The 62,528-nt window shown below is 41.2% G+C and overlaps 2 protein-coding genes and 3 long non-coding RNA genes across 5 annotated transcripts; 3 read left to right on the top strand and 2 right to left on the bottom strand.

Moving 5' to 3' along the window:
- Window positions 1-45,814: 45,814 nt before the first annotated feature.
- LOC146721817 (uncharacterized) lies at window positions 45,815-46,712 on the top strand. The gene is made up of 2 exons (XM_085486216.1): window positions 45,815-45,829; window positions 45,951-46,712. Exons 1-2 carry the CDS (start codon window positions 45,815-45,817, stop codon window positions 46,710-46,712), a joined length of 777 nt encoding a protein of 258 aa, XP_085342342.1.
- A 4,697-nt stretch (window positions 46,713-51,409) lies between these two features.
- On the bottom strand, window positions 51,410-52,301 carry LOC146721818 (uncharacterized). The gene is made up of 2 exons (XM_085486217.1): window positions 52,217-52,301; window positions 51,410-52,173 (listed from the first exon to the last, which is right to left on the bottom strand). The coding sequence occupies exons 1-2, from the start codon at window positions 52,299-52,301 to the stop codon at window positions 51,410-51,412; spliced, it is 849 nt and encodes a 282-aa protein (XP_085342343.1).
- An 876-nt stretch (window positions 52,302-53,177) lies between these two features.
- Window positions 53,178-53,729, bottom strand: LOC146721819 (uncharacterized). The gene is made up of 2 exons (XR_014925491.1): window positions 53,507-53,729; window positions 53,178-53,432 (listed from the first exon to the last, which is right to left on the bottom strand). It is a non-coding gene; the product is annotated as an uncharacterized LOC146721819 (long non-coding RNA).
- Window positions 53,730-53,767: 38 nt separating this feature from the next.
- Window positions 53,768-54,048, top strand: LOC146721820 (uncharacterized). The gene is made up of 2 exons (XR_014925494.1): window positions 53,768-53,912; window positions 53,987-54,048. It is a non-coding gene; the product is annotated as an uncharacterized LOC146721820 (long non-coding RNA).
- Window positions 54,049-55,686: 1,638 nt separating this feature from the next.
- LOC146721821 (uncharacterized) lies at window positions 55,687-57,351 on the top strand. The gene is made up of 2 exons (XR_014925490.1): window positions 55,687-57,022; window positions 57,097-57,351. It is a non-coding gene; the product is annotated as an uncharacterized LOC146721821 (long non-coding RNA).
- Window positions 57,352-62,528: the final 5,177 nt, after the last annotated feature.

The following is a 62,528-nucleotide window of genomic DNA, read 5'->3' on the forward strand; positions in this document are numbered from 1 at the left end:
AGCCTTGTTAAAAAAAAAAATTATATTTGATACACGCTGGCTTAAAAAATGCGTTTGTTTACCAACATTAATATATATAACAGAGAAAAGTATAGAATCGAAAGGATCTGAATAGCTCAGCTGGAAGAGCAGTCGCCCGGCAAGCGAAAGGTCTCGGGTTCGATTCCCGATTCAGCGATTTTTCGGATCTATATTTTTCTCTTGCATTCATTTATTTATTTTCCGTAGGGGGGTTAAAGGGGTATTGAAATTAAATCTCAAAAATATGAGATTATTTCATATTTAAAATCTTGGCCGTGTCCAAGTAAAATTTGGTGCCTTGTGCACCGGTATTTAATTCTAACGAAAAATTATTTAGTTTCGTTAGGATAAAGCATTGTCATCCGCGATTTGGCTCTTGTTGCCCGTCTTATACGTTAAATTTATATTTATATTACAGAGCCTTGTTAAAAAACTCTTATATTTGATACACGCTGGCTTAAAAAATGCGTTTGTTTACCAACATTAATATATATAACAGAGAAAAGTATAGAATTGAAAAGATCTGAATAGCTCAGCTGGAAGAGCAGTCGCCCGGCAAGCGAAAGGTCTCGGGTTCGATTCCCGATTCAGCGATTTTCGGATCTATATTTTTCTCTTGCATTCATTTATTTATTTTCCGTAGGGGGGTTAAAGGGGTATTGAAATTAAATCTCAAAATATGAGATTATTTCATATTTAAAATCTTGGCCGTGTCCAAGTAAAATTTGGTGCCTTGTGCACCGGTATTTAATTCTAACGAAAAATTATTTAGTTTCGTTAGGGTAACGCATTGTCATCCGCGATTTGGCTCTTGTTGCCCGTCTTATACGTTAAATTTATATTAATATATTATATTATTTTTACTATTTATAAAATTATAACAGTATATTTTTAATATATATTGCTGCAACATTATTACCACATTATTACAGCAATGTTCTATATTCATATTTCAGCAATGTTGCTGAAATATTGCATTGCAATATTTCAGATTGCAATATTTCTGCAATATTACATTGCAATATGCAAGATTGCAATATTGCTGCAATATTGCTGCAAGGTCCTGTGCCGTATGGGTAAATGAGGGATTTTGCGAGAAGAACCACTCGGATTTGGCTAAGTCCAATTCTATTCCAAATCTGCACAAAAAATCTATCCTTAGGATGCACGAAACCGCTAAATTGGATAATAATCCCACAAAAAGGATATGTTCTACATCACCTAATTTTAATGGTACCTCGCTAACCTCCTCTATCCTCGCAACTTAGCCATTTGCCGTCCGTATTTTTCCGCCTTAGAGATCGCACGAGCTTAATCCCTTCTTTTCCTATCAGCGTTCTACTCGAGCCCGAGTCGACAATAGCCCTTAACGGCCGTCTCTTAATGTAAATTTCGAAATATTGCAACGGGGGAAACTCGGTATTGTCTAGTGTTACGTACGATTGTATACCCCCGCTGTCTGTAAACAGACTCGCAAAAATACAGACTTTCCGAGCCGATCTACCGACTCTCTTCCTCGTTTCCCGCGCAATTTGGACACGTTCGCGTCGTGTGCTGCTTTTTTCCGCACCAAATGCAGGTTTCGCGCCTGAGTGCATTCTCGTAATCGGTGGCCCTTCTGTCCGCAATTCCAACATTTCATGTCGGCTAATCGGCTATTATTCACGGTGGACGGGGAGGGCGGCGGGTCTGTACTCGCGTTATTTATGGCGGTCACGGTAGACTTCTTCGACTCGGTAGCTTTCCCCCTCTTTTTGGGTTTGGGCGCGGGGACACCGGCCGCGGCGATCGTTTTCGGGTGTCTCGGTGATCGCGACGCACCCCTATATGCGAGCTCTGGAAAAATGGACCGCGGCGATATCGGCTGTCTATCTAAATCGTAACACTCCTCGATCTGTGATGCGAGGGTCTCTAAAGATCGGAAATCGTAAATCTTGTTACGCCGCACGGCTACGCGCAACCTCGGTATCATATTTCTATGCGCGTAATTTAGTTATTCGTTCAACTGTCAGGGGGGTCTAATCTCTTAAACAAGGCCTGCATACACGTGATATATTCTACCACCGGTTCGTCCTCCTCCTGCTTGCGTCGCATTATCTTGTCCCGTAAGGTAAATTAAAAATTCGGGCATCCGAATCGCGCACGCCAAGCGGCCTCGAATTGCCCCCAGGTACGCCACAGATGTTGATTCAAACGGAACCAATGTGCCGCATTGCCCGATAAAAAAAACGGCAGGCATTTGAAAATTTCGTCGTCGTCCAAAGGGATCAATTGTCGACCCTGCTTTATCCGTATTAGGAAGGCCTCCGTCTCCCCGTCGCGCACACCGGAAAAATTCAAATTTCATTTTTGCATAACGTTATACGCGTCAATGGCGAAATTCGGTCTCACGCGAGGACGATACGGCTCGAGATTCCTCCGCATCTCGGGGTGCATTTCCGATTGCTCCGGGGGGTGTATTCTTATCAGCGGTTTCGAGGGTCCCGCTAACGGTTCGCCCCCAACGGCCTCTTCCTCGGTATCCGACTCTTCGTCCGACACGTCCGATATCTCGGGGGTCGTGATGTGTTCTCGCCCTATCAATAGCGCCGCCTCATATCTCAATAATCGAGCTCTAAGGGTGGGGAGAATCCCTTTTGCGGACAGTTTCCTCTCCGCGAGGGCACTCCTCGCCTCCTCCTGCGATAGCTTACGAATCCACCTAAACTGTTCTTTTGTCGACATTTTGACGTAGCGTTAGTGACGGCGTAAAGGAAGCGAAATCTCGAAGGGGAAAGTAGAACGTCAGCGGATCGCGATCGGGTTAACTAAACGTACGCTCCTCCTTGACGGTTTCGTCGGTCAACTTTCTCTCGGTATCTTTACGAGCGTTGCCTAATGGTTAATTAGGCACTGTCAACTCTCGATTACGCCGCTCGGTCACGATAACCCCTCCTCCTCGGGCCTGAGTCCTATGGTTTCCTAACCCCCCTGATACACGAAAGGTCTTAAATCAAGCCGAAAGTATGCCGCGAACGATACCCTATTAATTCCTATGCGGTATGTAAGTAACTAACCGACTCGGATAATCGGTGCGAATATTAGCCTATCTCGAAAAAAAAATTCTTAACTCTTATTTAGAACTCGACCAAAACAAAAAAATAACAAGTTCGCGAAAGGTGACAGAAGGAAGAAAAAAAAAATTCCTTTGTATACACGGAAGGCTATTATTAAGTCAAGTCTCGCTAAGGAATTTCGAGAATTCGCGTAAACATCCATTCACTAATATTCATCCTTATCTCTTAATACCTTGACGGTAATATTTGAGGACACGATAATCTTTCATGAACAATACGTGTTTATTCGCGCTTTACGGTTTGGCTCGACGAGTTGTAAATATTTCCGCGAAGAAAAAAAGAAATCTTCGTTCCTCAATAATACTATTCGCTAAACAGGGACAAGAATATTTGCGGACTTCGTACTAGACAATTACTCGGTATCAATTATGTGCGTAGAAATCACCCGATATATCGAAAAAAACGTGTATAAGACGTATGAGCGCGCGATCTTTGTAATACGAGAATACGCGGCTTTGTTTACGCCGCCGCGTGCGACAAAAAAATGCGCCGACGGTCGCTCGCCGCTGCGCGCTTTAATAAAAGGCGCCGGCGGTCGCTCGCCGCCGTGTGCGCGGTACTTTTCTGTACGCGTATATCAAACGCGATGGCACCTCAAATTCGGGTCCCCTCCGTTGTGACGGGGATCCTCAAGATACCGAGACAAACACAATGGGGAAATCTCCCTCGATAATGCGGGAACAATAATCACAATCAATTGGGGACAAAATAACGAAAGTATGTGCAATAAATAAAAGTCATCGACGGTACGGAATAATAGAATTCTCGGAGAGTCTCCTGCGAAGACCTCCGGCTCGGGCGAGACTAAGGTCAACGCCCGTAAGACAAAGAAAAAGAAATTATTATTTTTCTCACTCTACTCTCTCTCCGCTACTCGAAACGACATATATTCTCCTTATTTCATTAAATAATTGTTCTCTCTTTCGAGAGGCCCCACGTTGGGCGTCAAATTTGCGACCGTCTCTCCGTCCTCTCTCGTCAAGAGAGAGAGAGTGAAAGAGAGACTGCTGCGCAACTTCATTGTGCCGCTCTCCGTTCTCTTGATCGCTACTCGGTATCGTATATTGGGCGCCAGGTACGGTCAAGCCGCACCACTTATTAACATCGCGACAACTAATTAGCGGGTACGACGGCTTAGCCTCGGAAGCTCGGTATCAACAGGGGGTAGTGTCGGGGTTCTTTCCGCAAGGAGAGTCGGAATTGCAGTCTCGGAGAGAGAGAGAAAATATCAACACAGTAACTACAATCGAATATAAGATAAAAGAACAATGATATATTTCCAGTTAGTAATGTATAGAACAAGACGTTTATATAATATAATCATCGAGCTTGGAGGAGGTCGCTGGGTTCTCTCTAAGTATCTAATTATTGTTACTTTCATCCTTTCATGGTCCGCTCGGAATCGTGAACGCCATACATTAATCCAGCGAAAGTTATTCTCAAAACTCGGTAATAAATGCCTCGATACAATTTTACAATAATGATACGATAACAAAATGACTGTTGACTCGTTTTCGGTGCCCCTCGGAGAGGCGAAGAAGGCAAAGAGATGCTTAAATACGTAATTACGCGGAAATCGACGCGTGTCCCGTGCGTCTTCCAACAAATTCTCGGTATTCTCTTCAATGAATTACTACGAGCACCAATGCTCGGTATCGCGAAAAGATTCTAATAACACACGGGTCTCGGCCGAATTCGCGCTTACCGGAAGATCGAGGAGGTGGCCTTACAATACTGCTGCGTAGTCGTCGCGTGATGCGGGTCGTTGTTTCCTCGTACGCTCAGGACACCGGCTCGCCGAACAGTGAACTCGCTTCGGGCCGGCAGGACCTCGGGAGGTACGCTGGGGGAGGGGGAGACACTGCGTGCCGACCCGGCTCGGTTGCCAGGTTTCGCGGCAGCGTTGCGCCCCGCGCCAGGCCCGGAATCGATCCTTGTATCGATCTCCGTCTGTCGCGGCTGGTCGCGGACTTCCTGCCGCCAAGTTCAAATATCAGCCCTCGGGAGTGACGACGTCACAGGTCCGTTCTTGGCGGCCCCGTACACACCTCGTACGGCTGCATGCGGGTGTTCTTGACAGCCTTACTCCGCTAGGGGAGATCGTCCCGGAGTGATCAGTCCCGGATGATGTCCGCGTTCCCTTCGACGTGTGTCGGCGGGCCCCTCAGGAATGATCATCCTCGTGGAGGGATGCAAGCCTTTTCCGTCCCTATTCCGGACTGCTTATGTTCGTCTACCCCGGGGCTGTAAGGATTTCACTTGCAGTATCTCGTTCTTATACACTCGGTACCGCGTATACTTGATTTCTCTTTACTACTTACCGGGCCGGTTGCTCAGTCTCCGCTCCTCTCTTTCCGGAGTCGTCCCTCCTCAATTCGCCTGGGTTCTTTTCTCTCTAAAACAATGTAAATTCTCCTGGCCCACCATCTCGACTCCCGCTACCGAGTAAGGGCGAGCCATCAAAAAGGTCGCTGCTCACCCGCACGATACGCAAAATTCAAAACGCTCTCCGACGCTTCCCGGCCGGGCGCGTCCGCCCTTGTGACGGGCTCCAAAAGACCACGTCACAATATATAAAACATATATAAGACATTTGAAATACATATATAAAAAAATAATTAAAATTTAAAATATTTCAAATAAAATTATTGTTTACCTTATAAATAAATAATTTACCTTTAAATAACAAGAAGAATGGAAGGTGATCAAGAACAAGGAAAAAGTCAGCAGCAAAGTAAAACAATTTTGAATAATATTAGATGAAATATCTATGAAGGGAAGATATTTATTAGAAATATAAAAAGATATATAGAAAAATTTATCCTAAAAAAATCATAAAAATGAAAAGGTCAGGCCATGTTCAAAAGAAGGTACTCAAAAATTTAAACCTTTAAAAATTTAAACGATCTAATAATAAATTATCACGAAAAGTAACTGATATGTTATTCAAGGTGCCAGTTCAAAGTGAACATATGTAAAGTGTATATTATCTAAATTTAGTAATAATATATTACCATGAAAATTAAACTGGTATTTTATTCAAGGTGCAAGTTCACATTGAACATACATACATATAAGTAAAACTGATTACAATTTGATTCTAGAAAATAAGTGCGATATGTTATTCTTAGTGCACAAAATATAATAGTCGTTTATAGAGATTTGATTTGAAATTCATACTAGCCCGTATAATGAAAAATAATTGCTCGTAATTCCAGAGTACCAATTTGTTAATGACTCAGAAAAAAAACATGGCGGCCTGCTCTCAAAAAACTTTCGATGGATAGAATAAATAATTGAAATAAGAATTGTGAAAATTGTATAAATTAAAAATCTCCAATCTTTCTTTAGTAAAATTTCCCGTTAATGACCATTATTAACCTAGGCAAGGTGGCATATGTGATTGGGGATGTGAAATTCTACATTAATCAAACTTTGTAGAGTGACACCTTTTTTCCTTTTTAATGTCGAATGTATAGGTAATATTAACAAACTACTGCTTTTCAGCTTAGTTACATTGTAATTACATTTGACATTCGAGCAACATGTTACGTGCTTTAATTCGAGTTCTAATACATCATTGATGTCGGAATACGTCGACATTAGAGCCGTAAAAAATTCCGAAACATTTTGTTGTGTTCGTTCTACGAAGCGTTTTCCGACAGATCTTCTAACCGCTTAAATGTTGCAATATTTACGTTCACCATACGCGCAGATAGCATCAGTCAATGCATTCGATGCTTTATTTTTCAGTATTTGTTGCCTAATACGTACGCAATGAAACGCACATTGTAACATTACATTAGCGTAACACGAAACAGCATCGTTATTGCAAAGGCCATATATTTTCCACGTAACTATACTTTCTGGTTCCTCACAATCATAATTCTGCACATCATCAATGATATTAAGGATAGCCCATCAACGATCGTACATTTTCACAACCTTTTTCTCGGACGGATTGATTTGTGGCAGTTCAGATTTGAATATAGATCTCAGTCGATTATATTTTACAATGGCTCTCGAGTTTGCTTTAACTGATGCTGGATTGAAATTTATCAAATGTAGGCCTTCCAATTTACTTACTCGTGACAAACCTACATAGGCTTGACCATCACTGAATACAGTCGTTCTTAAATCCATCATTGCATTGTTACATGTAATTCCTTGACTTTTGTGTATAGTTATTCCATAACTGAGAGACAATGGAAATTGTTTCCGATGTACCACTAATTTGTAGAATACTTCAAATTTAATATCTACAGTCAGTCAAGTAAGAGCGTGGTCGGGTAAATTTATGGAAAAACTTATTAAATGGTATTTTTATATTTATATATATATATTGTACTAAATATAAACAATGATGCAATTATATTAATAATGTGTCCAGTCACAATCAGCGTCGATAATTGCCTGGCATCTCCGAGGCATGCTTTCGACTAATTTAATTGCATATTCTAGTGGCAACGATCTCCAGATACGACGAATTTCACAAGATAACTGCTTGGAAGTGTATGTACGTTTACTACGAAGCTTATGCTTAATATATGCCCACACATTTTCGATGGGGTTTGCATCGGGCGACTGTGACGGCCAATCCATTGATATTCTCATGCGCCCAAGCGAGTCGATTCGTAACATGTTTTTCAGTCAACAAAGACTTCTTTATTGTGGGACGAAATTTCAGGTTATGAGCACGGAGATGAGTTCGGATAGTTTCGTGCGATATATCTAAACCTTTTGACTTTAATTTTGCTTGTCCTTGTCGCAGTGTTAAAGAAGGATTTCGCAAAAACAGATTCACTATTTTTTTCGTCTTTTTTGTCCACTTTGCTTATTGAGCCACGTTCTGGTAAATCATCGACATTTTTTGCCACTTTATATCGCTGTATCCACTTCTGTACAAATGTTTTCGACTTTCTCATGTATTTAGCAGCCGCTGATTGTGACATTTTTGGACCTTTCGGATGGGTACACAGGAACACAGCCTCATAGCGCGACGCGTACTTAGCACTCATGACGCTTATCGTGTTTTTCTTTCAAAGAATCAAAGACAACTGAATATTTTTTGACAATGCATCAAGGGCAAAACTTTCCTTTATAGTCTCACGAAGGATTTAGAGCGAAATCTTTTATTACCTGTCAATAAAATCGACCACGCTCTTACTTGACTGACTGTACTTTCGTTATTGCGATTTCTTTGTTATCCGAAATAACTATTTTGATGGAATCAATACGATTGCCGTCAGCAGAGCGATTAACTGCAACTACATTGCCTATCGTTCCATTGACAAGTCCCAAATTTACGTCAATGTTTCGTCGAATCATCACTTTAGCGTCAATTTTAATTGCTATTACTCTTTCAATGCCAGCTGTTTCAGACACTTTATCATCTTGTCTTCTAAAATTTTATGCACCTTTTTTTTCATTGCTGGAGCACAGTCGACATCATCTTCTGCTATCAGTAGAATTTCATCGCTGTCGATTTTATTGAGCATTGCTGTGTTCAAAACCTTGCACAAATAACACGTGGGCAATAAACAAATTGTATCAATCGGTAATTGATTCATATAAGTGCAAAGTTCATTCAATCTTTCGTCGCAACTACTTTCTTTAAAATTGATTTTTCTAGACTGAAGAACATTGATGTCAGAATCCGTTACTAAACCATTCGTATTCTAGAAAGTATATCACGATATGTATTGTCGCATCTTTGTCGCATATTAATCAAAAGTTCGTCGTACTCGAACAATCTCCACAAATCACATCCACCCATGGTATCTAAATACTTCTGAATCTCTGATCGAGACTTTTTAACAAACGAAAATTGTCCTTTTACAGGAGGAAGCTGCAACAAGTCCCCAAACAGGAGAATGTGTTTTCTGCCGAAGAAACCATCATCTGTATCTGTCGTATCAAAGATTTCACATAATCGTAGATTGATAAACATAAGTGTCACATTTGAAATCAGAGATACTTCATCGATTATAAATAATTCGACATTCTTTAATTTGTCTCTCAAAATTTTCAAGACCATGTCTGACAATTGCGTATATTTTGGTGTAGATTCATGACTAACGGGTAGTTGAAACATTCTATGGATTACAATAAAAATAAAATCTCGACGGCAATCGGAGCCTGTGCGGATGACATGCACAAAATTAATAAATTAAAATGAGATCTCAAATCAAACTCATTTATTAAATTCTAAACGTTTCGACCCACTTCAGGTCTTCTTCAGTAGCTGCAAAGTACAAAGAAACAAAAATAAAAGATAATCGGTACAATCAGAAAATTATAAAACTCGTATACATACAATCCGCAAATAAATTAAATATCATTCTCCTCCCTATTCAAACCGTCCGGCCGTCGGAGTGTCTCCCTAACGGTGACCACCGTCAGGAAGGAAGCAGAGCAGTGACTCCTTTACCAACACTAATCAACATAGTATAAATTAAACGTATAAAATCCACAAGAATTATAAATTAAAAACCGGGAAGAACACTCACCCCGACAGCAAAAACAGAGAGAAGACGATGCTACACGTGACACATCACTCCCCATACAGCATGGAATATTTCTTGAATGTTCTATGAATATTCTTTGGAATATTCGTGAATATCTTTTGAATGTTCTATGAATGTGCAAGAAATGTGCGATGTCCCGCTTTGAATGTTCCTAGAAATTTCTATAATTATTCTTGAATAATCCTACAAATGTTTTATAAATATTCCCGAATATTTTATATTTTTTAAAAATATTTCGGAATATTCATACAACATTTATAGATATTTGTAGAAACATTCGAAACGGAACCTCATATTCTATGTATATTTATAGAACGTTTATAAGATATTCGCAAATATTTTTAAAATATTCTGGGAATATAGATATTTTTCTTAATATATTCAGGAATATTCACAGGACATTTATAAATTATTCGATAATATTTATAAAATATTCAATGCGAGACAGTAAACGTTCTATGTACATTCTAAGAATAATTACAGATTATTCATGAATATTCTAAAAAATATTTATAGGATATTCCATGCTGTATTTATAAATATTATTATAATTTATAAATATTATTGAAGTACAGAGAGAAAAGGGGTACGTAAAATTTAATAACTGAAGTTTTAAGATTATATATATATATCTATACACATTTATTTAAAACTATATAATTCTCTCTCTTAATATTAATATATTTTTTAAAATAAAGCTTACACATATATTTCAGTTGAGATCTTCGATATATATACGAGTATTTCTTTTTTCTTTTGAAATATATATATATATATTTAAGTAAATAATATTGATATATTACTATCAGGAGAGCGGTAGTGTCTCCGGCCATGTTCAAACCCTAAAAGACCTTAAAAGACACTACAAGTCTCCTTATCCTGCACTATCAAAGTCCATTTTTTGGGGGTGTAGAACTACTAAAATCAGAAAAAACCGTTTTTGCGGTCTGGGATGATCACGGACACAGACGGGATGAACCGCCTAGTTCAAAACACCACTGTTTAACGATGTTAATAACGTATTTCCATAGGGTAAACCATTTAGAACACTGGTTTTAACCTATAAAAAATAATAAACTAAAGTTGGTAACGTCTTCTTGGATTGCGCCGCAAAATCATTTAATTTTATGGTATTAAGGTCATGCAGGCAGAATGCGCTGCACAAAGTGCTATCAAGAAGGGACCTTTGTTAAGTGGAAGAATGACTTTTTCAACAAAGGCACCCTTGCGGACTGATTTTCAGTAGGCAGAAATAATGAAGGAGAATTCCATAAGATCGAGTCCTTTCGAACGCTAATATTTTGGTTTCGTAGCTCATCGTAGTCTTCAAGTTTCCTCTCGATGGCAATATCATCTGTGCTTTCAGCGTATGTTCTAAAGATAAACTTATGTTTTGGGGATAAGGAGGGAAAAAAAAATCAACAATCGTGTTAACTAACCCAGACTGATAAAAATGATATTCATCTATCATTATTGTTTTTGAAGAATTATGGTGCCGAAAGATTTTCCAGTGTCCACGCTTGCCAAGAAGTGTAGAGGACCTGAATCTATAAAGCCAAAAAAAGCCCCTAGAATTGAAGCACTGGTTTTATTATATACAACGGACCAATTGTTGTAAAATGTAAAAAGATGGCCACAAAAATCGATTACCACAATTTCATTGTGCCTTTGGAATTATCTTAATCCGCGCGTCGTTAGTTATTTCGAATTTTATGCATACGAAGCATTATATGCACAGATATTATAAATATTCTTCATTGAACCTACTTCGAAGACTTTGTTCCAAAATATGCAATACTTTGAGGAAAAGAATATATTACTTCATAATGTTTCATTGCCTTATACATTCCCCTAGATTGCTTTGCACCCGTGGTCCCTTGAACACTGTTCAGGCGTCATCAAGTTAGTTGTTTAAAAATAGTTACGATGAACATTATTATTTGAGATAAAAAAAACATTCAAGGCTACAGAAATCCTTTACAAACCAATTTGTAATAGTGTTATAATCTAAAGAACAAGAATATAGCAAACAATGATCATGAAAGAAAACGTTCCAATTTTACGTCAGCAATGTACTATCAATTGTCATAAACAATTTTTTATTCTACAAACAGTAATCATTTTGAAACAGTTTTGAACTAATAACGCACATGTGAATAAGATAAAATTGCGTTATTGTTAAAAACCATCTGTGTTTTGTGTGCGAAAGTTTTCTATAAAGAAACAATCAATCGAGACTTCACAAAATCATTTTTAAAGGAAAGAAAATTAATTCCATTGAATCAAAACATTTTTTTAGTTCAACACCTTGTGTCCTCAGATTATTTAATATTCCGCAAACACAACTTTGTCATAATGATGTTGTACACAGTCAAATATTCACGACATTAAAGGAAATGGTGAAATTTAACCTTACGTAGAACGGACTATAATATGTTTTTATTAATCATCATGCATGCCATTGATTCAGATGCCAACTAAGATAAAATATAATATAAATTGTCAAATAAGTCAGCTTAGTAGTGTAGCGGAGGAGTATTTTTTAGTATGTACCTAGTAATCAGGATGAACGCATACCGGTTAGCTCTCCGCTAAAGTTATATCTTTTTAGTATTCTTTATTCGTCAATTAAAATACAACTCTACTACTAACCAAACAACAAAAAAAAATATCGAACGATATCTGTAAAAGATAGCGAAAATAAATCTAAACAATACTGAAAATTAATCCGAGGACGCCTGTGTATCCTTTCCAAAGAGGAAGTAAAAGCAGGAACTACAGATTTTCGTAACCTTGAAACAAAAATTTGGAAATCTTTCATGACGACGGAACCATATTTTTCAAAGATGACCATATCATCGAAAGAGAGCGTGAGCGGAAACACGCGATTTTTTCTTCCTGAGTAACATGAGACCTTAAGGACCTTGATAGCTCTATTGGTTTGCGGAGATATGAATTTTTCAAGTTATTTTTTTGGTCGAACAGGTGTCACTGTTTTTTGTTTAAGATAAACGCGGGCGTCGGTTACTTGGTCAGTCCCGATCACCCCCCGAACAAAGCTGATTCTGGGTCCTAAGCTGCATTAAACTAAAAAACATAACCTTAATAAAAAACCCAACCTTATTAAACCTTATATCCGGATCCGCTGTCACCACCCTCCAGTATAGTTATAGTGACATTTTCCCCAGTCTGCTTCCTCAGCTCTCAGCTGCTTAACCGTTTAAGCAACGCCAAACAACAAGATAAATTCTGCTCTCTCTCACTCTCCTCTCTCTCTCTCTCCTCTCTCTTCTCCCTCTCTCTCCCCCTCCCCCCTCGTCTCCCGGACAAACGTCACAAGATAAGGCGAACGGAAGCTTGCACCGGAGGAGGGGACCCCGTGGGCTCACAGGTGTGGGAGTACGTTGAGAGAGGGGGAAAGGATAGTGGGGGTAAGCAGATGGGGGGTAGTGGCGGGGTGGAGGGAAGGAGTATGGAGAGTCTTGATAAGCATGGGACAGGGGGAGGGCGAGGAGGAGGAGAGCACCGGCCCGAAAGAGATCAGGGGGGTCCAAGGGGAAAGGATGGGGAGGGTGGAAGGGCTAAGAGGTTGGGAGATTGGGGGTATGCGAGGGGATGGGCGGGGTGCGCATTGAGGGTAAGGGGCGCGGGGACATGAAGGGGGTTAGGGGGGGGGGGATTGTCGGCAGAGGGAAATAGTGGGGGGTGGGTGATATGAGAGTGTTGAAACGGTTAGGGGGCGGCGGTTAGGACGTTGACGGGGCGGGCGGGTGGTGACTTGGTGGAGTGTTTTGGGGCGGGGTGGGGAGCCAGGTGAGGGAGGGGGGAGAGGGAACCGAAGTTTAGTGTGAGGGGTGGAGGGGGCAAGCGACGTGGAGGGTTTGAATCTTGGGGATAGCGAAGGGCGAGGGGTGACCGGGAATGGGTGATGAAAGTTAAGGTAGGATATCTCTAGAGTCAGGGGGGGGGCTCAAGCGGGAGGGCGTGGTGGTAAACGCGAGTATTGGGGGGGAAGGGAGGTTGGAAGGAGAGGAAATTGGGCGGTGGGAGGGGAGGTTGGGGCGATGTAGGTTAAGGTAGTGGCGTTCGATTCATGGGATAAGGGCACTGATACGGGGGATGGGGGAATGGCCGGAAGTGGTGTTGGGGGAGAGTTGTAAGTGGGCTAGGATGGAGGGTGTACGCCAGACGAATGGGGTGGGGAAGGGGTAGAGGAAAGAGGGGGTAACGTCCCGGGGTAACGGGTGGTGGTGTTGGTAAGAAGAAATGTAAATGATGAGGGGGGGTGAGGTAAAGGGGAAGGGTGAGGTGGGTTAAGGATGGGCCTAGGGCGGACGGTGTGATGGGGTTTGCACAGGATGGGTGCCTGAGAAGAATGGTAAAGGGATGAGGGGGCACGACCGGGGTGGAGGGGGCAGTTTGGAACTGGGGGAATTAGGAAGGGGGGGGGGGGGGGGAGTGGGGGAGAGGGGTGAAAGAAGGGAATGTGGGCTCCTGAAAAGGGGGCGGTGTCAGACACGAGAAGAAGCAAGTGATAGGGAGATTGTTGGGTCTTGTAGGGGGAGGGGATGTAGGCGGGGATGGATGGGGGCAATAATTATGGCGCGGGGTAGAGTAACGTGAGGGGGGAAGGCGCCTGGCAGGTAGACAAGTTTAGGGGGAGAAGAACGGAAGGCGGGAAGGGGGGTAGGGGGTGAAGAGGGGGGGTATGGTTCGGAGGTGGAGTGAGTGGAAAAGGAGGAGGCCGGGGGGCTGGAGAGGAAGGTTGGAAATGGGAAAGGCGGAAAGTAGGGGAAAGAGGAGAGAGAGAGGGGGGGGGAGGGGGAGGGGGGTGGGGGGGGGAAGAGAAGTGTGTAGAGAGGTTGGTTGGGGTAGGCGGCAGAGGGGACGCATAAAGGGGTGGCTATTGACGAACGGGGCTTAGAATGCAGTTAGGGATTGAACAACCCTGGTTGTTCCCCGCGTCTTTCTTTTGCCTTTTGCCCCGGACGGGGTTGTCTCAAGGGGCTTTGCCCGGAGGGGGTTGTGTCGGTTGGTCTCCGGGGCCGCTCGGACATATTCCGAGGCGGGGCCCGACGGCGAGAGTATGTACTCCTGGCCGGTCGGGACCGTTTCCAGTTCCGAACCGGCCGACCGGGAGAGGTGAGTCCCTTCCACCGGACATCCCGGTGAGGGGACGTGCTGGTCGCCACTGCGGGCAAGGTGTGGACGGGGAGCGGCGTCCTCACCCCAACCGTTCGTGGGGCCCCCCGAGTGGCGTCACCCGCGGAGGTGCCCCTGGGGTCGGAGCCAGGGGACCCCCGAAAAGCCCTGTGGGAGTTAAACCTCCCAGGGCCAGTAAGGGGCTCGGAGCCCAGTGTCGGGGTGCGCGTATTCCCCCCGACCTGTGGCAAAAGCCGGCTCCCCGGGAGTACCCGGAGTACCGGCCTGGGGGGCGATGCCGGTCATGTTTCGGGTCGTCCCCCGGCCGTTGGGAGATACGCCGGCCGGCTGAGCTTCCGCGGGGAGAGGGTTTCAACTTCAAATGAATGCTACTAAAAAAGAAAAGGAAGTTAGCGCAAGTAGTACTACACATGCGATAGTTGGGGATCGGAGAGATCCGATAGTGGTTCTGGAACGTACAATCCAGGATTGGGTGCAGGATGGTGAGTCATGGACTGCGAGAGCCGTACAGGCTGCAAGAGACAGGGAAATTGTGGCGAGATCGATGTAGCAGTCGTTTTCGGGGACTCAGAGCACGAACCAGTCGGTGGAACTGGTGTTTGCTGGAATTTCCAGTGAATTTACTGGGTGTAAGCAGGAGATCCCGGAACTATCCAATAGAGCATCCATGGACATGAAGGACGAGATAACTGGAATAGGATATGAACCGACTCGTGGAGTGGAATGTGAGGATGACAGTATGTCCACTGTGTCTACATTGACATCGGCGTCTGTGTTGGGCAAGAGGAAAGCTGACTCTGACAGAGAAGATGCACCCGTAAGAAGGAGCAGAAGGCTTAACAAGAAGGAATGTGTTACCTCAGAAGGAACACAACAGACGGAGAAACGGAAAAAGAGCAGTAGCAGGAGAAAATCTTCTAAAGAGAAACTTCCCTCTCCCATGGTCTATAAGCCTGCAGAGACTGAAGTCCAATATTCGTGTTCGGGCTCAGAAGTGGGGAGCCACATATCAAGAGGCTCTAATATCTCCAATCAATCAAGGAGAAGGAGAGGACTTGGTGGTGAGCCCACTGTTGAATCACAATTGAGGCCACTACCTAAATCGATAGATGAAATACATTTGTCTCCGGCGGAACAACTGGGTGCTAGCGCCACTGAGTGGCTCGATGATATTGATAAATGTAGAATTGGTAGTAGCTACCAGGGAGGGCTTAGCGGACATATACGCAAGCGAGTACTAACTGTAAAAGAGGTTATCCGGGTATTGTTGGATAAATTAGAAGACACAGGTGATCCTAAGTTACCTAAGGAGGAGAAATGCGGAAATTGACGGCGGAATTACAAGTGGCTAAAAGGGAGACGGCAAGACTTCGGAAGGACGTCGACAGCCTACAAAGTATCGTCGTGGATCTGAAAACTGCCATAGAGAGAAGGGATTATAAGAGCTTTATAGAGGAAGAATCAAGGACAGTGATGATTGGCAAGTCATCAGTGTTATCGCCTCCAATTGAGTTCACCTGTTCGGGTAGATCTAAATCTCGGGAATCAAATAGAGCTCCTTCCACTGCTGCGGAGGTGGTAATGAGACCTCCGCTAAAAGGAGTGTCTGCCCCTATACCGGCGGTGGAAAGGAGTACGTTAAGGGAGTTCCAAAATACGGACAGCCAACTAAGCTGAGCTGATTAATAAAAGGAAAGAGGTTAGACAGGCCATGAAAGAGCAAGGAGAGAGCTCTAAATTAGCTCAATCCTCTGGCTCTAATGTGCATCCCCGGGAACCTAAGATCGCGAGACCTAGGGTGACTGGGAATGTGCAACTGGTTCCACCAAAGGAACAAGCTTTGCAAACCAAGGTGGACCAGCCCATGGAGACAGATAAATGGGAGAAAGTTGAGAGTAAGAAGATCCTAAAAAAATCATAAATGAAAAGGTTAGGCCATGTTCAAAAGAAAGTACTCAAAAATTTAAACGATCTAATAATAAATTATCACGAAAAGTAACTGATATGTTATTCAAGGTGCCAGTTCAAAGTGAACATACGTAAAGTGTATATTATCTAAATTTAGTAATAATATATTAACATGAAAAGTAACTGTGATATTTTATTCAAGGTGCAAGTTAACATTGAATATACATAAATATAAGTAAAACTGATTACAATTTGATTCTAGAATATGTTATTCTTAGTGCACAAAATATAATAGTCGTTTATAGAGATTTGATTTGAAATTCATACTAGCCCGTACAATGAAAAATAATTGCTCGTAATTCCAGAGTACCAATTTGTTAATGACTCAGAAAAATAACATGGCGGCCTGCTTTCAAAAAACTATGATGTTTCTCGATGTCCATTTAGAAATAATGTCAAAGCTCTTACAGAATAATTACTACAACATTTGAAATACGAAAAGTATTACATTAGAAGAAGATTAGATTAGAATAAGGATTCAACGTATTTTTAAAAGCTCTACACACACAACGAAGTGAATATACAAAACTATATACAAATACCTTTTTCTTCTGTGTTTCTGAAGAAAATTGTAAGTCAAATGAAACCTTGCACTTTGAGAACCATGTCACTTACTTTTCAGAGTCAAATTGATAAATTTTTTTTGTATATTTTAATGATATTTATTTCTCACTTGTATCTTGAATAATTAATATGTAATTTTATTTTTTATTGTATATTACGACAAATAATCAGTAAACTTTTTAAGTGTATAGCTTTATTGTAGTTGACCTGAGAACTGTACATTTATAAATTTTACTTAATATACACCCGTTTCGAGCAACAAGGCAAAGTTTTCTGATCAATAACTTACTCCCTGAAAATACGGTATAACACAAATCGGAAGTTGATACGAAAATTCAAAATTTTACTAAAGAAAGATTGGAGGTTTTTAATTTATACAATTTTCACAACTCTTATTTCAATTATTTATTCTACCCATCGAAAGTTTTTTGAGAGCAGGCCGCCATGTTATTTTTCTGAGTCATTAACAAATTGGTACTCTGGCATTACGAGCAATTATTTTTCATTGTACGGGCTAGTATGAATTTCAAATCAAAACTCTATAAACGACTATTATATTTTGTGCACTAAGAATAACATATCGCACTTATTTTCTAGAATCAAATTATAATCAGTTTTACTTATATGTATGGTATGTATATTCAATGTGAACTTGCACCTTGAATAAAATATCACAGTTACTTTTCATGGTAATATATTGTATTATTACTAAATTTAGATAATATACACTTTACGTATGTTCACTTTGAACTGGCACCTTGAATAACATATCAGTTACTTTTCGTGATAATTTATTATTAGATCGTTTAAATTTTTGAGTACCTTCTTTTGAACATGGCCTGACCTTTTCATTTTTATGATTTTTTTAGGATATCACTTACGTTTTAAAGTACAGATATATAGAGCAGCTTTCTAGTAATTCAAGTATCACAAATATATGTATTTTCGATTCTTATCACATAACTTTGTATAAGTAACAATTTATGCAATACAGTTCAAAATAATTGAAATATATGGTATATATGTACATATATAAAATATATAATTATATTATAGTATACATATATATTTTATTTAATCATATATGTAAATGTTTGTACAATTGTAATAACTTTTAACTTAACGATACATTGCACATTTATTTCAATTGCAACAGAATGAATTTATATTCTTGTATGAATATTGAAAATAAAGAATGGGCCCCTCCATCGCCCATTCTCGTGAGAACGCAACCATATATTTTTCTTCGTCTCTCCGATTTTAACACGACATACATATTTCTGTCTGATAATTTTTTTCTTGATGATACTTTTTGAAATGTCATAAAGCCTAGGTCAAATTAGAAACTTATTGCACTCGTTTTAATGCAGCGTTTACAGCAGCTTTTATAAAGCGCCAGAGCAGTCGATATTTTATTTTGGCGCTTACGGCAACTTTTATACAGCGCTAGAACAGTTGATGTTTTAATGTAGCGTTTACGGCAGCCTTTATACAGCGCCATTATTTAATCTGTTCTAAGAACAATATGTATGTCCCTTGTGCTCCTTTGGGCCATTTTTTCTTGAACACTTTCCATATCATTAGAGTAATACCATTCCGATTTTGTGTCAGCTCAGCTCTCAACATACACGTGTAGTGACCACGATTCATTTCTTCACCTTCGTGAAATATAGCGCTTATTAGCTTGTACTTTTTTTTATTAATCGTGATATTACTCGTCGGCACGGCGTTAATCCGATTGTTGATAATTTTTTTAGAAGCACCGTTTACAAAAGTATATAAATTGAGCTGTATTACTACGACGGAATAAAGTTGATTCGATTACGGTTTTCTTTTTCAACACGGTGCCCTTACATTCGTTACAATTGCCGTTTATCGTTTCCCATTTAGAAAATTCTACATTAATCAAACTTTGTAAAGTGACACCTTTTTTCCTTTTTAATGTCGAATGTATAGGTAATATTAACAAACTACTGCTTTCCAGCTTAGTTACATTGTAATTACATTTGACATTCGAGCAACATGTTACGTGCTTTAATTCGAGTTTTAATACATCATTGATGTCGGAATACGTCGACATTAGAGCCGTAAAAAATTCCGAAACATCTTGTTGTTGTTGTGTTCGTTCTTCGAAGCGTTTTCCGACAGATCTTCTAACCGCTTGAATGTTGCAATATTTACGTTCACCATACGCGCAGATAGCATCAATCAATGCATTCGATGCTTTATTTTTCAGTATTTGTTGCCTAATACGTACGCAATGAAACGCACATTGTAATATTACATTAGCGTAACACGAAACAGCATCGTTACTGCAAAGGCCATATATTTTCCACGTAACTATACTTTCTGGTTCCTCACAATCATAATTCTGCATATTATCAATGATATTAGGGATATCCCATCGACGATCGTACATTTTCACAACCTTTTTCTCGGACGGATTGATTTGTGGCAGTTCAGATTTGAATATAGATCTCAGTCAATTATATTCTACAATGGCTCTCGAGTTTGCTTTAACTGATGCTGGATTGAAATTTATCAAATGTAGGCCTTCCAATTTACTTACTCGTGACAAACCTACATAGGCTTGACCATCACTGAATACAGTCGTTCCTAAATCCATCATTGCATTGTTACATGTAATTCCTTCGATTATAAATAATTCGACATTCTTTAATTTGTCTCTCAAAGTTTTCAAGACCATGTCTGACAATTGCGTATATTTTGGTGTAGATTCATGACTAACCGGTAGTTGAAACATTCTATGGATTGTCAAGCCATCGATATTGAATGCTGCGATACCCGTGGGAGCAGATATGGCAGTCGTTTTTTCCAAATTTATTCTGATCCAATGTTTAATCGTTTCAATTAGAAAACTTTTCCCTGTACCACCCTCGCCACTTACGTACAGTCGCAGAATCTGATTCTTATCTTGTAAAACTTGGCATACTCCATCAAAGACTCTTTTCTGGTCTTTGTTCAATTGCGACATCATTTGCGATAAATCAATCGGGTCGTCAATCTTACCAAAATCTTCCAGATCTTTCATCGCGTCGTCAGCTTCTATCGGATTACAATCCAGTTCATCGTCATCGGATTTGTCTCTGTCTGCTGTTTTCAGATCATTTTCGCGCTTCTCGATTAATTCAGCAACGTTCTCAAAAGCTTTCTGTATTTCTTCGAGCCTTTCGTGATATTTCATTGCCTTCGTTAAAACAGACTCTGAATTCTTAAAGGCATCCGTGTAAGTCTCGAATGTACCTTTGAGTTCACTCAAATCTCTCCATGGTTTGAACAGAAGAAGCAGCGAGTAAAAGTATTTTTCGGGCTCAATTTTTATATTAAATCGATAATGGTTAATTAAATAACCCTTTTTTCGTTTTTTTAGAAATAAACCCGATGCCAGTTTGTAACACTTGACTTCGTCATTATTTGACATCTGTTTCGTAATTTCCCAGAATCTGGCAAAATCGTACAAATTCAATGATTCTAATTCCTGAGGTCTATTTGGATAGTAATCATCGATGAGTGACGAACAGTAAATATTCATAGAATTTTCATCGAGAGCTTTCATTTCATTAAATGTTTTAACTTTTCTATTTCTCACCTCATTAACATCGATCCATTTGACCATGGTATCATTATCCGTACCGTACAAGGGATTCCCTAATAGTGTATCCGCAGCTTCTAAAGCACCGCATTCTCTGTTATTTAATGAACGCATTGCAAAATTCCACAGTTTCGATGCCAAGGACTTATTCGAATCTATCACTTCAAAGTCTGTATTGCATTTTTCCGACTTTGTCGTGTATTTTGTTAAATATGAGTTTAAAAACTCTGATTTTTCTCTAATAAATTGTATGTCCATATTTCCCTCCCAGGCTAATTTGATAGACGGATTATAATCATTTATAAACCTTTCCGACTCCTTGCGAGGAAGATCGTACAATCTGCTCTTACTGCGTAAATTTTTTCTACCGACTATCGAAGTGATAACGTCTCTTAAAACGAAATTCTCAGTAACTGGCCGAGGAAAATCGAACCGACACTTTCTGTATATATTAGTTTCCGTTTTTTTCGTACGCATGCAATACGAGTTATGTTTATGATTTTGATCACTTATTACCGTATCGTACAACGTTGGCGAAACATTTTCATCTGGAATTTCACACGTTACGTATTTTTGAATAAACGTAGCAACTTCTTCATCCGGCGATTTTCCTAATACTGGAGCATCTTTTATCCAAATCATACAATGCATGTGCTGGATACTTCTACGTTGATATTCCAGTCGCCAGAAGTAATGAATAACCTTTCCTATTGGATTATCGGACGAACAAATAAAATCAATCATGGCTTTGAATTTTATGCACATGAATCTAGAAGTACTTACAGGATCGTATGCGATTAGTTCGCTGATGCCTAACTTCTCTTTATCGGGATTCATATCTCATAAATATTCACCCAAATCGGACCATTTCCATTCACTAGGACTCAAAGTCAAAAACCACGTCGCTGGACCGTAATGCAAAGTCATGCATTTTACATTATTGGACGGTTGTCGCCAAAATTGATCCGTATTTCTCAATTTTGCGAAAATACTCATTAAATTCGATTCTAATTGGTAACCTTTCAATTCGTTCAAGTATCTACCAGCAGTGTATCTCTCTCGTGGGTTAGTAACCATCATCGTATAATAGATACCACTTTTCAACTGTCGGTAGTTAGCATCATTGAGAAGGAAAAACAGATACTGCAGATTCAACCTGAATCTACTATGTTTCGACATCAATCGTGTTCTAATAAATAAATATTCCGGCAATGCAAAGTTTCTATCTTCTCGTTGTCCATTGACACCATCAGGATATAAATCAGGGAAACACATGACATCCAGATATTTATAACGATTATCCATTGGAAAATCTTCAATTTTCACCATTTGATAAAGCTTCAATGCAGATTCGTTATCGATTCTTTTCGCGTGTATTGGGTATATTGTATACTGATCGTTAATATCCGAATGTTCAGTGATTTGTGTGAGAAAAGCCGTACGTTTTAAAACGGTTTGATCATTATTATTTTTGTTTTGCTGTACATTGTACAAATTCAATGCTGGTAATTCCTCAACCACCTCATTTATTTCGTCATTGTCGCTTTCCTCATCGACAATCCTATATTCTGTTTCCTGCAACTTATCCTTTAATAGATCATCAGATGACGCTGGAAGACGAATTTTTGAGTAATGAGGATTATTTTCTTTCAACCATTGTAAAGCCTTATACATTTTATTAATATCTACCAAATTTTCCCAAACCACTTTAGATTTCTTGGGTATACCTCGAACGAGAATGTGCAACTCGTTATTCAAATTTATAGGATCTTCCGGAGGACATACCTTATCCAATGTTTCTTGTAGAGGCAGAGGCAAATGAAATGTTCTACCTTTTCCTAAACAGAGTTCGATTATATAAGTTTCTTGATTTAAAATGTGCTATATTTAAATTATTTAATTATTTTTTTCGTTCAAAGTACAATTAACAGCAAAAACTGCATATACGTAGGTATGTATTTGACTCTACTGCCATTACTTGAAACAAATACATTATTCGATATTAACAAATTGGAACTCTGGAATTACGAGTAATTATTTTTCATTGTACAGACTAGGTTTAAATTTTTGAGGACCTTCTTTTGAACATAGGCTTGACCTTTTCATTTTTATGATTTTTTGGAGATAGGATGAGAGAGGACGAATGAGGGTAAGAGAAGACGAGATAGTCGAAAGAGGGTGAAAGAGAACGAAAGAGGGTGAGAAAGGACGTACGAGGGTGAAAGAGGTGAGAGAGGGTGAGAGAGGACGAAAGAGAGTGAAAGAAAACGAAAGAGGTCGAAAGAGGGTGAGAGAGAACGAAATAGGGTGAAAGAGGACGAAAGAGGGTGAGAGAGGACGAAAGAGTGTGAAAGAGGGCGAAAGAAGATGAGAGAGGGCGAAAGAAAGTGAGAAAGAATGAAAGAGGGTGAGAGAGGACGAAAGAGAGTGAAAGAAGGTGAAAAAGGACGAAAGAGGGTAAAAGAGGGTGAGAAAGAATGAAAGAGGGTGAGAGAGGACGAAAGAGAGTGAAAGAGGACGAAAGAGGGTGAAAGAGGACGAAAGAGGTGAGAGGGAATGAAAGAGGGTGAAAGAAGACGAAAACAGGGTGAAAGAGGGTGAGAGAGAATGAAAGAGGGTGAGGAGAGGACGAAAGAGGGTGAGAGAGAATGAAAGAGGGTGAAAGAGGACGAAAGAGGACGAAAGAGGGTGAGAGGGAATGAAAGAGGGTGAAACAGGACGAAAGAGGGTGAAGGAGGGTGAGAGAGGACGAAAGAGGGTGAGGTAGGACGAAAGAGGGTGAAAGAGGACGAAAGAGGGTGAAAGAGGACGAAAGGGGATGAGAGGGAATGAAAGAGGGTGAAAGAGGGTGAGAGAGAATGAAAGAGAGTGAAAGAGGACGAAAGAGGGTGAGAGAGGGCGAAAGAGGGTGAAAGAGGGTGAGAGAGGACGAAAGAGGGTGAGAGAGGACGAAAGAGGGGTGGGAGTGGGGGTAGGAGTGGGGGTGGGGGTGAGGGCGAGGGCGGGATGTGGGAGGGAAAGGGGTGGGTGGAAGTTGAGGGAGGTGTGAGTAAAAGGTGAGAAGAGATTTATACGCGGACAGAGAAGAAGAAGAAGAAGAAGAAGAAGAAGAAGAAGACGACGTTACTTCATTTTTCATGAAAAACGTCATTTTTTGACCGCTTGTATCTCCAGAACGGCTTGACCGATTTTATTTTTTCTTGGCTCAAATTACTCGTGGCGATGCCGCCTTTCAGGTTATATTACGTGCAATTCAAAATTTTTTATATTTTAGTAGTTCTACACCCCCAAAAAATGGACTTTGATGGTGCAGGATAAGGAGACTTGTAGTGTCTTTTAAGGTCTTTTAGGGTTTGAACATGGCCGGAGACACTACCGCGTCTCCTGATAGAGATATAAATTAATGTTAATATTATATTATATCTTTATTTTTTGCTATATAGATATAAAAATAGAATGAAATAATGCGATTTACGTTAATACATCATTATTCAATGGAAATTAAAGATAAAATGACGCTTTTGGATTTTTTTGTATCGCTATAAATAATAAATGAAATACATTCAAAGACAGAGCAGAACGTTGCTTATTGTGAAAATATTTCCGATATTTTCAGATATCATTGTGACATTACACTTATAACACAAGCGGACATTCGCATATCGTTAATGACATCCAGAATATATCACTATGATATCACTGGTGTTTTTGCTATGGGGGAAATATTACAAAATGTAATAAAAAAATAGGGTAAAATGTAAAAACATACATTTCAGAAATATTCATTAATCTATATATATATATATATATAAATATTCATTAATTTATATATATATATATATATATAAATTAATGAATATTTCTGAAATGTATGATGTTTTTACATTTTACCCTATTTTTTAATTACATTTTGTAATATTTCCCCCATAGCAAAAACACCAGTGATATCATTATTAATTAATAATAAATTCTGAAAAATTATTACAAAAAATTTAGATTTTTAAAACATTTTTGAGGAAATTATAAAAAAAAATTTTAAGGAATATTTAACATTTATATGTATACATGTAAAAAATTTTTATAAAATTTATAATATGCAAAATAATTCAATACTATTGTCAGACTATTTATGGATAATTTTAAAGTGTTCTATTTAATATATATTGCGACCGTCTCTCCGCCCTCTCTCGTCAAACGAGAGAGAGAGTGCGAGAGAGACTGCTGCGCAACCTCGTCGTGCCGCTCTCCGTTCTCTCAATACTTGCTCGGTATCACTAATTGCTCGGTATCGTATCTTTTGGGCGCCAGGTGCGGTCAGGCCGCACCACTCAACAATATCTCGGTAAATAATCAGCGGACACGACGGCTCGGCCTCGGTAGCTCGGTATCACCAGGGGGTAGAGTGTCGTGGTTCTTTCCGTAAGGAGATTCGGAATCGCAGTCCCGGAGAGAGAGAGGAAATCTCGATATTGATTGTACTCAGAAATAAGATAAAATAAGAATATATTTTCAATTAGTAGCATATAAATAGAGTGAATGAAAATAACTATAACACTATTATCGAGCCGTAGGGAGATCGCTGGGTTTTCTCGAAATCTTTAGTTATCATTGCTCTCCTCCCTTTGTATCCGGCTCGGAATCGAATAGATCATACTCTAATCCAGCGTAACTTATTCTCAAGGATTGTTAATCAATGACTCGATACAATGCTAATATTACAATATATTACGATATGACTGTCGACTCGTTTCGGTGCCCCTCGGAGAGGCGAAGAAGGCAAAGATTTACGCAATAACTTAATGACGCGGAAATCGACGCGAGTCCCGTGAGTCTCTCAACTAATTCTCGGTACTAAATTGTTTACAGCATAATTGCTCGGTATCGTTATACTTCTCTAATAACTCACGGGTCTCTGCCGAATCCGCGCTTACCGGACGATCGAGGAGGTGGCCTTACAATTATTCGCCGTCGCAGGTGGTCGCTGTGGGTCTTCGTCCTTGTTCGTGCTCGCAGGACACCGGCTTGCCGAACAGTGAGTTCCTTTCGGGCCGGCGGGACCTCGGAAGGTACGCTGGTGGGGAGGGGGAAGACAATGCGCGCCACCCCGGCCCGGTTGCCAGGTTTCGCGGCAGCGTTGCGCCCCGCGCCGGACCCGGAATCGATCTTCGTATCGATTCCTGTGTCTCGCGGCTGGTCGCGGACTTCCGCCGCCAAATACAAATTTCAGCCCTCGGGAGCGACGGTGCAGCAGGTCCATTCTCGGCGGTCCCGTCCACACCTCGTATGGCCGTATGATGTTCCGAACGACCTTTATTTGCTGAGGGAAGTCGTCTCGGGGTGATCAGTCCCGTTAGATCTCCGTGTTTCTCTCGATGTGTGGTGGCGGGCCCCTCAGGGGAATCATCCTGGTCGCGGAATGTAGGCGCCTTTTCCTCCCTGTTTTGGACTGCTCCTGTTCGTCCCATCGAGGCTGTAACGAGTTTATTCGCAGTATCCCTTCCTTACTTTCTCGGTACCGCGTATATTTTATTGTTCTTAATACTCACCGGGCCGGTCGCTCAGTCTCCGCTCCTCCCCCTCCGAGGTCGTTCCTCCGTCGTCTGCCCAGGTCCTCTTCTCCCTAAAACAATGGCCGTTCTCTTGGCCTACCACCTCGATCCCGATACTGAGTGCGGGCGAGCTAGCGAAAAGGCCGCTGCTCACCCGCACGAAACACAAAATTGTACAGCGCTCTCAGACGCTTCCCGGCCGGGCGCGTCCGCCCTTGTGACGGGCTCAAAAAGACCACGTCACAACTCCCCCCTTCCTGGGGAGGACCGAGAAGGTCTTGGACATCGACCCACATCGATGACCACCCACTCGATCACTGCCTCAAACTCAAAATTTTCTCTCGCCATGACCTCCACCCACGAGGTCCCGAATTATGCCGACAGTCATTATTAGGTTCGACTTTCCCGCGGTATCTTAAGGGAGTCTCGCTTCTCGAGACCACAACTCCGAAGGTGTCGCTCCGGGATGGGACAGACAATAGGGCGCAATTAACGGGGTCTCACATGTCTTATTAACGAAAGTCGGTTTATTGCGACCTCAGGTACATGTCGTGGACGCCTCACGGGGTGTTCGTGTCCCCTCCTCGGTATCTTATTAAACAAAAGAAGCTGGCCAAGCACCGACAAAAGAAAATACCTCGGGGAGGAAGTGGGGCCCTCCGAGAACGAAAAGAAGGGGTGAGGGGTACCCTATGGGCGAAATAAATAAAAAAAATAGATAATAATAACAAAAAAAAATAATAGGGGTAGCCAGCCCCAACCAAAAAGAAACAAAACAAAATCCGTCCTTCGGGAGGGCTATGGGTACGGGGTGGTACGGGGTCCCCGGTGTCGTCCGCTACGCTCCGGCGGTGGTCCCCGGCGTGGCCCCCTCTCATCTTGCGAGGGGTTGTCTCCTTCGTATGTGGGCCCGCAGCGTAGGCAGGTCCTTACGGTGGTTCCCCGTTGTCCGCACCCGTAACAAAAATCCGGACGCCGCGGCTGTGGGCAGGCGGCGTAGCGGTGGCGCCCTCCGCAATTCCAACAACCCAGGGGTAGTTGGTCCCTTATGGGCTGCTCGGCTCGGGATCTGGTGCGGGATGGCGTGCGTGTGCGCGTACTTGGCGGCGGCGGTGTTCGACCGCGGTTCCTCGGTGGCGAGAGCGTTTCGGGGCGAGGCGGTGACGTCGCAGCATCGACGGTTTCCCGGGCCGTACGGGACCAACGCAACACAAAATATGTCTGGGTCGCCCGGTTCGTCCTCGCCGGCACTATCCGTACGGTTTGTCCGGCGTCTCTCATCGGGGGACGCATACGGACCTCGCCGTCGGCCGCTGACAAGGCCGTCTGGCTCTCCGCCTCCCTCGTTGCGGGGAAATCGCGAACGACCGCGCCCCGCGTGGTGCTGACGAGGCGTCGGACGGTCTCCGCGGTGTCCGCCATGTCTGCCCATATCTCCGGGTAGTGCTCGTCTACCTGAATGACGAGGTCGGGATATCTCTCCCAGAACCCTCTCCATTCCTCCTCCGCCGGATCCATTTCCGCTACTCGGGAGGGTTTTCCTGTGATTTTTCTCGGTATCCTATTCAGGTTCGGTGGAATAGTAGGGTTTTAAATATTGTACGTGACTCTTACCGGCGGCCGACCCGTCGAGACGAGTCAGTTCGTAAATTACGGAGGACATTTTCCTCCCGATTCGGAAGGAACCTTCGAATTTGGGTGCCAACTTTGCCGCAAAGTTATCGGCGGCCGACGAAAGGACGTGCCGCCTTCGCAAGACTAATGCACCCGTACGAAAACTGCGAGTTCGACGCCTCAGATTATAGTACGTCGCCTGTTTTTCCTGGGCCTCCTCTAAACGTTCGCCAACCCATTCCCGAATCAACTTCAGCCGCTCCATTCTATCCGACCAAACCGCGGGATCGGCTGCGTCGACCTGAGCCATCTCGTTACCTCGGTCTCGCAGCCTCCCTCTCGGTATCAACTCTCGGCCTAGATTCAGGAATGCCGGCGAAGTTCCCAGGGAGGAATGCTCCGCGGTATTATATGCAAACCGGAAGTCCGCAATATTCCGGTCCCAATCCCTATGATCCCTATCTATGTAAGCGACTATCATCGTTTTTAAAACCCTATTGACCCTTTCTACGAGGTTCGCCTGAGAGTGGTATGGAGGGGTGGTATCATGCCGTATCCCGTTTTCGCGGGCGAATTCCTCTATTTCCTTATTCGCGAACTCGGTACCGTTATCCGTCAGTAAACATTTGGGCGTGCCCCAACGCGAAATAACTAGGTCTACTAAAGATTCCCTAATTTTTGGACCTGTCGCGGATCGGAGAGTCTTACACTCTATCCACTTTGTGAATAAGTCCTGAATCACTAGTAGGTATTTGAAACCGGACTTACTACGCGGTAAGGGACCCATAATATCGGCGGCAACCACCGTCCATGGAGCTTCCGCTATTCGCCTACCCATTAGTCCCGCAGGACCGGCCTGCTCGACTTTTGTCAGTTGACACGTGTCGCATTTCTTAACATACTTCACTACCTCTCGGAACATTCGCGGCCAATAGTACGAGACCGCGAGACGCTGATACGTCTTCTCGATACCTAAGTGTCCGGATTGAGGGGCGTCGTGGGCCTCGCGTAACGCCTCCCTTCGTGACTCACTCGGTAGCACTAATTTCCATCGTTTCAGGTCTTCTACTATGTCCGAAACGACCGGCTTAGATCTTAGAAAATACAATTGGGCGTCTATTATTCGCCATTGATTGTAGCGATCCGGATCGCTCGCGACCTGTTTGAATCGATGTTTATACCATTTATCCGTGCTCTCGGGATCGGGATCTTCTCCTATCGCGTCCGCTGTCGCAACTACAGCTTCGTCGCTCTCGACTTCCCCCTCGTAGCTTCTCGATAAAGCGTCTGGTACGTGGTGTAAGGCCCCCTTTCTATGAATAATTTCGTAGTCGTATTCCAATAACTCGAGGGCCCACCTGGCTAATCTGCCCGTGGGATTCCTCAAGTTATGGAGCCACCTCAAACTACTATGATCTGTTATTACGGTGAATTTATAACCCTCCAAATAGGGGCGGAATTTCTTAATGGACCACACCACGGCCAGACACTCCTGCTCGGTAACGGTGTATTTTTTCTCGGGGTCCGTCAGAGCGCGACTCGCGAACGCGATCACCCTCTCCCCCTCCTCAAAATTTTGCGTCAGCACGGAACCCAAACCTACCGAACTCGCGTCGGTTTGGAGTACGAAGGGTCTCTCAAAATCCGGGCATGCTAATACCGGTGCCGTGGTTAAATGCTCTTTTACGATTTGTACCGCGCGCGATTGCTCTTCCCCCCACTCCCATCGCTTGTTCTTCTTTAGCAATCTAGTGAGGGGCTCGGTAACGGTAGCTAAGCGCGGTATGAATCGTCTATACCACGAGGCCATGCCTAAAAACCGTCGTAGCTGTTTAATATTTCTCGGTATCGGAAACTCTATCACCGGTTGCGTCTTATCCGGGTCGACTGTAAGCCCTTCATTCTGCACGATAAATCCGAGATACTTGTGATTGACAAAATTCGCATTTTTCCGGGTTTATTGTTAACCCGGCGGACGATATTCTAACCATGACCCTCCTAAGTTACGCCAAATGTTCCTCGAACGTCGGCGTCGCGATAATAATGTCGTCTAAATAGGCGAATGCGAAAGGCTCCATTTCCGGTCCTATTAATTTATCTAGCAACCGTTGAAATGTGGCCGGGGCTCCCGTGAGCCCGTACGGCATCCGCGTAAAATGAAAAAGTCCCTTGCCGGCTACGCTGAAGGCTGTTATTTCACGGCTCTCCTTAGCCAGGGGTATTTGAAAATACGCCTGACTAAGGTCCAAAGTGGGGATGTATTTCGCGGCTCTTAATTTGTCGAGGATAGCGTTCATGTTCGGGAGGGGATACGCGTCCTTCTTCGAGATCTCATTAACCTTCCGGAAATCTAAACAGAACCTATACTTTCCGGAAGGTTTCTTCACCATCACTATTGGATTGGACCATTCACTAAAAGAGGGCTCGATTATCCCGTTCGTTAACATTTTATCAACTTCCTCGCGCACGGCGTCTTGTATTTTCGTGGACACAACGTAACATCGTTGTTTGATCGGTTTCTGTGCCCCGACGTCAATACGGTGTTCTGTCAGAGTAGTTACCCCCGGGTTATCGTTTGGAACTATCATCGTTTTCAATACGCTCTCTATCTGTGCGCGCTGGGAGGAATTAAGCTCGGGTAGCCCGCTACAGGCGTGTTCGGACGGCTCGGTAGCATTAAAACGGTACCTATGTGAGGGACTTCGCGAGAAGAACCACTCGGATTTGGCTAGATCTAACCCTATTCCAAACTTGCACAAAAAATCCATTCCTAGGATGCACGAAACTGCCAAATTGGGTAATAATCCCACGAAAAGGGTGTGTTCTATGCCGCCTAACTTGAGTGGTACCTCGCTAACCTCGTCTATTTTCGCCACTTGGCCATTTGCCGTCCGGATTTTTCCGCCTCGGTATCGCGATATCGGTAATCTGAGAGATCGCACGAGCTTAATTCCCTCATTCCCTATCAGCGTTCTACTTGAGCCTGAGTCGACAAGAGCTCTTAATGGTCGTCCTTTTATGTATACTTCGAAATATTGCAACGGGGGAAACTCGGTATCGTCTAAGGTCACGTATGATTCTATACCCCCGGTGCCTGTAATTTCTCGAGTCTTTTTGAGCCGATAGGACCCGATCTACCGACTCTCTTCCTCGTTTTCCGCGCAATTTGGACACATTCGCGTCGTGTGCTGTTTCTTTCCGCACCGATAACAGTGCAGATTCCGCGTCTGCGTACATTCTCGCGATCGGTGTCCCTTTCGTCCACAATTCCAACATTTCATGTCGGCTAATCGGCTATTCGCGGTGGATGAGGAGGGTGTCGGGTCCGTACCCGCGTTATTCACGGCGGCCACTGGAGGCCTCTTCGACTCGGTAGCTTTCCCCCTCTTCTTGGGCGCGGTCGCGGGAACTGCGGCCGCGGCGATCGTTTTCGGGTGTCGAGGCGATCGCGATGCCCCCTTATACGCGAGTTCCGGAAAAATAGACCGCGTCGATGTCGGCTGTCTATCCAGATCGTAACATTCCTCGATCTGCGACGCGAGGGTTTCTAATGACCGAAAATCGTAGATTTTGTTCCGCCTCACAGCTATACGCAACCTCGGTATCATGTTTCTATGCGCGTAATTTAGTTGTTCGTTTAGCTGCCATGGGGGGTCTAATCGTTCGAATAAGGCCTGCATGCACGTTATATAATCGGCGACGGGTTCGTCTTCCCCCTGCTTGCGTCGCATTATCTCGTCCCGCAAGGTGAATTGGAAGTTCGGGCATCCAAATCGCGCACGCCACGCGGCCTCGAATTGCCCCCAAGTACGCCAAAGATGTTGATTCAGACGGAACCAATGGGCTGCGGTGCCCGATAAAAAGAATGGCAGACACTTAAATATTTCGTCGTCATCTAAGGGAATTAATTGTCGACCCTGCTCTATACGAATGAGGAAAGCTTCCGCCTCCCCGTCGCGTGCACCGGAAAAATTTAAATTCCATTTCCGCATTACGTTATACGCGTCCACGGCGAAATTCGGTTTTACTCGAGGGCGATACGGCTCGGGATTTCTCCGCGGCTCCGGGTGCGTTTCTGTTGGCTCCGGGGGATGTACCCTGATTCGCGGTTTCGAGGGCCCCGCTAGGGATTCGCCTCCAACAGCCCATTCCTCGGTATCCGATTCTTCGTCCGATGCGTCCGATATTTCAGGGGTCGGCATATGCTCTCACCCTATTAATTGCGCGGCCTCGTATCTCAATAATCGAGCCCTAAGGGTGGGGAGGATCCCTTTGGCGGACAGCTTTCTCTCCGCAAGGGCACACCTCACCTCCTCCTTTGATAACTTTCGAATCCACCGCAATTGTTCTTTTGTTGACATTTCGCTTTATGGTCAGTGACGGTGTGAGGGAAGTGAGATCTCGAAGGGGAAAATAGATAGTACGCGGACCGTGACCGGATTGACTAAACGTACGCTCCCTCCCTCAACTGTCTCGCCAACTAACTCTTTCTCGGTATCTTTGTGAGAGTTGCCTAAATTAGACACCGTCAATCCTCGATTACGCCGCTTGGTCACGATACCCCTCCTCCTAGAACCCGAAAATATGTCGCGAACGATACTCTATAAATTCCTAGTCAATAGGAAAGTCACTTATAGGCGTGAATAATCGGCGCGAATATCTCTTGAGGAGATAAAGAAGGGACGAGAAGAAGAAAGAAAAAAAAATTCTATTCTTATTCCGAATTCGATAAACAGAAAGAAACTAACAAGTTCGCGAAAGGTAGCGTATGCGAGAAAGTGAGAAAAAAAAAATGTTCCTTTGTATACACGGACGTCTGTTATTGAGTCGAGTCTCGCTAAGGAATTTCGGGAATTCGCGTAAACACCTATTCACCAATATTCGTCCTTAGCTCTCGGTATCTTGACAATAATATTTGAAGACGCGATAATCCTTCAAGAACAATACGTGTTTACCCGCTTTTAGATTCGACTCGACGAGTGGTAAATATTTCCGCGAAGAGATCGAAAGGAAGAAAGAAGAAGAAAAAAAAAAATTCGTCGCTCTTCAATATTATTCCCTATATTGGGACAAGAATATTCGCCGACTTTGTATCCGACGAAAAACTCGGTATCAATCAGGTGCCTATAATTCACTCGATATATCAAAGAAAGTCGTAAAAGGCGTATGAGCGCGCTACCTTTGCAATACGATACTACGCGGTCGGGTTTACGATGCCGCGCGCGACAAAGAAACGTGTCGGTGGTCGCTCTCTGTCATATGCGTAGCGCTCCTCCGTACACGTGCACTAAATGCGATGGCACCTCAAATTCGGGTCCCCCTCCGTTGTAACGGGAAGTCTCGAGATATCGAGACAAGCACAATGGGAACAATCTCAATAACGCGGGAACAATAATAATTGGGGACAAAGTAATACAAATGCATGCACTAAACAAAAGTCATCGACGGTACTAAATCAGATAATACTCGGAGAGTCTCCGGCGGAGATCTCCGGCTTGGGCGAGATTCAAATCAGCGCCCGAAAGACAAAGAAAAAGAAAAGAGAAAAGGGAAATTTTCTCTCACCCCACTGTCTCTCCGTTACCCGAAACGACACGTATTCTCCTTTATTAATTATCCTCTCTTTCGAGAGGCCCCACGTTGGGCGCCAAAATTTGCGACCGTCTCTCCGCCCTCTCGTCAAACGAGAGAGAGAGTGCGAGAGAGACTGCTGCGCAACCTCGTCGTGCCGCTCTCCGTTCTCTCAATACTTGCTCGGTATCACTAATTGCTCGGTATCGTATCTTTTGGGCGCCAGGTGCGGTCAGGCCGCACCACTCAACAATATCTCGGTAAATAATCAGCGGACACGACGGCTCGGCCTCGGTAGCTCGGTATCAACAGGGGGTAGAGTGTCGTGGTTCTTTCCGTAAGGAGATTCGGAATCGCAGTCCCGGAGAGAGAGAGGAAATCTCGATATTGATTGTACTCAGAAATAAGATAAAATAAGAATATATTTTCAATTAGTAGCATATAAATAGAGTGAATGAAAATAACTATAACACTATTATCGAGCCGTAGGGAGATCGCTGGGTTTTCTCGAAATCTTTAGTTATCATTGCTCTCCTCCCTTTGTATCCGGCTCGGAATCGAATAGATCATACTCTAATCCAGCGTAACTTATTCTCAAGGATTGTTAATCAATGACTCGATACAATGCTAATATTACAATATATTACGATATGACTGTCGACTCGTTTCGGTGCCCCTCGGAGAGGCGAAGAAGGCAAAGATTTACGCAATAACTTAATGACGCGGAAATCGACGCGAGTCCCGTGAGTCTCTCAACTAATTCTCGGTACTAAATTGTTTACAGCATAATTGCTCGGTATCGTTATACTTCTCTAATAACTCACGGGTCTCTGCCGAATCCGCGCTTACCGGACGATCGAGGAGGTGGCCTTACAATTATTCGCCGTCGCAGGTGGTCGCTGTGGGTCTTCGTCCTTGTTCGTGCTCGCAGGACACCGGCTTGCCGAACAGTGAGTTCCTTTCGGGCCGGCGGGACCTCGGAAGGTACGCTGGTGGGGAGGGGGAAGACAATGCGCGCCACCCCGGCCCGGTTGCCAGGTTTCGCGGCAGCGTTGCGCCCCGCGCCGGACCCGGAATCGATCTTCGTATCGATTCCTGTGTCTCGCGGCTGGTCGCGGACTTCCGCCGCCAAATACAAATTTCAGCCCTCGGGAGCGACGGTGCAGCAGGTCCATTCTCGGCGGTCCCGTCCACACCTCGTATGGCCGTATGATGTTCCGAACGACCTTTATTTGCTGAGGGAAGTCGTCTCGGGGTGATCAGTCCCGTTAGATCTCCGTGTTTCTCTCGATGTGTGGTGGCGGGCCCCTCAGGGGAATCATCCTGGTCGCGGAATGTAGGCGCCTTTTCCTCCCTGTTTTGGACTGCTCCTGTTCGTCCCATCGAGGCTGTAACGAGTTTATTCGCAGTATCCCTTCCTTACTTTCTCGGTACCGCGTATATTTTATTGTTCTTAATACTCACCGGGCCGGTCGCTCAGTCTCCGCTCCTCCCCCTCCGAGGTCGTTCCTCCGTCGTCTGCCCAGGTCCTCTTCTCCCTAAAACAATGGCCGTTCTCTTGGCCTACCACCTCGATCCCGATACTGAGTGCGGGCGAGCTAGCGAAAAGGCCGCTGCTCACCGCACGAAACACAAAATTGTACAGCGCTCTCAGACACTTCCCGGCCGGGCGCGTCCGCCCTTGTGACGGGCTCAAAAAGACCACGTCACAATATATATATTATATATCCAGGTCTGTACATTTAATCTAGAACTATATGGCAGTTTCCAGGTCTGTACATTTAAATGTATATACATTTAATATATATATATATATATATATGTATGTATATATATATATATATATATATATATATGTATATATAATATTTATATTTATTTATAATAAATAAATATTATTTAAATATAATATATAAAAAGAGTATGAAATGGTTACCTGGTTGAACGCAGAAATGCTCTCCAGAACGAAAGTATATTAACACACTTCCTGCAATATTTAAATTAGATTAATAATTTTGTATTATATATGTGTATACACACACACACACACACACACACACACACACACACACACACACACATATATATATATATATATATACACATGTACAAGAAGATGACACAAAAATATTATCCAGAAGGACAGTTAATATGTATATGTAAGATTTGCATATAAATAAATATAGTTATTTAAATAAGCAAGCATTTTTGGTCATTATATAAATGTTAATAATATGATTAATTTGAATTCAAGTACTTTTATTATGTGATTTTATATGATAATTAGCTAGTAAAGATTCTTATATATGTCTGAGCCAGTCATATCAAATTAAATATTAAGTATAAGCAGAAAAGATTGTTATAAACATATTGTGTAAGTATAAGCAGAAAAGATTGTTATAAACATATTGTGGCGCGTTAAAATACATTTATATGGTTAATAACGTTTATTTCCTTTTTTTTGAAGGACGATTATGCGGATTATAATTAGAAAATATAGTTGGATACATTGCACAATCAATTTAATAGCTATCAGAACTTTTAGTAACATCAACATTGCGCTGTCGAAGCAGACCATAAAATAAATTAGATTATTTTTGTCAACTTATAGATTTTCAAGCTTTAATAACAAATATCATATTTTAAATTATTAATGTGATTAAACCTAGACTGGTGATACCAAAAATTATTATTACAATTAATTATGTTTAAAAATATTGGCAATTATGTACGAAAAATGTGTCATATTTCATGGTTTTTGAATGAACGTGGATCATGTGCTGATTTTTTAATGTGAGTATTATGAAAAATATATACATATGTATACATATATATATATATATTGTTGTGCCTCCGGGAAGGCACGGAAAATTGTGGGGTCTCAGTCGACTGAAGGATGAGGATCCTAGGATCGGCGGGCGTCTCCACTTTGACTAACTTTGCTTGTTTATCTGAATAAATCTTTTATTTCCCTTATTTCTTGAGTTGGTTTAATTCTGTATAATCCCACCTGGGTGGTTAGTTAAGTATGCTCGCTCTCGATAGTCAGATTACAGGTGATAGTTTATATTCTGCGGCTTGTCTACGACTCCTAGTTAGGTTCTAATTAGCGACTTGACTTTTTGGATTTTCGTTAGCGACTGACTTCATCGCCTCGCTTTCCGTTCGCGGTGGTCTCCTGCCCTTTTCTACATCTTTCGGGGGAAGATGTAGAGAAGCTCTTTCATTGGCTAATTTTTATTCACTCGCTTTTATCTAGGTGCAAGCGAAGCAGGTTGATTCTTCGCTTGCGATCCGCGGTTTTTGGTGTAATGCTTATATTTCATCGCGTTTGCGTCTTTTCGCGATAAGCGCTTCGCGAAAGCGTGAGAACGTTTCTCAAATGATTGTATAATAGCCGACTTACTAATTAATTATTAAAACTATAATTAATATAATATAGTTATAGTCATTTGGACTATAACATTCCTCCCTCGTTGAAAAAGAAAAACGGAGGTACGAAGTTTTTCGTTCTTAATTTCTTAACTTACATATAATAGTGGTTCCCCGTTACAGTATAGTATTACAATCGTTTCTTAAATTCTAGTACTTTGACTTCTTTTTAGGATTGATCTCGGTATTTCGAAGTCAATATTTGTTGTAGTTTTCGGTTGTTTTTTGTTTTTATTTTTTCTTTTTATTATTATTATCCATATTAAAATGAATATTGCAGCTACTGTCATTACTGTTCCAGTAAATGTCATTGGGTAGACAAATTGCTTCCGCGCATAAAAATTTTGTTCGTTGTTTTGTAAGTCGTTGTCTATAGTTTCTATTTTGTCTCTGAGTTTTGTCAATTCCAAACGATGTTGTGAGATGTTTTCTAATGTGTCCTGATCATGTCCTATTTTTCCGTCTCATGGAATTGTTATATTTATATTTGGTAGGAAAGTTTCTAAGGTATTTTCGTACAATTTTCCTGCCGTTTGTAATGTTGTGTCTGTTGTTGTCAGTTTACAGATTTCGTTTAATGTAATCTTGCCTGTGTTTTTGATTACTTTACTTTCTGATCGTCCGTCGCATCATATAGTTATTGTCTGTTCAGCGAAGGTCGAGTATAGCCAAGTGTCTTCTTGATGTAAGGTTATCCATATCGTGCGGGGCGAGGTATATTGTCTAACATTACATTTATCCTGATAACGTTGTCGCACTGTATACATTTGAATTTCGCACGGTGCGTCTACATCTATGTGTGCGATATATGGGTGTATTTTGTTTGCATACATATTGTGTATTTATTTTACTACATTGCTCTAACTTCTTTTCTGTTATTATGGCGTATGTTAATTTTTTCTTATCTACTACAATAATTGGATTGTTTATTTTAATATAATTGTATACATTCTTTATGTATGGCGTAGGAAATTCTATCGCTTTTACAACGTCGTATGTCAGCTGTACAATTAAAGAAAAACGCAAAATTGTATATACTGTATCTGATTCGTGGTACGCTGTTATCGCAATGTTTTCTTCTATCGATAACCAGTCGTCTGTACGAATTTTAAAGGGGAAATACAATCCTTCGGGAAGTTGTGCTGCTGCATCTTTTAAATTATTTATAATCTCGTCTATTGGTATTAATCTGGGGTGCATTTTGCCCTTTCGTATATATGTTAAGTATTCTAATACGTTTTCTGTATCCTTTATTAGTTTGTTTACAATTGCTTCTGTCGCCCTGAAATGTTCGTTTATTTTTTCTAAGGTAAGAGTTTCGGCCATAGTTTGTTTTAGCAGTTTCTCATTATGATCGATTATGTTTTCTAATCTATCTAAATGTGCTACTGTAGCGTTTATTACTTTTAGTTGGTTTCGAATCGCGTGTTCGTATACCCGTTGCTTATTTGCTATTAATTCTAGCTGTTCGTTTATTTGTTTTTCATCGTCTACGTCCATGATTCCGAATAATGTTTTTGTTATCGATCCTATACCGTCTATTAGTCCTCGACGTTTGTTTGTCGGTCCTTTGTATAGGGTATCAATTTGATTTTTTATGTTGTTTAGGTATTTTAATTTCTGTTTTATAATATTAACCGAATTTACGCATGAACTTTCTGTTTCGTCGCACATCATTTCTGTCTGTTTTATGTAATTGGCAATTTGTTCATGTCTAAATTTTAAAGGTGCAAGGTTTAATTTTATCACTAGTTTCCATGTTTTCTTGGAAAAGTGTAGTTGTCCGATTTGCTCGAAATATATCCCTGGACTGTGCTTGAACTCTGTTATCTTATACAGTTGACCCTTCTCACTTTCCTTTCCGAGTACTGCAGCGTTGCAGGCTAAGAGTAAGAGTGCCCTGTAATGATATACATACAATTCTTCTTACTACTTTGTCCTTGATCGTGAATATGCTTTTGTTTGCAATTTTTTATCAAGCAAGAGAGGCGTTCGTTCTATATGACTTCTGTGGTCCCTTTAGTCTTATGACAACCTTTGCTTTATTACTACCGTTGCGTCGTCTAAGAAAAAGAAAAAAAATGTTTGGTTCTGATATGTGGTTTGATTGCTCGCGATGCCATGTAGAGTTTGTGCCCTGGTGGGAACCGATATGTTTCTCTTGTTCGAGATTTCTTAGATGTGTGGGCCCAGTTGTGGGGCCGGCATTGCCGACCAACCGTTTTGAACGGGCTTTGGGGGCTGTCGCAAGATATGCGGCTAGCTCCTTTCCGTTCTCTTTACACGTGAGTGTAAATGTGCGGTCTGGTGTGCGCGTAGTGCGTGAAGTTGCTTTGGTGCCTCCCGAGGAGGGATTCATGATTCCGGCCATGCAAACTTTGAGGGCTCTGCAAGAGGGGCGGCCTCTCCCTTATGTACGTGTATGTCACAAGGACGAAGCAGACGATTAGGTAAGTCCTAATTTCCAATAAATAATTTTAATCTGTTTGTGTGCATGCGTATTGCTCTTCTTCCTTTCTTTACTGTGTAATTGACGCTTGAATTTTTTTTTATTATTGTATACGGTCCTGCCCATAATGCGTCTAATTTCTTGGATCGTCCGCGTCGGAGTGTCTCGTCGTATACGAGTACTTTGTCGCAAGTTGATTTGAGGCACGTATTCTTTCCCTTAGTTCCTGTAGATAGTCATCGTAATTATACGTCAGTTTAGGCGGTTTTGTTAGTGCCGTCGGTAGTTCGACTTGTCGTCCGTATATTAATTCAAAGGGGGTATATCCCGTAGCTGAATGAGGAGTGGTATTATATGTAAACATTGCGTATGGCACCCATTCATCCCAGTCGGTTTGGTCAGTATTTATATATTGTCGCAAATATTCGGCTAATATGCGGTGCGATCTTTCTAATGCTCCATTACTCTCGGGGTGATACGCGGTTGTTTGTATCTTTTTTATTCTTAATAATTTGCATATATTTTTAAATACTTCGCTCATAAAATTTGTGCCTTGGTCTGTTAAAATTTTTTCGAGAATGCCGTGTTCGAAAATTATTTTCGTAACGAACTCTTTCGCGACGGTATTTGCTTCCTGATTTGCGATTGGTATCGCTTTACTGAGTTTCGTCAGGCTATCCTGAAATGTTAGTAAGTATTTGTTTCCGTTAGTGGTAACTGTTAGCGGTACGAGGATATCTAATGCACATTTTTCAAATGGTTTATTCGGAGTATCTGTGATCACGAGGGGTGCTTTTATTCGGCGCGATAATTTATTTTTTTTGGCAGGATTTGCATTTGGCGATATATTGTTCGACATCTTTTGTCAATCCTGGCCAGTTATAATTTAATCGAATTCTTTTTATTGTTCGTTCGATTCCTTGATGCCCTCCTGTGGGTGCATCGTGATATTCGTAGAGTATTTGTTTCTTTTCCTCTTCAGAATATTTCCTTGTATTATCCGCGAATTCTTCCTCTTCTTTTTCTTCTTCGTCTTCTTCTAACGTGAAGATTCTATTTTTTGTCTCCTCGTTGATATCTCGGGTTACTTGTCGGCTTAGCGCGTCGGCATTCGCGTTTGCTCATCCGGCCTTGTGTATGATTTTATAATCATATTCCTCGAGTTTCAGTCTCCAACGGATTAATCTAGACCCGGGGTCAGTTACATTGAACAACCATATCAAAGGTTTATGATCGGTAATTATTTTAAACTTTGTGCCATAAATGTATGGTCGAAAATGTTTAACAGCCCATACAATTGCCAATAGTTCCTTCTCCGTAGTATTATAATTTTGTTCCGCGCGAGATAATACTCAGCTGGCGTATGCGATAGGTCTATCCTTGCCTACCGTTCCTTGTGATAGTACGGCTCCGATTGCATAGTCCGAGGCATCGGCAGTCACGTTGAATTCTTCATTGAAATCCGGATACTTTAGCACTGGCGCTGTCGTTAATTTTTCCTTTAATTTGTCAAACGCGATTTGTTGTTCGTTTTTCCATTCGAACGTTTCCGTTTTCTTCGTTAATTTTGTTAACGGTTTTGCGATTCGCGAAAAATTTTCTATAAATTTCCGGTAATAACCCGCTAGTCCGATAAACGACGTACGTCTTTTACTTTCCGTGGTGTCGGAAAATTTTTTACCGCCTCTAATTTCGACGGATCTGGCAGTATACCGTTTTCGGAAATAATATTTCCAAGGTATATTACCTCTTTTCGTAAAAATTCACATTTGTTAGGCTGTAGTTTGAGACTATGTTTCCGTAGGCGTTGTAATACTTCCGCGAGTCTTCTGTTGTGATCCTCTAAACTGGATCCGTATATAACGATGTCGTCGAGATAAACGAGACATCGGAGTTCTTGTATCCCGGTTAGCACTGAGTTCATAAGTCGTTGGAAAGTCGCAGGCGCGTTTCTGAGTCCAAACGGCATTCTATTAAACTCGTAGTGTCCGTAGGGAGTCGAGAAGGCTGTTTTATTTTTGTCGCGCTTGGTCATCGGTATCTGGTGATATCCAGATGCAAGGTCGAGCGTCGTAAAATACTTCGCGTTTCCCAGCTGATCCAAAATATCGGTAATATTCGGCAGTGGGAATAAATCGCCTATAGTTAATTCATTTAACTTCCGGAAATCGACTACTACTCTTAATCGCGGTTTGCTTGTTGCGTCAGCCTTTTTTGGCACTACTAATAACGGTGCATTCCACTGGCTAATGCTTGTATTGTACTAATAATTCCGCCTTTTAGCATTTCCTGTACTTGTTTGTTCACTTCTGATTTGTGTTTTTCGGGAAGGCGATACGGTCTCACATTGACGGGTGAGGTATCGGCGCGCGTGCTTATCTCGTGGTTTAGCGTTGCTGTACATGACAGTGGTTCTCCGCTTAAATAAAACACGTCGCTATATTCTTTGCATATTTTCTGTATCGCTTTCCTTTCTGCCTCGTTTAAATGTTTTGTGTGTAACAATTGTCAAATTCGTTCGTCACGCGTTAATTGATTCGGAGTCTCGTCTATATGTACCGTGTACAACTCGTGCGCGTTATCTTTGCAAACGTCTTCTACGGTTACGAAGGGTGTGTGTATCTCGACCGGCTTATCAGTTGTATTAATTACACTGATGGGACATTGGTTCTTCGGTTCTACCAAACTACGTTCGATATAGATTCCTGGGGCGGTTTCTTTGGCTCGAATGATCCCTGTCTTATTATCATTTGTTATTGCGTGTATAATTGTTTCACTACGCGGCTTTAAGATAATTTTGTTATACGGTTGCAGTTTTAGGACGGCGTTTCCGATTTGTAATTCGCGTTTTTTGTAATCGCACGTGACTTGCTGCTTCTGGAGGAAATCAATTCCTATGATCCCGTCGTATTCCATTGGGAAATCATCTTTCACGACGTAAATCGCGTGTTTTATCTTGTTTCCGTTTAGCTCAATTGTCGCGTACATTTTTCCGATCGTCTTTGCTTTATGACCGGTTATTGCAACAAGGGTTATTTTATTATTGTAAATTTCGGTCTCGCCCTTCAAGTGTTTCACTTTTATCAATGAAATCGTAGCTCCCGAATCGTAAAGCATATTTACTTTTCCGCGTTTTGCCTCTCGCATAGGCAGAGTAATTATATTTAAACTTGCTCTCTCTCTCGACGTTCGGCGCACGTGTGTCACCTGATATTCGAGCGCGCGAGTCTTCTTAATCTTATCTCCGCGCTCTCCGTCTTCATCGCAGCTACGTTCGGACTCGGAATTTCTCTCCTGCCGGATTCTTTGATTATCTATTTTATTAATACTTCGCGGGTTTTTTCGATCCTTTGGCTTGTTACGTGGGGGCGTCTTATTTTTCGGTCGCCCGTTAATTCCCAACATTCTTCGCGGTTATGTCCACGCTTTTTGCAATGATTGCAAAATTTGTCGATGGCGGATACGCGCGAAGATTTTTCCGGTTTCGGCAGAACGTTGACTTTGCTACGATAGTCTCGTCCGTAATGTCCGAGTTTTCCACATCTATAACATTGTCCCGTCGTTCGCTGTCCTGACCGCGTTGATTCAGGCTTATTTAGCGAGGAATTAGTTGCCCGTGACGTGCTAGGTCCGATAAATCTCTCTTCCGCGCTCGCGCCGGCTATCGCTTCTTGAAGCGTTGTATATCGTTGTGAGCGTACGAGTACTTTTAAGTCGCTTCGTAGCCTTAATTGAAAATTTAATAATGCTTGTGTTTGGATCGTTTGTAAGATGGTGCGTTTCTCTGAGCTTGTCTGGTTTCCTCCCTCTATCATTGAATCGTATAAATTCATAGCGAGCTGATCGACGCGTTGCCCGAAATTTTGTGCTGTCTCATTATATTTCTGCTTTAGGGAGTTAAATTCTAATTGCAAGTGGGCAGTACTTTGCTTGCATTGGTATGCGGTTTCTAGTTGTTGCTTTAATTCTTCAAACGTTTGTATGTCTCGCGTTTCGAAAACTTGCATGGCTTTACCCTTTAATTTAGTAAATAGTATGCCTTGTATCAGAGACTCTTCGTCTCCGGGATGTATGTTTTGCATTGTATATGTGCATGCGTTTAGAAATTCCTGAAGGCGGTGTCGCGATGTACCGTCGAATTCGGGTATCATCATTCGCGCTTCTTTTAGAGACATATATTGTCGTGCAGTACTCCGTCGATTTCGTACGTCGCGCTCAGTCCGTCCGTAAGTCATACGAGGCTCGTAATCGGACTCCCGCTGTTCGTCTGTGTGTGTGTATGCCTGTGCGGCTTCTATCCTATTCATACGTGTGTTTAGTGTATGTAACTCTGCATGTATAGCTTGTATTATATTAAGCATTTGTGAAGTTTCTCCGGGCGCTACGACGGAGAGTTGTTGTGACGTGACGTCTAAATTTTGTCCCATTTGTGCAAGGGTTTGTCGGAGTATGCTTATTTCGGCATCTATCGCGGTTGGCGGAATAATTTTGTTCACGAGTTCGGCTGATATACGGTCGCAATCGGCGCGGCTCGTTTTGAGTTACTTGAACGGAGTCGCTTGGATTATTTGCAAATATACTCGCGTCAAAACTAGTAAACGGAAATTCTCGTTTGTTTATTACGTTCGGAGGTAACTCGTATTATTTTCGTTTGACAAGTCGCTGTCTAAATTTCTACGAACGCTTTCGAGATTTTGCGCAGTTAAAGGCAATACTCGCGTCGTTAACCGTACAGGTGTACTATGCAACCACGATTGGTTTTTAATCGCTTGTCGGGGTGTTTCGTCACCTTCCGACATTCACGCAATCAAATAAATTCGGACTTACAGTATTACGGCTCCCATCGTTACGCTTTATACGGGTCGGCTGCTGCTGCTGCAACTCGATCGCTCGTGGGCTGATAACGGCGGCTCCGTGTTGGTGATAGATACGGCGGGTCGTCGCTCGTGATGATGCGCTGCCCGTGAGGTTGTCGTAGGTCGGCGTTGTCCTTGGACGTCGGCGATCTTTTTCGTTTCGCTGCTGCTTATCAATCGTTGCACTGTTTATGTTGTCCGTTCTCTCGTTCTTTCCTAGTCGTGGCTTCTGCTTGTTTCCGTCAGAGTTACTGACGTGCCCGTCTAACACTTGTTATAATTGTATGTGTTTTTACAGGTCTTCGCCGCTGTGAAGATTTTGGAGACGACGTCGGCCCTGCGGCTAAGATCCCACCGCTGCCACCAAATTGTTGTGCCTCCGGGAAGGCACGGAAAATTGTGGGGTCTTAGTCGACTGAAGGATGAGGATCCTAGGATCGGCGGGCGTCTCCACTTTGACTAACTTTGCTTGTTTATCTGAATAAATCTTTTATTTCCCTTATTTCTTGAGTTGGTTTAATTCTGTATAATCGCACCTGGGTGGTTAGTTAAGTATGCTCGCTCTCAATAGTCAGATTACAGGTGATAGTTTATATTCTGCGGCTTGTCTACAACTCCTAGTTAGGTTCTAATTAGCGACTTGACTTTTTGGATTTTCGTTAGCGACTGACTTCATCGCCTCGCTTTCCGTTTGCGGTGGTCTCCTGCCTTTTTCTACATCTTTCGGGGGAAGATGTAGAGAAGCTCTTTCATTGGCTAATTTTTATTCACACGCTTTTATCTAGGTGCAAGCGAAGCAGATTGATTCTTCGCTTGCGATCCGCGGTTTTCGGTGTAATGCTTATATTTCATCGCGTTTGCGTCTTTTCGCGATAAGCGCTTCGCGAGAGCGTGAGAACGTTTCTCAAATGATTGTATAATAGGCGACTTACTAATTAATTATTAAAACTATATTTAATATAATATAGTTATAGTCATTCGGACTATAACAATATATATACATATATTACATGAAGTGAGGCACAGATGTGATTTATTTATAATAAATAAACGTTATTTGAATGTAATGTATAAAAAGATTGTGAAATAGTTACATGTTTGAACACATAAACGCTATCCAGCTATCTAGAAGGAAAGTGTATTACCACACACACACACACACACACACTCGGGGCTGAGGTGATACTGCTACCGGGCGCGTCTCCACAAGCGGATAGGAGGATGCTCGCTGCTCTTAGGAGCAGAGGGTAGGAGTGAAATAAAATAGCTCCCGCGGACAAAACACCCCCAACCCAAGTCAAGGTGTCAAGATACCGTGCCGATGACTGCATGGCGCCGGGATAGAGCGTCGCAAACGGTTCTTTGGGGCAAATGGTCCAACCCCTTGTACTTAGTGGCCTTGCTCCAGCAACCGGGGCTCTGCTGGAGTGGACTGATACTTCCCTAGGTTTTCGTGGGAATAGTATGGAGAAAGTTAAAACAAATACAACAAATGACGTACAGATAGGAGAAAACAGCGGGCATCACGCCCAACAAGCCATTGGACGCTTCACTGCCGACAACATCTACACTGATAAGCGTACTACCTGTGATACCCAAAGCACTCGTAGACGAAAATGTTTTCGAAACCACGCGTAACCCGCCCAAAATATCCCTTCGACATTGGTTAAGATCGCCGGAAGGTCGACAAATGATGCGAAAGGATTGGGGGCCATTAGGACAAAAGTACATGGACGCTCTCCTCGGTGCTGATGAGAAGAAAGAAATTGATAATGTATACGGAGTCTACTTCGGCGAAAATGAAATGCGGCTCGGCAGCAAGCGATTCGCGATTGACAAAGATGACACTATAATCATAGGCGACACGCGGTACATTAAAACACCCGGATTGTACGAGTTAATCTTCAAGAAAAGACCTGATTACCGGGATGATGATTTGCAAAAATACAAGCACATATTATTGACGACAAACGTGCATAAACGCAATTTTGATGCGCAAGGTCGTGTGAAGGGTAGCAAGGGGGACAAGTACAAATATATAATTGCACCGTTGACGCGGGTGGAGAGCCCAAAATCTAGCATGGGAATGCCTCGCGCTATGACGCTAACCGACAATAAGATTGATTACGTGCACTGGGACGACCCTAACGAGCTAGTGGATCGCCTACGATTGCTCGACGCTTCGCGCCAAGCTGGCAACAACGCGCATGACAACGAGATCCTGTCGATCATCGAGAAACTGCGGGAAGCGGGCATTATTATAAATTAAACGGGGGTCCCGACAATCTATTTAGTTCATCGCGTGACACTTTACAAAGCATTGCAAAAATGTCTATCAATAAATTTGGATTATTCGAGAGGAGAATTGATACAACCGGCGATCATTGGCACACATTAATGAGACGATGTATGCGTAAAAACGCTCTATGTCGCGTTGCTACAGATTATGACGCGAGATCGCGCAAGATTCGTCGTGTAGCGCAACCTGAGGCGGATACCGATGCCGTCAACAAATTGTACTTGGAAGAGTGCTTTAAAACATTGATGGTCCAACAGAAAGAGTTAGATGAGAAGCTGACTGCGTTAGAGAAGGATGTACGAGCGTTAGAGACTGCGATAAAAGAACTTTTGCGTGCACCCAACACTACCTCAGACACAGACATCTAATGAGCGGTTGGCTCAGAAACGTTTATCAAACAGTTGTGAAACGTCTAGAAGGAATTCTCGAGTGGTTGCAAACGAACAGCTACGAAGGATTATCAGCGTGCTACCAAACAACAATGAGTGGCATCAGTGACCGACCCGGAAGCAGCAGTGAACGACCTGGAAACGGTGGTGAACGCAACCGCTACGATCGAGGTTACGAACATGTCAAGCAGGGCTGCGAACGAGGCTACGAACAAGTCCTTAAAGGTTACATACAAGGCTATCAACAACTCAGTAAGGGTTGCGAACAGGTCAGGGACGGTTACGATCGAGTCAAAAGCGGCTACGAACGGGTCAGAAGCGACTGTGAAAAAGGCTGCAAACGAGTCAAAGACGATTTTCGAATGGGTCAAGGACGGAAGTGAACGAACGTGAACGAACCCCGAAAGAACCCCGAAACAACCTCGAAACAACGTGGCACGAACGTGAACGAACCCGAAAGAATCTCGAAACAACGTGAAAAAACGAGAATGAATAGTGAAAATAACAACGAGCAACATAGTTTGGAGAGACGGCAGTTGGTAAACGAGTTGCATGCGTCAGCGAGAAAAAATTTCCCTCGAAGACATGTCATAGTGCGAGGATACGATGATCTGTGGCAAGCCGACATTGTCGAAATGCGTCCGTACTCTCGTTTTAACAAAGGTTACCACTACATACTCACCGTCATCGATGTGTTGAGCAAGTATGCGTGGGCTGTATTACTCAAGAGTAAAGGAGGAAGCGAGACAGCTGACGCAATCGCCAAGATAATTCGAGATAGTAAGAGATGTCCGAAAAACATGCAAACCGATAACGGGAAGGAATTTTACAACGCCGATGTGCAACGACTTATGCGAAAACATGACATTAATCACTATTCGACATATTCGGTATTGAAGGCGTCGGTCGTCGAGCAATTCAATCGCACGCTAAAGAACGACATGTGGAAGATGTTTACGCTGAATGGTACTTACAAATGGTTCGACATGCTGCCACGCCTTGTATCAGATTACAACGGACGCAAGCATCGAACGATTGGTATGCGACCCGCTGACGTTACCCCCGCGATCGCCGAAAGACTCTTGGCTACCGTGTACAATCGTGTAAAAATCGCGGGCCCGGCAAAATTCAAAGTAGGTGATCAGGTACGCATCAGCAAGTACAAACAACTTTTCGAGAAGGGATACACGCCAAATTGGACAACCGAGGTGTTTAAGATTGTTAAAGTGCAGCATACTAATCCCGTAATATATCTACTCGAGGATTATCGCAAGACATCTATTGCTGGAGCGTTTTACGAGCACGAGCTGCATCGCGCAAATTGTCCGGATGTGTACCTCGTGGAGAAAATACTGCGCAGGAGGGGTGACGAGGTTTACGTGAAATGGCTAGGATTCGACAGTTCGCACAACTCTTGGATACATAAAAACAATGTTATTTAATGTATTTTATTCAATCATTTTTATAACATACTATATATTGTATACCATATATAAAATATATAACAAAAAAATATATAATTCTCATTAATACATCCTCACAATATAATACATATACTAAATATAATAAATATAATAAATATAATAAATATAATAAATATAATCAATATAATAAATATAATAAGTATAATAAAAATAATAAATATAATAAATATAATTTACAACGATATTCTATAATGTCCCCACGGCAAGGTGTCGGTCGACTCAGGTACGACATACCGTTTGTCGTCGTAGGGACTTAGAGCAATTTTTGTCTCGCTGACGGTATACACTTTATGTAATTTTGATCTTATGCATGACTGCTGACGCGTCATTTCTATTTCATCATTAAGGCAACGCGTATAATTGTCGAATGTTATACTACGCGCTACAACGTTATTTTTGACACCTTTTACTTTTTTAGTGTCTTTTTTACCGTCCACCCGCAAAGCATACATTTTTGCTCTAAGCCCGACGAATTTGATCATTATCGCGCCGTTATTCTCATCTTTCATCAGACCCGGCATCTTTTTATTCGCGAGCGGTATACCGTACGCATTATTCGCGGCGTAATCGCTGGTATCGAATCGAGCAATATCGCGTTTCAAATTTTCATAGACATCTTGACATTTAATTTGATATATTAAACTGTCCGTGTCGGTGTACATTACTCTACAATTGTCACGATAGAGCGGTGACATGTATTCGTGATGAAATTCATAAAGGCATACTTTAGATATGTCGAGTATGCACATGCCGACGTAGATTGGTTTGTAGAATTTTACTTCGAGTTTGCGTAATTCTATGGCAACTAATTTTTCCAAAAATATGCTCGTACTATGAAAATTTGATTTCGCGATCATTGCCTCCACACCGTACCGTCCCATTTTGTTAATAATTTTACATCCACATGTTTGCGCACATTTTCCATCGTCTTGCCGAATACCGCATTATTCATCAGTTTATATAAATTTTTTTCAAAATCGTTTTTCGCATGTGTTCTAAACTGTGTATTGAGTTCGATGTATTTTTGCAGCCACGCTGACTGTGTGAATTGTAGTATGCAGTATATTTTTGTTATGCGTAGCCCGTGGCGCGTGCACTGCTGTAGATTACGATAGTGTATTACATAGCGCTTCTTATCGCAAAGCGTTGCGAGGAGTTTATACTCCCGCTTGCCGGGTGGCTTATCGCGCGTCTGGCAAAACGGTAGGTCATTGTGCGCGTTATGAAGATGCCGCGGATACTCTAAATCTACTTCGAGAACATAGCCTATAGGCGAATCGAACGCGATAGATGAAACGTCAAAATTTGATATATCGTCGACCCACCGAAAATCGGCAATGATTGACACATTGCCCATCCGTACAAATTATTTACATCAAAATACATGAGGTACCATGAGGGTTTCGATGGGTCGTACGATTGCATGTACTTGTTATTAGCCTGTGCGTATCGGCCTGAACATTGACTAAGGCCGCCGCGTATACCCCGTTCGACAAACATAACCATGTCAATGTCTGTTAATAATTCAAATTTTATATCTGTATGTTTTAACATGGCGTCCCATGTATATCCGGAGAGAGTATAATAATACGCGGGATCGAGTCCATAACTTTTTATACAACTATCGCGAAAATTTTCAAATATGTCTGCCAATAACAAGACATCAATTTTTAAATATAAATCGTTATATTCGCCTAGCGTTCGAAGGGAAAATCGGCTCCAGACGGTCTCGGCGTGCGCGTAATCACTCTCGGATACTGTGTCGCTGGTCAGGGAACTGTAAAATGAGTCGCGCAGCGGTAAACGTGTGTCTTGTAATCTGTCCACGCAGTCAATGTATTCGTATGGAAAGACACCCTTTCGTGTCAATAAATTGAATTTTTCACTAGTTAAATTTTGATATTCCGAATGTAAAATTTTTAGTTTTTCTTTGTCCAAAAATGACGCTAATTTGTCGAGACTAGCGCTGAAAAACTTGTACGAATCGATAAAGCGTAATTTAATATAATTTTTCGAATTATTATCTTGTGTCAATCTAACAGTTTTCGAGAATGATATGTATTTTTCCTTTGTTATCGGCAGTAATTCGATTTCCCCTTTGAACGCTGTGGCTATGTCCTCGATAATGAAATGCGCGTCGTAGCCGGACAGATTGTGAAAGACTATAGGGATACAAAATGATTCTTTGTAATTTAAGTTACAATTTGAGTGCGCGGGGCCTCTGTACCGCCCGGTGAGGTGGCAATGATCGCGAACGCGTGTATCGTCTTCGTCAAACGGTTTTTCGCATATATGACAATGTGTTGCGCTGCGAAATTTTGCCCACTCGTCAGGCGTTAAATTTATCATGGGGACATTGGTCGTTAAAATATTTTTTACGCGGATTGCTAAATTTTTTTAAGCTGTTCGGCGAACCACGCGACGCAATCGACACTACGGCGGAAATTGTATGTGGACAACGAACTGTCATACGAACACTGTACGTAATACGCGATGCTGAATACTTGATGGTGTTGATAATTTTTGACATCTTCGGTCTTTGTCAAAACACACTCGAGGTCGGCGTACACCACAAACGGCAGCCGCTCCTTCCTCGTGTAGTTGTCGAAGCTGAGCCACTTGTCCTTGTCGCTCGGCAACCGAATAGCGTAGTCGTTTAGTTTTCCGCAATCTTCCGTATGCGCCTGCAACTGGTCCTCAGAATAGAAATAATGTAGGCATTTGTAAAAAATAAAAAAATTTATTTATTATAAAATTATTTTTAATATAATTTACGTGTAATAAATATATATACTTACCGATCGCAAATAAATTTTCTACATTTGTGTTTGCTCAGTTGTGAGCTCACGAGGCGAGACAGATTTTTTATCAAAACAAAATGCCCGACGCTGTTTTCGTCTTCCACGTACAGCAGATTGACGTGTCTGTCTTTCTTTTTTTCCGAAAGACGTAGCGGGACGATGTTCTCGTTCTCGATGATGTACACGTTTACGGAGATGTCGTTTGCAAGTTCGAATTTTTTAATTTGATTCACAGTCACTGGAAACTCAATGTTTTGGAGATTCAGCACTGTGGTGTAATGCGGATAGGAGGATTCTCGTTCCATATGTCTTTCAGCGGGGTATAGAGCGGCTACCACTGACCATGCAAAACACGCATTGTCCGCTGATCGCACATTAACAACCGCTCTTTTTACCATAATTTTTTGCGGTAATTTGACATGGCATTTAGCGCGCATTGGATTATACTTGTTGATATTCACAGTCAAATCTATTATCCGCGACAATGCCCAGCCGCTATCGCGTTCCTGGAACTCTTCTAGCGATGCTAGCGTGGGCTCGATTACGCGGTGCTCGTACCACTCGCGTACATCGGACGTGCGAAAGAGTTCAAAGTTTCTCGTGTTGATACTTTTATTGGCACGCTTGTCACCGGACACAAATTCGCCGTTGAAAACAGTGTTTACTTTTACACTGATGTGTCTCTGCAGCACATTCTCCACGTTTTCGACTACAATGTTTGCTGCATTTTCCAAAAACTGACGCGGTTCGATGTAGTCTGCGTTAATTACCGCACCGGTCAGTATATACGGCTATCGAACGCCGTATCGATTTCGCGCCAAACGAGTCTTTGCACGTTATTGCCACCGCCACTAAATCCACCACTAAACATGGATTCACCGACATACTGTCTCTGCAAGCGCACCTTCGCACCCTCGAGTCGCGCTATTCTCGCCACGAGAGATTGCCTATGTCCAATCGAGAGACGCGGACGCTTGGCACGGCTGCGTTCTTCCAGCTGTGTGATAAATTCTTCACAATCTTGCAGCCATCCGAAATATTCGCCCAAGGTGGCGACTTGGCGGGAACGCTCCAACAGGCCGCGCTCAATATGTTCTACGTTCTCCATTTTTATTGCAAAAACAATTTACTCACTCACTACTATGCTCGCCAGTGGTACTATGACCCGGCAGCTGCATCGGTCCTCATTATATATACCGATCATCCCTTTGTTCTTCAACGTATGATGGAATTGTTAATTCGCGAGAAATATTTGCGCTATCTTATCTTGGATTCGAAAACTTAGATATCGCTGATAATTCTTAGAAATTCATAGATAAAGCCGCCATTCCATTTCACCTCGTCGCAAGACACGTCGGATCCAAGCCTGGATTCTGCGAAGACATATCGCAACCTGTGAAGCCTGCGTTCGCCCCCGCTCATCTTTCTTAGAAATATACGTATCAACCCGCTTGATTGTCGGCGCTCGATCCATGCGGCACCCATTCGCAGAATTTTATCTTATCTTCGGAGAAAATTTAGATGAAGAAACGCAACCCCCTTAGTAATAGATATCTGAATGTCGGCGCTCGATCCAAGCTTGGATTTTGCAGCAGCCCTTCGTAGAATTTATCTTATCTGCAAACTTTGATACCTTACAAAGACGCCGCTTATCTTGGATTCGAAAACTTAGCTTATCTTGTTACAATAAAAATAAAATCTCGACGGCAATCGGAGCCTGTGCGGATGACATGCACAAAATTAATAAATTAAAATGAGATCTCAAGTCAAACTCATTTATTAAAATCTAAACGTTTCGACCCACTTCGGGTCTTCTTCAGTAGCTGCAAAATACAAAGAAACAAAAAAATAAAAGATAATCGGTACAATCAGAAAATTATAAAACTCGTATACATACAATCCGCAAATAAATTAAATATCATTCTCCTCCCTATTCGAACCGTCCGGTCGTCGGAGTGTCTCCCTAACGGTGACCATCGTCAGGAAGGAAGCAGAGCAGTGACTCCCTTACCAACACTAATCAACATAGTATAAATTAAACGTGTAAGATCCCCAAGAATTATAAATTAAAAACCGGGAAGAACACTCACCCCGACAGCAAAAACAGAGAGAAGACGATGCTACACGTGACACATCACTCTAACGACTGTGCGGTATTCTACCTCGACACAGTCGATACATATATACGCAAAAAAAACACAAAAATAAAATATGAAAATAAAAATAAAAACAACTAATACTTATCGGCACTCATGTCAAAGGTCTAACGAAAAAATCCGGTTATGTCTAATCACAAAGCTAGATTTTGGTAAATTTTTCAATTAACAGATCAACACGTTGGGGATCTTACACGTTTAATTTATACTATGTTGATTAGTGTTGGTAAGGGAGTCACTGCTCTGCTTCCTTCCTGACGATGGTCACCGTTAGGGAGACACTCCGACGACCGGACGGTTCGAATAGGGAGGAGAATGATATTTAATTTATTTGCGGATTGTATGTATACGAGTTTTATAATTTTCTGATTGTACCGATTATCTTTTATTTTTTTGTTTCTTTGTATTTTGCAGCTACTGAAGAAGACCCGAAGTGGGTCGAAACGTTTAGATTTTAATAAATGAGTTTGACTTGAGATCTCATTTTAATTTATTAATTTTGTGCATGTCATCCGCACAGGCTCCGATTGCCGTCGAGATTTTATTTTTATTGTAACACAATAATTTGAGCCGAGATTAACAGTTTTTTTTTTTATATTGAATTTACGCTGGCTGTAATAATGCGTCCGTTGAGGAATTTCTTTCAATTTGTTGGACATAGTTTTAATTGGGGCGCGGTCAAACATTTGAAGAATTGGATTAAATTAAACAAGAGCCTGATTAGATTAAACTTGCGAATTAAATTTCTAAAAGATTGTTTAAATCAGGATGTTACACCGTCTCATCTTATATTTCTTTCTCGTTATATTAATAATTTATATCATTATAAGTCAGTATTGAAACACAAATTTATTATAGGACGTACTATTAAAGACATTTTAAGAAATGAAATTTATGATGCTCATAGACAGATGCACAAAGTTAGATTGGATATTTATGAACTCGTTCGTTACATCATGTTAGATCTCCCAGTGTGTTATTGTGATGGGTTTTTCGGTGAGCAAAGCAGATCATTACATTATTTTTATAATAAGGAGCGGGTTCGACTGGATGATAAATTTAGATGGCTCTTAGATAAACAAATTAAATTCAATAATAGGAATATTCGTCCTATCCAATATTATTACACATGTACAAAAGAATTTTCTTCAAGGCCATGTGAGTCAGGGCCGTCTCAGTCTCTTAGTGTTTCCTTGAACCCGACTTCCTTTGTTTCTTTAAATCCTGATGTTGCTGACAAAAGAGATAAATGGTTTTTAAATTTATCATCCGTATCGATACCGTGTGAAATTCGAGATTTGTTGCGGTTAGGAGAGAACTTCTGTCTGCCAGTATTTGATAAAGATAAAACCACTATAGAGTTGTTGAAAAATATAGAACAAAATATTTTTAAACTCCCTGTGGAAAAACGATCTGCAGTCAGAAATAGAGCCTTCCCCATAATAAATAAATTCCATATTTCCATGTCTGAAAAAGCTCACACAAAAAATAGTTTATTTAATGCTTACAAATTGACGGGTAAATTCATCCAAGATAATCCTGATATTTTATTTATGAAGGCGGATAAGGGTAATATCACGGTTGCGATGAACAAGGATATGTACATGGACAAAATGTGTGATTTGCTGGCTGACCGGGATACTTATACTGTTGTTAAAAAAGATCCGACTAGGAACCTAATTAATCAATTACACGGGATTTTAAATAGATGAAAAATGAAGAATTACATTTCTTCAACAACATATAAATCCCTGAACTGCACGGACGGGGTTTTACCGAGAGCGTATGGTCTGCCGAAGGTGCATAAACCGAATTGCCCTTTACGTGTCATCGTGTCATCTAGGAATACACCTCTTTATTACTTGGCAAAATTTTTACATAAGATAATATATAAGGCAATTCCGAAACCTGATTCGGCTATTTCTGATAGTTTCCAATTAGTGAACAAATTAAATGGTTTATGTGTGGACAGTGATGTGGAGTTAGTTTCACTAGATGTTACATCATTGTTCACCAACGTACCATTGGATATGGCTATCGATAGTTTAATTAACAGATGGGGGTATATTGAAAAGGAGTGTATTATTCCACGGGATGAATTTTTATGTGCAATTCGTTTTATTATGAATTCGACTTATTTTATGTTTAATAATGTATGTTATCAACAGACCTTTGGCACGCCTATGGGTTCCCCCCTCTCACCGATCATTGCGGATATCACGTTGCAAGATTTGGAGAATAGAGCGATTGCTGCGATTCCAATGTCATTTCCATTTTATTTTAGATATGTTGACGATATCGCGTTGGCGGCCCCTCCCTCCATGCTTAAAATTGTTTTAAACACTTTCAATTCTTTCCATCCTAGATTGCAGTTCACCATGGAGGAAGGGGTTGACAACCGATTGAATTTTTTAGACGTCACTATTATTATAAATAATGGAAGCATTGAGTTTGATTTATTTCATAAGCCGACGTATTCAGGTAGATATTTAAATTTTGAGTCGCAGCATCCTCTCTGCCATAAAAAAGGCACCATTATCAGCCTCATAGATAGAGTTTTTTGGCTATCTCATCCGAAATTCCATAAAGATAATTTTGAGTCTATGATTGGAGTTCTTTTGTCTAATAATTATCCTCTCAAATTGATATTTCAAACATTACAAGCGCGGTTAAAAAAGTTGTTCTTCCGGTACAATAATAAGTTGCATAACAATAGAACAAATATATGCAATGACAAGATTCCAACGCAGAAAAAAGTTTCGTACTTTAATATTCCGTATATCAATAATGTATCAAAGAGAATCGAGGACATTACACGTGATTTGGATGTCATTCCATCCTATACAGCAATTAACAGTCTCCGTAAATTCATCAAAGTACACAAGGATAAGTTACCAAGGGAACTCCATAACAATGTAGTTTATAAAATTGATTGTATGGATTGTGATGCGTCGTATGTAGGGCAGACGGGTAGATTGTTGAAAACTAGGATGAAAGAACATCGCAGCAACATAAAAAGAAACGCGTCACAATTATCAGTCATATCGGAACATAGATTATTGAACCATGAATTTAATTGGGAGGATGTAAAAATCTTGGATGAGGAGCCTTTTTTAGGTAAACGTTTGATATCCGAAATGATCCACATTAAGCGTCAGAAGAATAGTTTAAATTTACATAGCGATACCGACAAATTAAACGAGAATTTTGATCTGTTAATTGAAAAATTTACCAAAATCTAGCTTTGTGATTAGACATAACCGGATTTTTTCGTTAGACCTTTGACATGAGTGCCGATAAGTATTAGTTGTTTTTATTTTTATTTTCATATTTTATTTTTGTGTTTTTTTTGCGTATATATGTATCGACTGTGTCGAGGTAGAATACCGCACAGTCGTTAGAGTGATGTGTCACGTGTAGCATCGTCTTCTCTCTGTTTTTGCTGTCGGGGTGAGTGTTCTTCCCGGTTTTTAATTTATAATTCTTGGGGATCTTACACGTTTAATTTATACTATGTTGATTAGTGTTGGTAAGGGAGTCACTGCTCTGCTTCCTTCCTGACGATGGTCACCGTTAGGGAGACACTCCGACGACCGGACGGTTCGAATAGGGAGGAGAATGATATTTAATTTATTTGCGGATTGTATGTATACGAGTTTTATAATTTTCTGATTGTACCGATTATCTTTTATTTTTTTGTTTCTTTGTATTTTGCAGCTACTGAAGAAGACCCGAAGTGGGTCGAAACGTTTAGATTTTAATAAATGAGTTTGACTTGAGATCTCATTTTAATTTATTAATTTTGTGCATGTCATCCGCACAGGCTCCGATTGCCGTCGAGATTTTATTTTTATTGTAACACAATAATTTGAGCCGAGATTAACAATTTTTTTATATTAGCTTATCTTATCGGCAAACTTTGATACCTTACAAAGACGCCGCTTATCTTGAATTCGAAAACTTAGCTTATCTTATCTTGTTTATGAAAACTTAGATATCGCTCAAAGACGCCGCTTATCTTATCTTGTAACAGATATTCGCTTATCTTATCTTGTAACAGATACCCGCTTATCTTGTTTATAAACATATCAGGTAACATGATCCCTTATCAGGTAACCTGAGCTGATAAGATAAGCTTATCTACTGATAAGACCCCCTCCCCCGCGTGACGTCACCCCCCCTCGCCCCCGATTTCCCCCCGCCCCGCACCCCCCCTCATTACCCCGGGTTACAACCCCCATATTATTCCTACTAACATCATCATCGTCTTTAATGAAATGTAGAATCAGTTAATTAGTAGTCAGCAATTAAGTTCGTTTATTATTAATAATTTATTTCGCGAGAACGACTAGCATTAAGCGACGGAACATTGTCATTTTTATGAACTTTTCGGGATCTTTTCGTGAATTTTTGAGATATTCGCATCTTATTTATTGGTTCCGTGATTATAATTATGATTTTACATATAGTTTTGCAATAGATATATTTTGGACGTACTTTAATGTTACTCTTGTCGTTCGCGCATAAAAACTTGTTTACGCGCATCGATTTGTTACATCAGGTGTTCGAAATATCCAGATCTTATTTTGTCTATTATACGGTTGAGCGCAAGGGGACGCGATTCGAACAAGTGTTAAAATCCGTACGTGTGTAATTAATTAAGGAGATCTTTAGAATTCCCGGCTCAATCAAATCACGAGCATCTAACAGTCACATAGAACTTTTAACGCCCAACCAAGTAAATTTCAACACCCCATATCTTTGCGCCCGGTCGGGATCACGTGCGCTCATACAATTCCACATATTTTATATATATATATATATATATATATATATAATACTTTCTTCTTTTTAATCTGTTAAATATATTTCATTTTATTATAATTCCAGATGTACTCAAACATCGAAATAACAGAAGATGTAAGTATTTTATTTTTCATTATAAAATACTATTATTTTTTATTATAAAAGCTATTATAAAACTAATATTCTTTATATATTTCAGATACCGATGAATGAAGCCGACCACGTCGCCGCCGACTATCGTAGAGGTTAGTTATATTTTAATTTAATCAAATTTAATCAATATACCCAGCAGAGATGCTCATTAATTAATTACTTTTTAAATTAATTATGACATTTAATTACAACAGATGTAATCAAATGTAATTAAAATTTTTTTAATTGACGATTAATTTTAGAAAGATTAATTAGATTTCGTTACAATGACGATTGATATAAGCTAGATTAATCGAAGATCGTTTAATTAACAATTAATATGATCGAAGTCAATTAAAGATTATTTAATTGACAATTGATATAAACGAAATTAATCGGAGAACGATCGATTAAAAATTAATACAAGCTAATTTAATTAAAAATTTTTTAATTAACGATTAATATGAGTTAATTTTAATTAGAAGTACTTTAATTGACGATTGAAAAAAACAGATTCAATCGAAGACAATTCAATTGACAATTGATTTGAGCAGAAACAATTAAAAAAAATTTAATTGACGATTAAATATAGCAAATTTAATGCGAATCTCTTCCATTAATGATTGACTTAAGAAAATCGATATAATTTCTCTATTTCCATTAATTAACAATGTGTAACGATTAATACAATTTAAATTTTAATCAAAGATGTTTGATTGATGATATTAAAATGACTGAATTTAAATAATATATATCTTTTCCTTGGTTCTAGCAAAGTTATTGTACGTAAAAGTTACAATATAAATAATAAATAATTTACGTTTTTTAAACCATATTTTTATTCAGAACATTTTCAATTCATTATACATTTTATTATATTTAATTTAATTATATTTAATGTTAATATATATTTCTCGAATTTTTGTTCTAAAATAATAAATGTATAATATGTTATAATAAAATGTGTTGTACATATATACAATATATATTATAATTCAAAATTAATAATCAAATGTAAATATTGCAGGAAGTTTGGTAATATAACGAAGTGTAACCATACAGTTTCCTTCTGGAGAACATTTCTGCATTCAACTAGGTAACCATTTCACAATGTTTTTACATATTACATTCAAATTGTGTTTATTTATTATAAATAAATTATTAGATATTATAATTCAAAATTATTAATCAAATGTAAATATTGCAGGAAGTTTGGTAATAGAACGAAGTGTAACCATACAGTTTCCTTCTGGAGAACATTTCTGCATTCAACTAAATAACCATTTCACAATGTTTTTACATATTACATTCAAATTGTGTTTATTTATTATAAATAAATTATTAGAGAGAAATATTGAAAAATATTGAATGTATATATTTTGTTATTATGTATTTATTTATATATTTATATTTTTTTTATATTGAAAAAATTCATTTTTCTTTTTCCTTTTTTTAAATAAATAAATTTTATTAAATATTTGTTTGCCAAATAAACAAAAATGTAATCGTACACCAGCAATTACTTTTCAAAATATTATTTTTTTTGTGTGTGAATAGTTTCATATAATATCTGGATTGCAAATATATTGGTAATAATAATAGTTTTGTTGCATATCTATTATGCATATAATTTGGAAATAATATAATTTAATAATTAAAAATTGCAAACAGAATAATATATTCACATATTTATATTTATTATATTATATCTGCACATATTCATATTGATGAGATAATTGTTTATTATATAAAATCATGTGCGTGATAATTAAATATTTTCTATGCAATAAAATTAATAAGGAATATAATGATTTAACATGATTATATTCTAAATCTGTTGGTGAAAACGTTACGTGTAACAAATATATACAATTAAAGTTATTAAAATTTTATTATTTTTGTAAAATATCATTTACTTTGTAGAATACTTGAAGATATTACAATTCTATTTTTTAATAATAAATTAATTAAATTTAATAAAGAAAATAAAACATTTTATCGTGTTCTGATATTGGTGGACTTATTAACCATAGCGTGTAATTAAATATTATAGGTCTACGCTTATTGTGATAAAGCTCTTTGATTGTTAATTGACTGAAATATAACCTAAGAGCTTTGGACATTCACATTCCACAGTAATCAAAGAGTTAGGATTATCAATTTTCTTTAAGGTAACGTATTTGTTTGATAGCAGAGCAAAAACGCGAGCGATAAGTGTCAAGAGAGAAGTGCGCGACAAAGAAAAGAACGTTTTCGCAAAAGCGATTAATTAGAGAGTCGATTTTTTGACGCATACAATGTATATTTAAGACGGACACTATTTACAGGCTATTTACACTGGTTAAATAAACCGTAGTTTAATACGTGAATCCGCGAGCTACGGGGAAGGCGATGCGTTAGTTGCTGGCTATACGCGAGCTACGTAAAGTCAGAACCGCGCCGAAATCGTACGTGCTACTTGCGACAGATATGCGTCTAATTCCGAGAGCGACTATATCCCGGTCGATCTGGGGTGCCCTTTTATAGCAACGTGTTTCGAGAAGATTCTAGATGCCTTCAAAATTACATGTTATTATTTTAGAATTGTCTCGAAGGACATTAGCGTATTATTTTTCGTAGAGAGAATGTTGTTGTTTACAGTTCTCATATTAGCGCTTGCTATAGGCGCTTTGGACTGTATACGCGCGGTGTCGCGATTGGCAAAGATAATCCGCGGTAATTTTGCCTAAATTCGACTTGCACTAGGGCGTTTTTAAACATTCCGCCCGCCTTCGCTCGAAACTTTCGGCGAATTCGCTGCTGGGGCTCTACCGCTGACTCGCTACGCTACTGCGCTCAGCTGATTGATGCCCGATCACGCTTCGACCACGTGAAGACGCACGTGTACATACGAGTGATACGAGTACGCTACGCAGCGCGATATTCTATCGATTAATATTTCGGTGTTTTACTGTGAAAGTGATCGTGAAAAGAATCAAATGCGTGTGCGGTGAAGTGAAAATTGGGCCAAAGTGTCGACGAAGATGTACAATATTTTCAGTGCACGCAAGTGAGTATCGGTTTGCTGTCGGACGGTTCTAACCTGACAAGTCGAATAATTTGGCATGTATAATTGACAGGTGATACTTGAGCTGAGAATCTGTGGATGAAAAGAGCCTATCTACACTATTATTTTTCATCGATGTCAATGCGCTTATGATACAGAAGTACTTGAGCCTTCGTGATCCGACGGGCCCTCGAGTGCATCGTCGCCACTGGAGGGAAGCAAGACGAGTTTGACGATGGGTCGAGTGAGCTCCGTCGCTGCCGTCTTTACTGTGACGACACGAATTCTTCCCTCCTCTCCAGGATGTACGCGGATGATTCGAGCTAGTGGCCATCTCGTCGGCGGTACGTTCTCGAACCGGATCAGACAGAGGCGCCCCACGTTGAAGTCGGAGTCCGCCTTTAGCCATTTCGGACGATGAGCGAGCGTATGGAGATATTCCTGGGATCAGCGTTCCCAGAAGTGATCCCTCAATTTCTGCAAGGCTTGCCAGCGGCTCAGGCGGTTCGCTGGCTGATTCATAAGTGAGGGTTCCGGCAGTGCGGTTAGCGAGGAGCCGATCAGAAAATGCCCCGGCGTGAGTGCGGCTGGATCCTCAGGGTCGTCCGATAGTGCCTGCAACGGTCGGGAGTTGAGGCACGCCTCGATCTGTGCGAGGAGAGTAGCCATTTCTTCAAACGTCAGCGTAGCTTCTCCCAGGACTCGGCGAAGATGATGTTTGAGGGATTTGACGGCTGCTTTCCAGATGCCTCCAAAATGTGGTGCGGCCGGCGGGTTAAACAGCCACTGGATGCCCTCGCCGGCAAGACGACTGACTATTTGACGGCCTTCGTTGCTGCTGGCCGCAAAGAGAGCTCGAAGCTGAGCGTCGGCTCCAACAAAGTTCGTGCCGCAATCGCTCCGAATCGTGCGGCAGATGCCTCTTCTAGCGGTAAATCGCCGCAAAGCAGCTATGAACGCCTCGGCGGTGTA

Source organism: Nylanderia fulva, unplaced genomic scaffold (genome assembly GCF_048542155.1).
Source record: "Nylanderia fulva isolate GAGA-0341 unplaced genomic scaffold, ASM4854215v1 Scaffold408, whole genome shotgun sequence".
Lineage (NCBI taxonomy): Eukaryota > Metazoa > Arthropoda > Insecta > Hymenoptera > Formicidae > Nylanderia > Nylanderia fulva.

Coding starts and splice junctions, on each gene's coding strand:
- LOC146721818 (XM_085486217.1), bottom strand. CDS start 52,301: ATGTCGGTGAATCCATGTTTAGTGGTGGATTTAGTGGCGGTGGCAATA. Junction 52,174..52,216: donor TGGCGCGAAATCGATACGGC/GTTCGATAGCCG, acceptor TAATTAACGCAG/ACTACATCGAACCGCGTCAG.